General features: G+C 39.7%; 1 protein-coding gene and 3 non-coding genes across 4 annotated transcripts; all 4 read right to left on the minus strand.

Moving 5' to 3' along the window:
• Positions 1-12,526: 12,526 nt before the first annotated feature.
• WDR43 (WD repeat domain 43) lies at positions 12,527-59,802 on the minus strand. The gene is made up of 18 exons (XM_004777471.3): positions 59,530-59,802; positions 50,512-50,649; positions 47,682-47,803; positions 42,805-42,925; positions 41,916-42,055; positions 36,914-37,016; positions 36,311-36,375; positions 34,245-34,416; positions 32,247-32,333; positions 31,229-31,360; positions 29,550-29,681; positions 22,094-22,180; positions 21,269-21,300; positions 19,949-20,012; positions 17,594-17,707; positions 16,970-17,039; positions 14,264-14,313; positions 12,527-14,160 (listed from the first exon to the last, which is right to left on the minus strand). The coding sequence occupies exons 1-18, from the start codon at positions 59,752-59,754 to the stop codon at positions 13,966-13,968; spliced, it is 2,049 nt and encodes a 682-aa protein (XP_004777528.1). The 5' UTR covers positions 59,755-59,802; the 3' UTR covers positions 12,527-13,965.
• LOC123390236 lies at positions 30,852-30,927 on the minus strand. The gene has a single exon (XR_006604888.1). It is a non-coding gene; the product is annotated as a small nucleolar RNA SNORD53/SNORD92 (small nucleolar RNA).
• Positions 31,684-31,763, minus strand: LOC123390235. Its single transcript, XR_006604887.1, has one exon. It is a non-coding gene; the product is annotated as a small nucleolar RNA SNORD53/SNORD92 (small nucleolar RNA).
• Positions 42,363-42,447, minus strand: LOC123390237. The gene has a single exon (XR_006604889.1). It is a non-coding gene; the product is annotated as a small nucleolar RNA SNORD53/SNORD92 (small nucleolar RNA).
• Positions 59,803-68,463: the final 8,661 nt, after the last annotated feature.

A 68,463-nucleotide genomic window follows, 5' to 3' on the forward strand; every position in this document is an offset into this window, starting at 1 on the left:
GAAGGAATCCTAGCTTTCTGCTTGGAGGCACCTTGAGACCACAGAGTGGGGAAAGGGAACCCCAATCTGGCCGTGTTGTGGTTATGGAGATGGGGGTTCAGAGAAGCTGAGGCAGCCAGAAGTTGCAAGACAGTTCTGGTGGAGAGAGATGTAGGTAGAAAAGCTGCTTCAAATTCTGCCCAGGCATGCCCTTGAGTCTATTGAATACCAAGAGGCTCAGGTGTAGAGTGCAATCCCAGGAGGTCAGACGGAGAGCTACCAAGAAACAGTGAGCAGAGCAGGTCCCAGAACTTACACAGCATTTAAGTTCCACCTCGTCAACAAGCAGAGTCTTTGTTGGTAACTCAGGAGCATTCAGTTGGGACTCCTAAAGGTCACGCATATTGTGATGCATATGGAAACCTAGAGCCATCAGTAAAACAAACAAACAAACAAAGAAGTAGAGTAGGAAGAGTGTTATTTTTAAAACTATTCAACCAAAAGTCACAAAAGTGGGAGAAAGAGAGAACAAAGAGCAAAGGAAATAAATAGAAAACTACTAGCAAAATGGTACACTTAACCCCGGTCATACAGATTACCATGGTAAATGGGCATCATCTAAACACTGAGATCAAAAGGAAGAGAGAGACTGGGCAAAAACAAGACCCAACTACACGCTGCCTCGAAGACATACATTTTCAAATTTAAAGCACAGATAGTTGTGGGGCACCAGGGTGGCTCAGTTGGTTAAGTGGCTGGCTCTTTGTTTCAGCTCAGGTCATGATCTCAGGGTCCTGAGTTAGAGCCAAGTTGGGCTGTGCACCCTGCAGGGAGTCTGCTTCGGGAGTATTTCGCTCCCTCTCCCTTTGCCCCTCCCCCTGCTTGCTCTGTCTGTCTAAAATAAATAAATCTTTTAGGAAAAGTACTTCAAGACATAGGTAGGTGAAAAGTAAAAGGATGGGAAAAGATTTCTATCATGCACAGAATAAGCATAAGGAAATTAAAGGGGCTATGTTAAAATCAGACAAAATAGACATTAGGACAAGAAATGTCACCAGCTGTGAGAGACGGAGAGACATTTCACAATGACAAAACAGTCCATTCATCCAGAAGATATAGCAATCTTAAATGTGAATAACAAAGCTGAAAATACATGAAGCAAAAACTGGGAGAACATAATCACATGTATAGTTGAATAGACTCCTTTCAATAATTGATAGAATAAGTAGATGCAAAAAGTAGAAAACCTGAAAAATACCATCAAAAAACTTGACCTAATTGATATATTTTTAAAAGATTTATTTATTTATTTGGAAGAGAGTGTGCACCAGTGGGAGGGGCAGAGGGAGAGGGAGAATCTCAAGCAGCCTCCATGCTGAATGGGGAGACTGATGCAGGGTTCAATCTCACAACTTTAACTTCATGAACTTGAGATCATGACCTGAGCTGAGTTTGGCACTAAACCAACCGACTGTGCCACTGAGGTGTCCCAGCCTAACTGATATTTACAGAACACTCTACCCAACAATAGCAAATACCCATTCTTTTCAAATGCATAAGAAACTTCCACTGAGATAGATAAATTTTGTACTGGGCCATAAAATAAGCCTCAGTAAGTGTTCTCTTACCACAACAAAATTAAGTTAGAAAGTAATAGTAGAGGCATGCCTGGATGGCTCAGTGGATTAAAGCCACTGCCTTTGGCTCAGGTCATGATCCCAGGATCCTGGGATCAAGCCCTGCATCGGGCTCTCTGCTCAGCAGGGAGCCCTGCTTCCCTTCATCTCTCTGCCTGCCCCTCTGCCTAATTGTGATCTCTGTCAAATAAATAAAATCTTAAAAAGAAAGAAAGAAAGCAATAGTTGAAAGATCCTCAGGAGGGGCACCTGGGTGGCTCAGTGGGTTAAAGCCTCTGCCTTCGGCTCAGGTCGTGATCCCAGGGTCCTAAGATCGAGCCCCGAGTCAGGCTCTCTGCTCAGCAGGGAGCCTGCTTCCTCATCTCTCTCTGCCTGCCTCTCTGTCAACTTGTGCTCTCTGTCTGTCAAATAAATAAATAAAATCTTAAAAAAAAAAAATCCCCAGGAAAGCCCCAAATATATGGAAATTAAAAATCACACATCTAAATTATCCATGAGTCAAAGGAGAACTCACAAGAGAAAAGAAAAATTAGAGAATGTTTTATACTGAATAAAAATGAAAATACAGCCTACCAAAATTTGTGGGTTGCAGTAAAGGGAAAGTTTGGCTTTTAATGCTAAACCAGAAACAACCCAAATCTCTATTAACAGAAAAGAAAAACAAATTGTCATGTACCCATGCAATGGAACAGCACTCAGAAATAAAGAAAACAAACTATAGATTCGTGCAACATCAATGAATCTCAAAAACATTGTGTTGAGTAGCCTTCATTGGAGACTCAGAACTGAAACAGAACGTTTACATGATTTTACTTACATGAAGCTCTTGGAAAGGTATCTATTCCACAGTGACAGAGAGCCTATCACTGGTGGCCTCAGACTTACAGGGAGGGAGACATTTGGGATTAACTAAGAAGATGCACCAGGGAAATTTTGGGGTTGATGGAAATTTCCTCTATCTGGATCATGCCGCAGTTATACAGGTGTAAATACCTGTTGAAACCCATTGACCTATATGCTTAAAATGTATGCTTTTATAGATTGTAAATTATACCTCAATAAAGGTTTGGTTTTCCTTTTTTTTTTTTTTTTTTTTAGCTAGCCTCACTACTTGTAAGACCGTGTGTCATTATCTCACCTCCGGATGTGTTACAGTATGAAGTATACAGTGTCATCTTTGATGTCTAATCAAAACTAGGAAACCCAGGGGCACCTGGGTGGCTCAGGATTAAAGCCTCTGCCTTCAGCTCAGGTCATGATCCCAGGGTCCTGGGATTGAGCCCCACGTCAGACTGTCTGTTCGGCAGGGAGCCTACTTCCCCCTCTCTCTCTCTGCCTGCTTCTCTGCCTACTTGTGATCTCTGTCAAATAAATAAATAAAAATCTTAAAAATATATATATATAGGAAACCCAAATCTGACTAAGTCTTAAGATCTGTGCTGTTCCATGCCATAGCCATTAGCCACATGTAGTTATTTCAAATAAATGAATGAATATTAAATAAAATCTAAAATTCAATTATTCAGCCATGCTGAATAAATTTTAATTGTTTGATGACCCCATTCTCTCTAGTGACAACCATACTGGGTATCGCAGAGAACATTTCCATCATCACTGAAAATTCTATTGGATGGTACCAAGATGTAACATCCAGATTATAGAAAACACAGAGTTTAGAAGAATGAGTTATACCTACAACAGAGAAACAATCAAATCCAGCGTGTGGCTCAGTCTACAAGACAACTGGCCTGGTTGCTTCAATGTGTTGATATCAGAGAAAAACTAAAGAGGGAAAGGGAAAGAGACTGTTCTAGAGCAAGAGTAACCAAAGAAGACTTAACCAGATCCAATGAGCTAACCTTGACTAGATCCTGGCTTGAAAAAAAAGACAGCTATTAAAAAAAAAGTAAAAGGAAATAAGTAAAAGGCATTGAGGGAACAGTCGGAAAAAATTGAATATGAACCAGACATCAGACAACATTAGGGAATTACTGTTTGATTTTTGGGGGTGTAATATTGGTATTGTGATTATGTTGGCCGTCACAATTTTTAGGAACTTCACAATGAAGTATTTAGAAGTGTTGTGACATCTCCAGTTTACTTTCTGAAAGATGAGCAAAACTAAACATGCCCACAAATATAGAGGATGCAAAATATAATATTAACAATGGTTTAATGTAACCGGTGTACGTACAAATAATTATACTATTCTTTCAGCTTTTCTGTATATTTGAAATTTTTATAAGTTGGGAAAAGAAGTGGGAAAAAATTCTACACCCCTTCCATCACTACCATAGTGTAAAATCATGCTTCCATGGACAAGGTTCTGTAGGGCAGACGAATACTGTTGGTGTATGTCTGTGTGATTTTTCTGATTGTGGCTTTATCATTATTACTTTGTGAGGAAATGGAGAAAGGGAAGCATCCATTCAAACTTCCTAAACTGAGCGACTCCCACAGACTGCTGCTTTTCCTGGCAGCTGGCCATTTTGTCAGGCTGGCGCTTGTGGTCCCATGGGGGGCCTGGCAGGGGTGGGGTGGGGTGGCATGCTGCAGGCAGGTCTGAGAAGCTAGTTGACAGACCAGCTGCCTACTCCATGGCCACTGTCCGGAGGGGCCAACCAGCTGGAGACTCAACCTCCTCTAAATTCGGGTTCACGTCTGGGTCCCTCTCGCAATGCACGTTGCTGGGTTTGAGACCCTCGGGCTCTGTTTCTGGACCTGGACCCCAGAAAAGAGAGCTGGGCAATTTGCACAAAGCAAGGATGGCACCTAGTGGTTGTTTTTATACTGATGTTGTCCTTCTAAGCTGAGAACGTACCAGGGCAACCGGACAAGGCCTGGTGAGGATGGGAGAAAATGCAATGCTCTGGTTCTAAATGCACTCGCTGGGCTCAGCAGAGTCAAGCCAGGGCAATAAGCAACACACATGTGCACCATGTGTTGGGAAAATTTTGCCATAGGCTCTCTGGTCATCAAAACTCATTTTGGTTTCTTAAAAGTGGATAGTCTCCCACACTTCACTGATCAAGGATCTCAGGCCTAAGGTGTTCACATTGGAAGTTTCTAGAACGCACCTAATAAGCATCTATTTGCTGCTCGCTTTCGTTGTTCTTGCTTCCTAAAAGACCTTCCCTCAGGCCACGGTCAGTGTAGTAAAGTCTGATTCTGATTCCTGATTGGGAAAAGTTTGTCGCCCCCTTTTCATGACTTCCACGGCACCTCTCTTATGAAAGGAAATGGCTCTTACTTTATTCTACTTGTTTTCTAGTTAGTTTTTCCATAGTCTCTCCCTACTCATCCCTGCCCCCAAATTTTAAGTGCGGGAAGCAGCAATCCCAGGGAACTTCAACGCCACTAAACATCCATCTGGGGAAGAAGAGAGACCAAAAAACCAAACAAAAACAAAAAAACCCTTCCCATTGAAGACACTCACCTGTGCAGAAGCCCAGTCCCTCCCTAGCCTATTGGAGTCCTAAACAAACACACAAATCTTGTTTACTTTGCCCAAACTGGGATGTTCAGCCACACCCACTCCTTAAGGAGCAATTAGGTCATTTCTTCCAATGCAATGACCCTAGCCTGAGGAGGTAGAAGCAAGAACCACCATTTCCCAATTTTAAAAATTCACAATCATCATGTGATATTCCTATCAAATGGGAAAAATAAATTTTAATGTTAGAATCTTTCAAAATGAAATCAGTTCTCCTAATGTACTGGTCTATTCCAAGCCCCACCAGCTGGTCCTGATGCAGTTTGAAGGAATGAGGCAGTTCTATCTTACTAACTTGGAAAGTCCTCCAAGATACGCTGGCTAGGAAGAGTGAGTTCAAGTTGCAGAATACAGTATGATTCCATTTACATGAGAAAAGAAGAAACTATTTATTTCCTAAGAGCACACCTGAATGTACCCAAAAGCATAGGAAAAGACTTGGGTGCCCTAGGTGGCTCAGTGTAACCCACTGAGGTAAGCAACTGACTCTTGGTTTCAGCTCAGGTCATGATCTCAGGGTCATGAGATCAAGGCCCGACTGGACTCTGCGCTCACTGGGGAGCCTGCTCCAGATTCTCTTCCTCTGCCCCTCCCCCTGCTTGTGTGCCCCTTCGCCCACTGGTGTGTGCTCACGCTCTCTCTCACTCTAAAATAAATACATTGTTTAAAAAAAAAAACTTGGAGGAACTCAAGCTTCTTTTAACCTAAAATAACCACACTCCCCTCTGCACGTAACCATTGCAAGTGGTGACAGAGGGAGCCAAGGTGGTGGGCCCGTTTAGTTTAGCCTTATACCTAATGTTTTCATCCTTTCTTATAAGAATGTATTTGTGTTACTTGTCGAATTAAGATTTATTTTTTAATGAGGTGCCTAGAGTCATCAAACTCAAAGGCTGGAGGGAGAACAGTGGTTGCCAGAGGCTACGGGGAAGGGGAGATGAGTCCGTGTTGAATGCGTGAAGAGTGGCAATTTGAGAAGATGAAATGGTTCTGGAGACGGATGGCCACGGTGATCGTCGCGCAGTTGTGAATATACTTCCTGACACCGTACTGTGTACTTAAATGGTTCAAGTGGTAAATTTCATACTCTGTATATCCAACCACAACTTAAAACTTGTTAAATATATTTTTTAAATGCTTAAACTCTCATGAGCAAGACAACAGCTCAGCTCACAATGAACCTGGCTTTGGGCAGAAGACTGCCCCCCGCACCTGCCTTAACTGAGGTGGGCTCCTCGAAGGCACCCATATGGCGCTGGGTGGTTGGATGTGACCCGGCAATCCTGACCGGCTCAGGCTCCCTACGGAAAACAGGGGCACACTCCGAGAGTATCTGAAGAGTTTCATCACGGGGCTGCTTACAATGGTGTGGCCCGAGTTAGGAGAAATTGGCCGGGGAGGGGGAGGCATTCTAAGACAAGGCAAAGAAAGCAAATCGAACTTTAAACTGCAGTCAGCAGAGGAGCAAAGAAAGGTGACTGTCACCGGCCTCTGGGTAGAGCTAAGCCCTTGCTACCCCAGAGCGAGGTGAGGAGCTCACCAGCCCCAGGCAAATCAACATCGCCCTCCTGGCCCAGACGCCCATCACCGATGCCAACCAGCTGCCCGCCCAGGAGCCAGGCTGATGTGATGTGTAAAACTCAGCCTCCCAGGGCACAGAGCAGATGGAGAAAGCCGGAGAGTGGAGCTGGGGAGGCAGAGAATATCCAGCTCTCCTGAGGGTCATCAGTGCCTGGATTGTAACATCACAACGTGGGCCCTGTCAGGCAGCCAAACGACGGAGAGACTCTGAGGCAGCAGAGGGCGGCACGTAAGGGACCTCACGAAGACGCTGGAGGTTCTTGCCCCTGCCACCTGCAGTCCCTCCCCGAGGTCCAGCTGGCTCGGCCTGTGTGCAGAGATGCCTTGGACTTTTAATACACCTGTTTCGCTTAAGCTGCCTCCGGTTAAATTTTTGTTTCTTACAACCAAAGAATCCTTCCTTAATAATATGGAAGAATGAAAAGGTAAACAAAGATTTAGGAAATATGTAGGAATAAAAATACCAAAAATAAAATAAAATTAACTGTAAAGCTACAATAGTTCAAACTATTGAGTCCCGACCCAAGAGAGGGGAGTGGACTGAGCGGATGGCACTGAGACAGACTGACGGCTGGAGCACGGGTCTACGGGAGAGAGTGTTAGTGCGTTCGGGCTGCTGTAGCAAACTACCACAGACTGGGGGGGGCTTAGATGACAAATGACACTCACGGTTCTGAAGGCTGGAAGTCCGTGATGAAGGTGCCGGCAGATCTGGTGCGTGATGAGGACCCGCTTCCCGGCCTGCGAGTGGCCGTCCTCCGTGTGTCCTCACATGGAGAAAGCAGAGAGAGGGAGCAAGCTCTCTCGGGTCTTCTCTATAAAGGCACTAATCCCACCACAAGGGCTTCACTTTCCTGACTTGATTAGCTCCCAAAGGCCCCACCTCCAAATACCATCACATCAGGAATTAGGGTTTCGACACAGGAATTTCAGGACAAAAATTCAGTCCGTAGGAGACAGTATTCAACAGTGTAGGGAAAACTGATGTGTGTAGGGGGAAAACTAAATTAGAGCCTCATCTCACAGAGACACTGAAAAGAATTCCAAATGGATTACCTGCAGAAACACATTTTACATAGCAACCTAACATATCTATGCCCCTGAACAATTACTCTCAACTACATGCAATGTATTGATAGATTTTATAGTAATTATTTTTTCTACTTTGAAAAGGGATAGTTGCAACCAACTTTATTTCCACAAGCATGATAAATCACAACCAGTGCCTAGAGAGGTAAATGTGAGGGCGGTGGGGGAGATATAAAAGGACTAAAACAGGGGCGCCTGGGTGGCTCAGTGGGTTAAGCCGCAGCTGCCTTTGGCTCAGGTCATGATCTCAGGGTCCTGGGATCGAGCCCCAGCATTGGGCTCTCTGCTCAGCTCTCTGCGTATATATGAAAGAAAGGAGAAAAGATTCATTTTACTTTTCACCTGTGGAAGTGGGGAGGGATGTGTTCACCCATAAGGCTATGTGAATTTCTTGAAAATGCCAGACACAAAAAGGAGGTTGCCTTAGAACTCGCACCCCATCTTCCCCTCTGTTAGAAAAATGTCTGACAATTGTTCTGAAAACTAGCTCCTCACCAAGTCCCGTGCCTTGGTGTTTGGTGTTCAGTGTCGCCCAGACACTGTTCCATTTGCTTCTCATGGCATTCTTGTCACAGACAGCATGGTTGTTACCCTCCTGCCACACACCAAAAAAAATAATAATAATAACGTAGATTTATCACTGCGTCCTGCAGTGGGGGCCCAGAACTGAAGCTTCTGGCCCTAAATTGGGCCCCTCCCCAGCATAGCAACTGTTTCCCTCTTTCATTTCCTGGACCTGACCCTATGACAAATTTCACCAACTGACTTTGCCAGTTGCACAACAATATAAATGTAACGAATGCCACAGAACCGTACACTTCAAATCTGTTAAAATGCTGCATTTTATTATATTTTACCACAATAAAAGAAAAGGGGGAGAGCCACATTTTTGCTAGCTTAAATATAATGAACAAGGTCAAAGTTGGGCTGCAAATGGCAAGTTTCTTTCTTAGGTGTAACTGTGTGGTGATGGTACCCATGGTCAGGAGAAAGCTGTCCCCTAAATAATTAGAATACCCTAACCAGCTGCCCTAAGTGGGTGTCTGAGGAGACCCCAAACACCAGTACTGCAACCATAGTGACTGTCTGTTAAAAGAAGGATTAATATTAAGCGAGATGACCCAGAGCGACATAAAAGGAAGCCAAGTGGGGCGCCTGGGTGGCTCAGTAGGTTAAAGCCTCTGCCTTCGGCTCAGGTCATGATCCCAGTGTCCTGGGAGCCCCGGCATTGGGCTCTCTGCTCAGAGGGGATCCTGCTTCCCTTCCTCTCTCTGCCTGCCTGTCTACTTGAGATCTCTGTCAAATAAATAAATAAAATCATTTAAAAAAAGAAAAAAAAGGAAGCCAAGATCTCAACGCTGCCCATAACACCAATCGATAAGACCATCCAATTCATTTCTCTTATTCCAATTCCACCCTCTGGTGCAAAGACAGCCTTCCAGTTATAAAGGCAGCTTCCTCTGCGGCGCTGTGGCTTCCCTGTGCAGGAAGAAGACATGTCACCACCCAGCAAGAACACTCCGCTCCGCTGGAGATGCTGTCTTCTCATGGTAAATACACCAGATACCAATTTTTCTTAGAAGGCTGGTTAATGATTTCACTCTATGAAACTGCATCGACTCCAAGGACAAAGATAAAACATTCTGAACCCGCGAAGCTTTGGCCCAGTTTCAGAGCATCGTGACCACACCGGGACAGCTAAGGCAGCAGCCAGGTGGCCTCAGACTTCAGGGACCACACTGGCAGACCACCATGCCCCTTCCCTTCCTTCTAACTAAGAAACACCCATGGTGGGGCCACAGTAGAACGGAATGCTTTCACACCTACTTATCCCATCAGGAAATCCTTTACCTTCAGCAGGTAGAATATTTCCTCCCTGTTTGAGCCTCTTACTACCTGCAAACAATATGCCAGGCAATTTTTGAAGTGGTGATTTTCAACTTCCAGGTTTAAGGTTTTTTTGTTTTGTTTTGTTTTTGTCAGAGAGAGAAAGGAGAGCACACAAAGAGAGTAGACTCCCCACCCAACAGGGACCCCGATGCAGGACTTGATCCCAGGACCATGGGATCATGACCTGAGCCAAAGACAATTAACCGACTGAGCCGGCCAGGCAACTCAACTTTTGGGTTTTCATTTGAACTTCCTCACCATAAGTGCATTTATAATCGCCCTGTTCATCTCTGAATGACCTTACTAAAAATTATCCACATATTTATGACAATCTGATCAGAGTACTGCCAAGTACAGCCCACCTGGTTTTCTCACAGCAAGGCAGCCAGCACTGTACAGAAGAGTGAACCGCCCCCTGCCCTGGGGCTCTGCCAGACTGTGTTCTGATCTGAATGACGCCTCACTGCTGTGGCCTCTCGTTCTGCATCCTCTGATGCAGTATACAATTTGGACACATAATGGGTTGACACAAGGGACGGTGCTGAGGGGCCATAAAGGTGAAGACCACAACATCAGATTAAAGAAACAGATCGTATGCCCAAGTTACCTTCAAAGAAGGGATCAACGAATGGTCATTTATGAAGGGCGGACATCACATCCCCTGCAGCCCGGGAGGGCTGACCAGGAACATCACTTACAGTTTAAAGAAATCAGGGCTGAGGGTTGTCATGAATTCAGATTTGAAGAGAATGAAGAGTAAATGAACGCCAAGCCTTCCTACCTCACGGACACGCTCTCTTGGACGTGTCTCTCGCGGCTTCTCTTCTCCAGTGCTGGGGCACCAGGCCCGGGTGCTCTGCCTCTGTGCCTTCACTCCACGGGAAGCTCAGTTTTGTGGCTTTACTGTCACATACATGTCAATACCAAATATCTGCCTCCCTCTCAACCTTTCCCCAAGTCAAATCAGGTATGTATACACATTCCCAACTTGGTATCTATAATTCAGCATGTCTGAAACTCAATTCCTCAATTTTCTAAAATCTGTTCCGCCCACAGCATCATCCAGGTGCTCTATAAACAAAACAAAAAACATCTGATAGTCTTATTGGAATGGGAATCCTCTGCCTCTCTCATACCTCATAGGAAATCCCATTAGCTCTAACTTTAAAACAATCCCAGAAACCAACCGAACTCCATGACCATCACCCTGACCTAAGTCACCATCATCTCTCGTTTGGATTACGGCAAAAGCATCCTACTGGCTCCTGCCTGTTAGGATGCAGTTCTTCTATTTCTCAACAGAACACCAGGGTGATCAAAGAAGCCAGAGCATAGAGCACTCCTCTGCTCAAACGCTACAACTGTGTTTCACAAGAGCATGAGCATGAGAGCATGGCTAGTCCCTACAGTGGCCTGAAAGGCCTTATGCAACCTGATTGCTCATTATCTCTGCTAACCTCTTGATGCACTCTTTCTCCCTCTGTTCGTTTCACTGACCTCTCTCTACAACACAATCACTGGCATGTGCTAGCCACAGGGCCTTTGCTGTTTTCCTCACTCCGAACACTCTTCCCCAGATATGCACTTGCTAATTCACTCATCCCTCCCTATGATCAAATCTCACCATCTCAATAAACTCTAATCTGACGTGTACTTAATTCTGCAACCTACATCCCCCCACACAGACTACCCATTTCCGTACTCCACTCCCCAACCCCAAGTTACCACCCTCTAACATACTACACAGAATCTACTTACTCTTTAGATATTGTTTTTGCATATATCTCTCTGGTAGAATGTCAGCTCCTCGGGACAAAATTGTGACATATACACCAAGCAACTACAAAATCCCTGGTCGAGTTGGCAATCAGTCAATATTTGTTAAATGAATGAAATGTAAAATGGCTAACTTCTGCAGGAAACAGCCTTATATAGCATCAATATACCTACCCAGTGTACTCACTACCAAGATCCTGTTTCTGACCCTCAAGCACCCCTGTGCACTAAAACTTCAGAAGTCCCAAACCTAAAAGCTTGACATTTACTTATGTCAAAACATATTTATACTCCATATATATTCACCTATACCCATACCATTACCTATTTAGTATTCTTGCTAAAAAAAAAAAAAAAAAAAAAAAAATTTAAGCCAAAATCTAATCATAACAGACAAATCCAGACTGTAAAACATTCTCCAACACAGCTTAATTTACATGGAATCATTTAAACATCAAAATCATCACACACACACACACACACACACACACACTTAAGAGAATCCTGGATTAACAGATCAAGAACACAACCAAATACAATATATAACCCTTGATGTTGATAGAAGGTTAACTTCTCAAAACAAAAGGTTGGGAAGAAAAATTAATCTCAGAAAAGATGACCCCACCCACAAAGAATGTTGCCTGGATTAGGAGTGGGAAATATAGTGAAAAATACCCTGAAACCAGGAATGTCTTTGGAACAAGCCTAATTAAGCCCTGGGTTAGTCTAACCCAAAAAATAATGAGTAAGCCATGACTACACACTGCAGTCCGTGGCTCCCTCATGAGAGTCGGGAAGTGAGACGCAGGCGAGGCAGAACCCAGGGGATGAGCGCTCTCGGCCTGGCCCCGGTGACACCACTGCAGCCTGGGCCAGCGGAAGCACCATCCAGCCACACGGGGCTGCATCTAAACTCAAAGTTCCTGGTTCTTTCACTGCTTTGCAAATTCTAGGCTTTCCAACAAACCCTGAGAGCAATTTTTAACCTTTTAATGCTAGTGGAGTAAGATCACTTTGACGCATGCACACGAGCCCAAACATGGCTATGCTCCTCTACATATACCACAAGACGAGCACTGGGTAAAGATGTATATTTATTCACTTTACAAAGAGAATGGTATTAAATTGCCATAAACAGTTCCATTTATAGACAAATATAACTGTACATTACACCAGTAGCGGCTCAAACTTGTCTTCCCAAGATGCTTGTGTGGCTCCAGCTCTGTGAGCTGAGCACAGATCTCTGTTCTGCCATTAAGCTTAAAAAGTCCCTCAGAGATAATGGTTTTGTGTTTTACATATTCACAGGTGGTAAAAATAAACCCATCTCCCCAGCCCTCCCTTAGAGTTGAGCTTCCATCTGCATGTTCCCTAAAGAGCACTAAACCAATACTGGCTCATTCTTTTAATTTAAAAAAAAAAAAAAAAATTACTGATAATTTGAAAAGGCTTTTGTAGCACACCAAAATACTTATTTATACATACATAAAAAGTCTTGAGTCAGATTTATTATTTTAAAGGTAAACAGATACCCTAACACTGCCAAGAGTGGGTAATGAAAAGGAAGGAAAACATTAAATTACTGAATTATAAAAATATTTTCTTTGGAAAAAAATTCCAACAAGGTTATCATTAATATCTAAAACCAAAGAGAAAAAATAAACAGTTGTTCTTTGATCCATTAGTAATTTAAATAAAAATGAAAACCTCTTCAAAAGCAGCTATAACTGAATTTTTTAAAAAGTTGCAGATAATGAGTACTTCTAAATCTATACACTGATGATTCTTTACAGGCAACTTGCAGTCAAGAAAAATCCTTAATATGGCTAATTCTTTAGTTTTTTAATTACCATAATTTTTTGTGTGTTTTAAAAAAATATTCCACATGACAGCTTAAAAAATAAGTGGCTGTTTGGGGGAAGCACTCCAAATAGTCAACCTGACTCAAATCAGATCACCACCAGTAACAGACAAGCTAGGGATACTGGTATTTAAGTTTTTAAATCCCAACCGTTTTTACTCTCCATCTTTAGTTACCCCTTCATATCTTATGAAAATGTACCAAATTAAAAACGGTTTTTACTAGTGCCGCTTCGTGTCTGGATCTGATGAAAGATACCAACCTGAGATAAGAGCTGACTCCTTCACAAAGTCCAGGTCTTGAAACCCTACATGGTAAATGTCTGTGTCTTCACTTACGTCAATTCTTGCTATAACCAACCATACTGGGATATTATATTATAAAAATATACCATATATCAGACACTTATGTCAGTACATTGCAGAAAATGTGTCTATTTGCTGTGTAAAGTTTATTAACATTTGAAGGAAACACTCTTATTTACACAGTGAAGTCTGGGGTGCTCAGGACAGCGAGATGGCATGGGAACCACCACGAGGAATCTGGAAATGTGCAACGGTCCTTGGCGCCTGTCCCCGAGACAACCCTTCCCAGGAGAACTCGGCAGCACTGGGGAAGGCGCGCCAGAGGTGACAGCTCCATCAGCTTGTTCTCCGTCCTCATTCTTCTTCACTTTCATTTTCAGGATCTAAGTCAGAATCTCCATTTAATTCTTTCTCACTGGCCACATCCCTGTCCTCCTCCCCGTTCTCCTCATCTTTCTCTTCGACATCTTCCTCTTCCTCTTCGTTCTCTTCATCAACATCCTCGTCTTTTTCACTTTCTTTCTCTTCCTCATCTTCATCCCAGTTATCCTGGTACGAACAGAGGAAGCACGGAAAGCACTCATTAAGGACTCATTTGTAAGAGTGCAAGGGCATAAAGGCAGATTTATGCACCAGGAAACAAGGTACTCACATCAGAGTCCTTCTCTGCAATTTCATCATCTGACTCCTCTTCAGAAGATTCTGCAAGGGGAAAATCCCAGCCTTAAGTTTGTAATCAACAAGCAGAGGGCAGAGCTCTAACAACTAAACAGATTCCTGAATTTACTTTTAGAAATACTGCATTCAGCTATCATCCACCTAAGCAGTAACATTAATATTCTTATCCACATTATCCACATAAAAGTTCATTTATTATGTTCTTCCATCAAGATCTCACTGATAAGACAAAGTACCAAAAACCTAACAAAATCCATCTTAAAAAAACTAAGCCGATGTGGAGAAAAGGGAACCCTTGTGGTAATGTTCGTAGAAATATAAGTTGGCCAATCACTATTGCAAACAGTACGAATGCTCCCCAAGAAATTACAAAGAAAGCTACCAGATGTTCCACCAATTCCACTACTGGGTGTATGTCAAAGGAAACAAAATCAGGATCTCAAAGGGATACACGCACCCCATGTCCACTGCAGTATCACTTACAACAGCCAAGACATGGGAACAACTTAAAAGTCCACCAACAGACTGGACGGATGGTTAAAGAAAATGGGATAACTACATTCAGCCATTAAATTCCATTCAGCTATTAAAAAAAGCAAATCCTCCCATCTGTGACAACACGGACTGGCCTTGAGGGCAGGTGTGTAAGTCTGACAGAGAACAGTAAGTACTGCATGATCGTATGCAGATGTGCAACCTAAAAACAACAAACCAACAGACAGGTTGCAAGAGGTGTGCTGAGTAGGGGAAATGATGAAAAATCAAAAGATACAAACTCCCAATTGTAAGAGCAGTCAGTCTTGGGAATTTAACGTACTTAACAATATCATACTATATATCTGAAAGCTGTTAAGAGATGCGCGCGTGGGTGGCTCAGTGGGTTAAGCCTCTGCCTTTGGCTCAGGTCATGGTCTCAGGGTCCTGGGATTGAGCCCCAACATCGGGCTCTGTGCTCAACAGGGAGCCTGCTTCCCACCCCCACTCTCTGCTGCTCTGCCTACTTGTGATCTCTGTCAAAAAAAATAAATAAAATCTTAAAAAAAAAAAGAAAAGAATCCTCTGAAAGCTGTTAAGAGAGTAAAAGAATTTCTCTGAGCAACTTTGTGTGGTGATGGCCATTAATTAAACATATACTGGTGATCAGTTCACAATATATATATATAGATCATCAAATTGTTAAGTTGTACACCTAAAAAAATGTTGTATGTAATTATAACCCAAATTATATCTCAGTAAAACTGGAAAACAGAGGTCTAAGTAATAACCTAGGCATGCTTTTACGTCCTTCAATTATGTTTTATTATTTTCTCTATAAAAGTTTTATTTCATTTTTTAGATATTAGGTATATATCTAGGTACTTCATAGCTTTGACTGCTGGCGTGAATGAAATCTTTTTTTCCTAATACATTTTCTGACCAGGACACACATCAATAGACACACAATACATTACTGAGACAATAATGCTATTGATTCCTTTCTGCTGATCTTGGTGTCCAGTAAACTTACTTACGTCCTATCTCATTAACTGTAGATTCTCCTACATTTTCTAAGTTGAAAAGGATAACAACTGCCACAGCCAAGGTTCTAGAATTCACTTCTTTCATATAATACTAGGCAGGCTATCCAGAAGCAATAAAAGGTACATTACTGTCTAGTTGCTGACTTTATGGGAATGCTTCTCAACTTTTGTCTGATGAGATTAAGGAAACTCCTTTAAATTTGTAGGTTACTCATATTATCAATAATGAGATACAGACTGAATTTTACTGAATTCTTTTTCTGCATCTATTAATATATATTGTTCTATGTTAATCTGTTTATGGTAATTAAACAGATTTCTTGATGCTAAATCACCTTACAATCTTTAAATAAATTCTACTTTAAATAAATTCTACTTATCCTACTTAAGTACTTCTGTAGTATTAACTTGCTACTCAGGATATTTAAAGACATTCTAAAATGACATTCTTAACTGTCCTTATCTGGTTTCGACTCATAAAATGCCTGAACTGTTATATATGACAAAACTGACTTGTTCCTTGAAAGACTGATGTAATTCACCTATAAAAACTCTCTGCCTGGTATCTCTGAGCAAAGGTTTTGATTAAATCAATTCAAAGCCACCAGCTTATTCAAAGTTTGTATTTCTGTTTTTTTTTTTTTTTAAAATTAAAGATTTTATTTATTTATTTGACAGAGAGCAAGCATGAGCAGGGAGAAGGGCAGAGGGAGAGGGAGAAGCCAGGCTCCCCACTGAGCAGAGAGACTGATGCCAGGGCTCAGTCCCAGGACCCCTGGGATCAGGACCTGAGCCAAAGGCAGATGCGTTTAACCAACTGAGCCACCCAGGTGCCCCTCTAAGTCTTTTGGTCAATCATGTTTCCTAAGAGATTATCTCTTATTATCTAGGGTTTTACTGTGCTGGCATAAAAGTTTGTTCATAGTGCTCTCCTACTTAAATCTCTTCCATACCTAGTGCCCTTTCTCATTTAACTGCACGGTATTTGCACCTTCTCTTTTCTTACTGGATCGTATTTTTGCCACAGGCTTGTCCACTTTAATAGAAAATCTGATGTGCCATAGTATGACCTCAGTCATGTTCTACAAAATAAGGTAACAGAACTCAATGTTAAAAAATGAATATTCCAATTCTAGATCTTCAGAAACCTCAAGCCTTACCTTCCTCGTACACCAATTTTGCCTTTTGTGCAGGACAAGTCATTCCCTTTGTTTTTTCAGATGCTGTAACCTGAAACATAACCAAGTATTTTCATGAAGCTGAGTACAAGGTCATCTCAAGTATGTAGCCACTGCTACGCTACACCTTCCCCAACAGTAAACTTGTCCTCAACCAGTATGATGGATGACCTCAATACGACACAGATCAAATACAGGGCAAAAAACAAACTTGTCAAATGCAAGAATATAGTTACTCTGTAAAAGCTGAAAACCTTTTAAGGTGATCAGAACTTATTTCCAAAACTGCAACAATAGCCTATATTAAGTTATAATATATATAAGTTATTATATATATATATGTTTTAATATGTAAGTTATAAATATCCTGTAACTTGCTATTCATAGTAGCACAGCCATCCTAACTGTAATAACTGAAACAGGACAGTGAGAACCTTTGAGGAAAAGCTGAATCACAAGGAAGTTTACTTCCAGTTAAAGACTGGACCCTGATTTATCAATTTCTTGCTGAAACATGGGGCTTTCGCTGTTCAGGTAAACAATCCTTATTCCTCTCTATTCCTATCACATCCAAAGCTTAGCACAAAACAATCTTGATTTACTCACTTGAGTGATTAGAAGAATAAGCTTTCCATGAAGGTGGGAGAGTTTCTGAAAAGTTTTTACTCTGCTTTCCATTAACTGATACAGTGTTCCCAGCTGGGGTACCAGATCAGGCAACTAGGGGGGAATAAGATTATCACACTATCATGACAAAGTACAGACAACAAACATATATACAAAGTACAGACAACAGACATACAAATCATGCTCAGATACAACCAAGTATCTAGCCACCACACCACAAACATCTGCTTACACCTCCTGTGGCAGTGGCTGCTTGGGACACACCCCAGTAACATCTTCAAAACTTTCACAAGCTGACCTTTAATGTCCTAATGGCAAAAAATTGTGTGCTTTTTAAAATAATGATACAGGCAGGAGGAAGAGGCTTGGGTGGCTCAGTCAGTTAAGCATCTGACTCTTGATCTCAGCTCAGGTCTTGATCTCAGGGTAGAGAGTTCAAGCCCTGAACCTACTTAAAAAAGTAAATAATAAAAAAAAAATTTAAATAAAATATTGAGAGGTCAATGTAAATTGAAACACTAAATAAAAAATACCATCACCACCTATCTCCGGGCTAAAGAGGGTTTCTTCTGAAACTTACTCTTTGATAGTATCACATGATCTACCTCTACCATAAGCAAGCTAAAGAGAGCTTTGCACAGCTTCCAGAGACCAGAAAACAGAGCGACAGAGTACAAAGCTGACCATACAGTATTTCAAACATATATCCTGTTAAAGAACTCTCTGAACAATACTTAAGGAAGTAAAGCCTGAAATCTGTCCCTCCAGGGGGACAAAAAAAGAACCCCACTCTTTGCCCTTTAAGTAGCCTTACTTGCCCTCTGACTGCTGACAACTTAGCATAAATAAGAGTTTCATTCAAATGTTAAACTTTAAACAGCAAACACACAAAAATGCATAAAACAAAGTTTAAGGTGATCACATATCAATTGCCATCATCTCATTTTTTATCTGTCCATATTCACACAGTAAGCTCCAGGAACAGGGGGACCACAGTATCTTGTCCATTCCTTAAGCCCTGTGCCTAGCAGTCCCTCAACTTGGAGAAGGTAAGGACACCTGATAAGGAGGAGGAACCAAAGGAAGATGACCAAAAGAAGATGAAGGAAAAAGCACTGCTCTCTGAGAAGAGAATTCCCACAGGCCATGGAGTCCTCTCCACACCATCCTTCTTTGGTCTACTGTGCCATGACTGTGAACTTTACACAACTGCTACCCCAGCAGTTCACCCTTGGCTCCAGAAGGGATTTCTCTACAAGGCCTTCTAGGGCTCTTTTCACTTCTAAGCAAATGAATGAGGTTATAAAATAAGTGCTGTCCTGTTCACCCCAAGTCCTGATGCTTGTGGGAATCTTCTAGTGCCCATCGCCCACCACTCAGCCATTCCACTTACCACTGCCCTCAATTGATCCCAAGATTCCAAACTTAGGAAACCCCACAGCCACTCTTAGTGTCTTATACCTCCTCTCATTCTAACATCCTAGCAGAGTTCCCCCAGACACAGAAAGAACAAACTGCTGGCCTCAAAACAGGTTATCCACTTGTTTCCCTTATTTCAAACTACTGAAGGCAAAATGAGCCTGAGACAGAACAAGGGACAGCAAGCAGGCAGAGCTGGGTGAAAATGTGTTAAGAAAGAAGAGCAATTATGAATTTTCTTCAACTATCCATTATAACCTTTTAAAAAAATCTATTAAAAGGTGCTAGGTATTAAAATTAAAGAAAAAGAAAAAAAGGGAACTGTGTAATTTTATTTCTAACTTAAAATGTAACTGATTTAATGAGCAAAGAACCCAATTCATATTATGAAATATATGTAAATATGTGTATTATAAAATTTATGTTTTCTGGTATTGATTAAAATTTGATGTTTCCTCTCTTCCATTTGTAATAGAGCTGACAGCAGCCCCATAAAATGACAACCATTTAATATTTAATTTCATTTTTACCACAAGCTATCTTCTACTGTCCTGGGACAAGGCAGAACAATGGAAAGGCACATATATTGTAAAAATAATTTTGCTAAACAGGTTATACACATAAAAAAACACCTAAAGGCTAACATGACGGTATGTTACTTTTCTCCTTTCTTTATTTCTCAAAGTTCTCTATAAAATGTGTATTACTTTTAAAATCCAGGGCAAAAAAAGGGCCAGTTTTCAATAGGCAACGATGATATTATTACACTGCACCTGGGGTAAAATAAAGTCTTTAAAAGCGAGCAACTGATGGTTGAAGGTTGAAGGGCAGGTGGAAGGAGAATGGTTCATTAACACATCAGTTCATAATCCTTATTAAAGCCAAACTATTCAGCAACTACAGTTGAAGACTTACTGTGGATAAGTAGGATGCATGGACCGTTAACACACATTTTAGCCACTGAACCATTAAAACAGCACTGAAAAAAATAAGAAAAATCTAAGTAAATGAATATTCATGATTTCAAAATTAAATACAATGGAGTGATAATATTAGATAAACTCAGACCAAGATCTGTAAATTGTGCCCTGTAAAAAACAACCCTACTATTTTAAATAACCACTGACTTTGATGATCTTCTCGTCCCACCGGGAGTCTGAGATCTATGAAACAGAATCATCTCTTGGGGAGGAGGGGAGAGTAACATCAACTGAACCGGACAAGACTCTTCCTCTAAAATAATTCAAGAATAAAGCACATGCTTTACTCCAACTGATACCAAGGCAGTAAACTGGGCTCAACTTACTTACTACATTTTTACACCCATCATCTATTCGCTATCAATAGCATAATAGCATAAATAGCAGAGCACAAAGAGCACACATAGCATAAGATTTCCATGCCACATTCAAAGACAAATATAGACCAAGAATGTGGAAGCTGGGCTTAATCAAGGAATTCGTTGGCCTTTCTTTGTGAGCTCCAAACAGGAATGCAGTCTATCCGGGGGAAAAACTTGGAAAAGGGGACACCTGGGTGGCTCAGTCGGTTAACATCTGCCTTCGCAGCTCAGGTCATGATCTCAAGATCCTGAGATCCAGTCCTGAGTTGGGCTCCCTGCTTAGCTGGGAGTCTGCTTCTCCCTCTGTACTCCAACACCCCCCCACCCCGCTCATACTCTCTCTCTCGCTCTCTCTCAAATAGGTAACATCTTAAAAAAAAAAACAAAAACAAAAACCAACTACATACTGTAGCACTGAGAATACTATACTGTCAGCTTAGGATCTCTGAGATACCAACTCCCTATTCAAATACTTAATCATCAAATTATTAACAAAAAAGACTCACAAAACTTCAGTCCTATAAAATATTTCCTTACAGTGTCTCACCAACTACCAGAGGTTTGGGGAGTTGGACAAATGGCAATTTTACATCTGATCAGGGCTAAATCATTACATAAGACTAAATTCATTACAAGACCTGACAATGATGTTAGAAAAACTACACAGGATTTTCCTAAAAGAAAGGGAAAAACTGTACTAAAATCTTAGGAATAAAAGTCATTCAACTTACAGAAGAGGGAAGAGCAGTATCTGACCTTACAGATACACACTCTTAATTAAGAATGTGGAGCTGCCCACTATGTAATTTCAAGCCAAAAACTGTTTTTTTTTAAACAATCGCCTCTAAAATATTGATAAAATCAAAGCAATTTAAGTCACCTAAATATCTTACCTATTAGGATGTCCCTGCAATCTCTTCGTAAGCTGAGGGAGGAAAAAGCTGTATTAGCGACCGCACTTCAGAGGCAGCCCATATGCACCAATTCCCACCATACACACATCCAGGAGAACAAAGAAAATACAGAAAAAATATTTAAAGGGGCGCCTGGTGGCTCAGTTGATTAAGCACTCAACTCTTGATTTCGGTGCAAGTCATAACGGCGCAGAGTCCTCAAGGTCATCAAATCAAGTCCCAAACTGGGGCTCCGCGCTGGGTGGGGAACCTGCTTAAGATTCTCTCTCCTCCTCCCTCTGCCCCTCTCCCCAAAAAAGACTTAGGAAATCACTATTCCTAAAGGATTCCTAAATTTCCTAATTCCTCAATGTTCAACCAATGTATCATAATCTAGGTACACATTCCCACATGAAGAAAAGTTACCTGATAAAAATCTAGGTTATAATTTATATGAATGAAAATTTAGAACAGGCAAATCCAGGGACAGAAAGTAATCTCTGGTTGCCAGAAACTAGGGGTAAAGGAGAATGGGGAGAAGCTAACTGGTACATGATTTTTTTTGGTGTGACAACAGCACAACCTGTAAATATATGAAAAAATACTGAATTATATACATTTAAACAGAGTATATTTTATGTTATGTGAATTTTATCTCAATAAAAAATACATTAAAAAATGTGGACTAGGTAAATTTTTAGTAGATCTATTATCTACTGTAAATACCTTGCTTGCTTATACACTACAAATCTGCTTCTCTAAACAAGAGATTTTCTCTTTAACTCACAGTGTTAGGACCTTAAAATGAAAAGAGTATTCAGTTACCTCTTGCAACAATGGAATAACAGCATGCAGGGGCATCCTTAATACAGTCCTCTTAATTAGGTTTAAATTCCTAGTTTGAAGTACTTTCTGTGAGAAAATAAAGGAAACATGAAGATAAGCATATGCAGAAGCTAAAGATACTAGAGGAAAAACAGTAAAAAATGATTTTTTATTAATTTAAAATCTATTTAGTCAACATACGATGTATTACTAGTTTCAGGGGAAGAATTCAACAATTCATTAGTTTCCTAAGACACCCAGTGCTCACTCCATCAAGTACCCTCCTTAATGTCCATCACCTGATTACCTCATCCCTCTTCCCACCTCCCCTCCAGAAACCCCAATTTATTTCCCATAGTTAGGAGTCTCTTATGGTTTGTTTCCCTGTTTTTGTCTTATTTATTTATCCCTCCCTCCCCACTATGTTCATCTGTTTTGTTTCTTAAATTCCACACAGGAGTGAAATCATGGTATCTGTCTTTCTCTGATTTATTTCGCTTAACATAATAGCTCTAGTTTCCTTCACGTCATTGAAAATGGCAAGATTTCATTCTTTTTGATAGCTGAGTAATATTCCCGTGTGCATGTTTGGGTGTACATACACACATCATCTTTATCCATTCATGTTATCAATGGACATTTAGAATTTTGTATTTTGGCTATTGTGGATATTACTGCTAAAAAACATTCGGGTGCCCCTTCAAATCACTATGTTTGCATCCTCTGGATAAATACTTAGTAGTGTAATTGCTGGGTCATAGGGTAATTCTATTTTTAACTTTTGAGGAACCTCTGTACTGTTTTCCAGAGTGGCTGCACCAGCTTGCATTCCCAACAACAGTGTAGGAGGGATCCCCTTTCTCCGCATCCTTGCTAACATCTGTTGTTTTCTGACTTAATTTTAGACATTTTGACAGGTGTGAGGTGATATCTCATTGTGGTTTTGATTTGTACTTCCCTGACGCTGAGTGATGCTGAGCATTTTTTCACATGTCTGTTTTAAAAAACCAAACAATAAACTACCAACTGGATTTTAGGTTGGAGGGACTAACTAGACAATGTTATGTTAATGTCTTTGACTATCAGGAAAGTATCATCTTCAGGAATCAGGACATTTACTTTGATAAATGGGTTACTTTCCTACAGATTCTAATCTTTATGAACAAACTTTTATATAAAATACCTCTAGACACTTAAATACAGTATATGCCACTGTAGAGAAGCTGTCAAACTGTTATTTTATGAAATCAGAGACATATCCATATGAGAACGAGCAAAACACACTAATACCACACTTAGCAACAAATCTTTCAAAACTGACAACTTTTTGATAAAACTTCAAGCCAATCAAAAGATCATATATAATGAGTGCTTGAGTCAAAATCCTGGGAGGGTACGTCAACTAGAGAAACTCAGTCTCCACCGCAGAGGACAGAAAAGGAGAGGTGAGTCCTAATCCTGGCAGGCCTTTCCATGTCTCAAACCCCAAATGCTTCATCTATAGGAAAGGATGGGAAATACAAGGCTTTTCAGGTCTCAAAACCTTGATCACCCATTCCTCTTGAATACTTCTATAGATTTATTCTTTCCAAAGGGCTTAATTCCCAGAGTAACTTCCCTGACGATGGGTGCATACGGTTTTGGAGGTGGTTGGTACTACGAAAGTCATGCCTAAGATACAAAGAGTAGAAGTACCAAAGAACAAACAAAATATAGAAACTGCTTTACAGCTTATTTTAACAGTATCCTTTCAGAATTCCCTATGAATTTTATTTGCTTATAAAAATATCTTTACACAAAGCCCTTCTAATAAATCCATCAGGAACTATATAAAAAACTACCACTGGCATAACTACATAGTTTCTCATGCAAAAGAAATAAAAATTTTTATACATAATCACTGAAGAAATGAGGGATGGAATGTCCTTATTTAACAGTCCCAATTAACCTAAATTTGTATTTTCAAATAATCAGAATACAGGACTCAAAGCAAAATATGTTGATCAGAACTTCTACAGCAATTTGGAAGGTGTGTGACGATACTAAACATTCCTCAAATCACCTCATTTATTGTAACTATTAGTTATCACAAAGTTCCAACAATGTACAGGTTATAGGGAACAATGTGTCTGAACTAGTCTACAAATTAGTGTTTGACGTAAGACATGCCCTTGTTACGATCCTGAATTTTCGCAGGATGTCCACCAACCCATCAGGTTTCACTGTCTTAACTGGTCAAGTAGGGCAACTGCCCTTCAGGTCAAGGAATACTAACTTGAACCGCTGCTGCGCATTATTTCTGCAAAGCTTAGTTATAAAACAACGTAGCAATGAGGGTTTAAAAAATACATAGTTTATGAAATCTCCTAGTACCCTAAATGCAAAGTGATCATAAAATCTGTTGTCTGAACTGGATATCTGTAACAATAAAAGAAGTCACTAGTAATTACTGTATCAAGAAAAAAGGTATAAACCAGAACTATCAAAGGCAAATAAGAGTACTTATAGCCTAGGGCGCTTTGGTAGAGCTGGTTAAGAGTCCAACTCTTGATTTCAGGTCAGGTCATGGTCTCACCGGGTTGTGAGATGGAGCCCTGACAGCATTGGCTCTACACTGGACAGGAAGCCTGCTTAAGATTCTTTCTCTCCTTTTCCCGCCCATCCTCATCTTCCATCTTCCCTCCCTCTCTCTTAAAAAAAAAAAAAGAGAGAGAGAGAGAGAGAGAGAACCTATGGCCTAGCTATTCAGAAGTTAAATCAAACTGAAGGGCAGAAGTTTTTAACAACCTCTCAAGAAATTCTTATGCCAACTAACAGGCTCTATGATAATTTTCAAATTTAAAATAAACAAGTAAAAATAAGTTATCCCAAAACAAAGTGAAGTATTAATGGATACAGAAGTTAACATTAACTTCCGTTGAAAATATATTTAAAAAACAATTCTATAAACCACAGTTGTAACTAGCAAGATACTAAAGGTTTTTTTTTTTTTACAAGTCTACACTATAAATGAAGCATAATAAACTGTACACACTTGAAGTACACTATTTAATCAGTCTGACATAAACATTTGTCCATGAAACTAACACTGTGATAAACATTCCATCACCCTCAAATCTCCTTGGGTCCCTTAACGTTCTATTCCTCCACCCGTACCCTCAGGCAAGCACTGAACTACATATTGGTCTGCATTTCCTAGCACTGTACATAAGTAGAATCACAGAGGGCACACACTCTTTGCCTGGCTTCTTTCTCACAGCGTTAAGTGTGAGATTCATCCACGTTGTTGATGTATCAATAATATCTTCCTTACACTGCCAGATAAAGAATTTGCTTATCTGTTCATATGAGGAGGGTCACATGGGTGCTCTCCAGGTTCTGGCTATTAAAAAAATAAAGTTGCTATAAACATTCATGTACCAGGCTTTATATGAATATGTTTCTGATTCTCCCAGGTAAATACGTAGCAGGAAAAAGGCTGGGTCTTAAAGCAGAGGAATCCTTAACTTTAAAGAAACTGCCAAATTGTTTCCCAAAGTAGCTGTACCATTTTATTTTCCCAACCAACAAGATAGGAAGTTCCAGTTGCACCACATTCTCACCAACAGATGGAACAGTCTTTTAAATTTTAATCAATCCATACTGGGAATACAGTGTTAGCTCACTGTCATTTTAATTTGCATTTGTGATGACCAGTGATGTATAATAACTTTACATGCACTTATTGGCCATTTGAATTCTTTTATGAAGTATCTGTTCACACCTTTACCAACTGCTCTTTATTTGAGTCTCCTTCTTAAAAGTTTTTTGTATCTTCTGGATATGAATCCTTTGTCTGATGTAGAAATTAAAAATATTCTCCCAGCCTGCAGCTTGCCTTTCCACTCTCTTAACAGTGTTGTTTCTTTTTTTTTTTTTACGATTTTATTTATTTATTTGACAGAGAGAAAGATCAGAAGTAGATAGAGAGGCAGGCAGAGAGAGAACGGGAAGCAGGATCCCTGCTGAGCAGAGAGCCTAATGTGGGGCTCGATCCCAGGTCCCTGGGATCATGACCTGAGCTGAAGGCAGAGGCTTTAACCCACTGAGCCACCCAGGTGCCCCAACAGTGTTGTTTCTTTTCTTTTTCTTTTTTTTTTTAAGTAACAGAAATTTATTGAGAATTCCTGGGATGGTGGTTTTCACCTCCCCACCTGGAAGGAGGAACCAACACTGCAGGAAATCACTCAGAAATCACAAACACTATCATTTCAAGAGCAAAAGATTTCAACTTTAAGTCCAAATGACCACTTTTTTCCTGAAGCGTGTAATACTTTTTGTGATGCCATCTAAGAAGACTTCATCCGCTAACGTTTGCATAGATTTTATCCTGTTTTCTTCTAGAAGTTTTTTTAGGTTTGGGTTTTACGTTTATCTATTTTGAGTCAACTTTTGTGAAGGGCTGAGATACCTTTTCTTCCATATGGATATGTGGTTGGTTCACAACTAATTGTTGGTAAGATTTTACTTTCTCCATTAACTCAACTAAGTACCTTTACTAAAAACCAATAGTGAGTGGTCTATTTCTGGACTCCCAATTTTGGTTCCTTAATCTGTATTTTTTTTCTCACTAATATCAAACTACTTTGATTACTAAAACTTTACCTTGAAATCAAGTAGGCTAAACCCTCCAATTCTACTACTACTACTGATGCTACAGAAATTTAATTGGGAATGTGCTGAATATACAGATAAATAAGGGGAGAATTCCCCTCATTTTAACAGTACTGAATCTTTCAACACATAAAGGTGGTTTACATCACTATATACTCAATCTTTGTTAATTTCTTATAATTTTTTGTAATTATCAATGTAGAGGGAGAGGCATCTTTTATAGATTTATTCTAACTTTTTGGTACTACTATAAATGGCACAGAAATTATTTAAATAAATTTTTAAAAATCTTAATATCTATCTTCTGTAGATGCCATAAATTACATAAATGACTAGGCCTCTCTTCTCTTCTTCTCCTAAGCTATAGACATTTTCTTTGAGTCAAATTTCCACCTTCCTAATGCCACAAAATTTCTTTTTTTTTTTCAGATTTTATTTATTTATTTGACAGAGATCACAAGTAGGCAGAGAGGCAGGCAGAGAGAGAGGAGGAAGCAGGCTTCCTGCTGAGCAGAGAGCCCGATGCGGGGATTGATCCCAGGACCCTAGGATCATGACCTGAGCTGAAGGCACAGGCCCAACCCACTGAGCCACCCAGGTGCCCCCTAACGCCACAAATTTAATGTCAAGTTTCCGTGCAGGGATTCTTATCCTCACTTCTAGTAGTATGGTGTATCTCTGCCACTGCTCACGTCCTTCATTCTTGTTGTCCTCCTACTAAATTTCATGTATCCCCATAAAGTAATTTTTGGGAATGGGGAAGACTGTTTTTAGGAGAAAAAAATATATGCATTTTTTAACCTGTCCCCCTCTCACTTTAAGAGAGATGTACAGAATATGAGTGCATCATCTCTTAGGCTAAAATACTATGGTAAAATCTCCATATTTATTTTTTATAGGATTATTTGAAACTCTTAACTATAACTTTTACAGGTTTTTTCCAGGATTCTAGTTTCCAATTACTTCTACTGAAATAAAACAATATATCACCTAAAGATCCTTAATAATGAAAAAGTCTTACATGTAGAATACTTTACAATTTAAGAAGTGCTTCCATAAAGATCATTTCATTTTTCTTCCAACAACTCTGTGACACCTGATAACACACGGTCACCTTTGAGCCAACTACCAGTGTATAAGAAATATGTCAGAGGAACATGTTAAATGATACCATTTATCAGATTAAACTAAATGACCCAACAAAATGGAGTTTTGTGGGAAGCAAAATCCAGAATGTGAGAATCTCTATAGGGCAAATAACTTAGCTTCTCCAAAAAATCAGCTACGAAAGATAGAAGAGACCTCTCTCCCCCATTCTGTGTGGACTTCACGGAGATATGTTTTGAAGAAAGCAAACATAAAAATTTAAGTTTATGAGACAATCAGGGAAATGTAAACACACTAACTGGATATTTGACGATTCTGAGAATTACTGTTTATTTGTAGGTGTGATAATGGATTGCGGTTGTTTTCAGAAGGGGTTGTTATTGTGAGAGTTAAACAGAGATGTATTTATGGTTAAAATCAATGTCCCTATGCTTCACTATAACCTGAGGAGGCATGTGGGCAGACAGATGACACAAGGACAGAAATATAAGGCTAGTGTTGATAATTTCTGAAACGGAGTGATGAGTTCATGGGGGTCCACTCTAGTAATTTTTAAATTTTTTGAAATGATTCTTTAAAACAAAAAAATTGGTAGCTAATTTAGTTGTACTACTGAGAAAGGTTTTGTACTACTGAGAAAGGACAGTTAAGGAGATAACGGCAGATAAGTCACATTACATTTTAAAAACAATGTCCATTGTTTTCCATAGCTTATTTTTCACCTAGGTTTCTATGCCATGTTAACCAAAAACCACTTTCCAAATTACATATACTCACAAACTACTTTATAAGTAATTTTAAAAGTAATTTTAGAATGTGCTGATTTCCCTTCTCATTTTGAAAAATCACCTTCCTTAGACACAAATGATATTCCCATTTAGATCAAAATATAAATCAGAAAGACACTATTCATAGGTTACCTGAGTAAAGTAACGTATGAATAAAGTCACATCAATACTAAGTGGCACCATAATATCACTGAATCACTGAGAATATGCACTTAAGAAAATGTAAACTGCTTTAATCTAATCAGGAAATGCTTAAATCCAATTTTTACACTTATTTTTTTCCTACAGACCACTATTAAATTCTAGAGTCTAAGAGGACTAATTAAGTAACTTCATACAAGCAGTCACCAACTTACAAACACAGAAATAATAAATGCCTCCTTTATACAAATTTCTAGTATTTTTAACCTCTAAATACTTCACAACATAGCCCCCAACCCTCCTGAATTTTTCCCCCAAACCTCCTACCCATTGCCAAGGTTCCACCTCACCGCCCCCTCTCACGGCCAGGGGGACATAAGTTTCTGGAATCCAGAGTAAAAACTCAGGAACGCATTTTCCTACAGAAAAAAATATAAATTGTGATCTAGAATGCTGAGTATTATAGTTCAGCTACACTATGTTTATAAAGGCTTTTGTCAACTAAAGCCTAAAACCTAATTAACAATTCATAACAGTATTTCTATGAGAAAATGCATTCCAGGTTCAAAATAATTTAATACAATGCCTTTGTAGGTTGGTGACTGTCTGTATAGTGCCACCAAGTGATAAATGTTTGACTAGACTTACAAAATATTAAATTCAAAACAGCTACATCACTTGACTATCACTCTAAGTATGCTATGTCAATCACTTTTTAAGAAAAATTAACTGTGTTAATTCATTTTTAAAACTGCCAGAATACTTACATTTAGCATTTCGAAATCATTACTTTCTAAACCCTGTGTGAGAAGAACTGGAAAGCTATTTGTCTGTGGAAGGTCATCCTTTTCTTTCTTTGTATCTATATCCAGTGCTCCCAAGCGCTCTTCAATGCTAATCTGCGGAACAGAAACGATCTATTAATGTTAAACCAGACAAGGCCTAAAGTTGTTTAGTCAAGGGGTAACTGGGTAGTTCCCATATCGGTGATTCCCAATCCAAGTTTCCAGATTCTAGTGAGAAAAACAACTGCCAAAGAAACCATGATTTAAAAACGTAATTCATAAACACAGCTATATAAGATTCAAAAAAGGCAAGCACCTGGCATCTATTACTAAAACACAAGAAAAGACCTATTATGGAAAAAGCTTTGTCATCAGCCTCAGATCTGCAAAAAGGAAACAAGGATTATCAAAAGGAAATTAAAAATAAAGACAACTATGTTGTTTTATTAGTCAGTTCCAAATGGTGACTTATTTTCTAGAAGATGCTCTACTACAACTAAGTTTCCTTCATAAATACCTAAAATTTAAGTGTAAGTAAACATGATTCAACTTGCTACACAAAAACTCAATTGTAGGGGTGCGAGGGTGGCGAAGTCAGTTAAGCATCTGACATTTGGTTTCAGCTCAGGTGCTGATCTCAGGGTCGTGAGACTGAGCCCAGCATCAGACTCTGCACTCAGTGCAGGCCACTTAAGACTCTCCCTCTCCCTCTACCCCTTCTCTGCCACCCCATGCGCACATGCATGTGTGGGCTCTTTAATAATTAAAATCTTAAAAAAAAAAAACCCTCAATTGTAGAGAACTGATCTCTTATTAAAACAAAATAACCATGTTCTGCCAGCCTCTTAGATTAAAATACAAATATTCTACAACTACCAAACCAGATAGGCTTTGGCAAAGGTTCCTATTTGGGTTATCTTATCAAAAAAAAGCAGGAGGAAATTAAAGAATTGGATCTAGGCCAAGCTAAAAAAGTTGGCACATTATTTTTAAATACAGGTATCATGCTATTTAGAAATAATTTTTAGGAATAGCTATTCAGCCCAAACCCCCCAGCCAATAAAGACATTTAAAACTGCATAAAGAAATAGAACACTCTTTCTCTAAAGATAGAACAGTTAAAGCTCTAGATCATCTAGGGTGACACACATGAAGGGCTGCAGAGCAAGTACAGTAACCACAGGAAGGAAGGTTTAGGGAGTTGAGAAAAAATAAAATTTATATGCACTTTAAGAGGTTATAATGACCACTTCTAAAGACCAACTATCACTAAACTAGCCAGGATTGCTCAGACAGCCAAGAGAAGAGGCATCACTGATAGTCAGCAACATGCGAAACCCAATGGAAATCATCACAGCAAGTCCTGGCTCCATGTATTCAATTATGAGGTCAAGCTGACCACTGACAATGGCCAAACAGCACCCTCTGTAGTTAGTGCAAGTCTGTCTTCTCCCTTAGCCTTAGAAGCGACCAAGTAAACGTCTCAGAGGCTACAATCTGGAATTTCTGAACCTATGCTGCTGGGGATGAGAAAGAGGGTAACAGCAGCAATCTCAGTGAGTTCCTGAAGTTCCAAGTCTGGCTCTATCCAATATATCTGCTAGAGTCTCACAAGTTATCTTAAATTTCAAACTCAAAAATTGTAAAAGTGATTGCATTACCTCATTTTCCCCCAATTTCCTCTTGCTCTCTACTTCCTCAATTTGTGGAGGAGCAGGCTTGATAGCTGCATGATGACCAGGTACCCCTGGCACCAGAACTTTTGCTTCAGAATTCACCACTGGTGTTCTCACCTGTTGAACACGAACAGCGGGGGTATGACCAACAAAATGTCTTAGTCCTGGCAAAATTGAGCCCCAATGAGAAAACAGCATCTAAAAGGTTTTTCTACTGGAAAAATCTAATATAACTCAGTATGTTATGAATTAAAGATAAATTTTAACTGAATGTTGGCAAGTAAGTTTTTAAACTATAATCTGAAAGTTCATAATTTTAAAGTTTTCAATACCAAGTAAGAGTAAAAACCAGGAACATTTACAGATTACAGATTACTTAAAAATGTTAGAGTGAAGTTGTACGTTTTATGACCCCCTCCAGGAATCCAGCTAGGCCAGAAATGCTCAGACAGCCAAGAGAAAAGTGTCATCTCTGGAATTCAGCCAGAAGCGAAACCATATATGGATGTCATCATAGCATGTCTTGGCTTTCCTTTTCTCATTAAACTGCCAAACATATGATATCTACATGTAGATACCATGTTATATTCAAAATAAAGTATCAAGATAATCATCTTATACAGTGTTCAATTCCAGATCCCTAATTCCAGGCCTTATTCCACCCGTAAATATAAGATTCCTCTCAAAACTATGCTCCTTTAAACAGTGACATCAGTAAAATAATTTATTGATAAAGGTGATATTTATTTAATGATCACACATGGGGGGAGGGGCTAACTCCAAGGCCTTAAACTTCTACTTGTTGTCTATTCATTCATGTATGTATTCAATGTATCAAGAGCACAGAAACAAAGTGATTTTATAATCTCATTACCCAAAAACGATTCCCACCAATTTGTCAAGATTATAAAGAGGATATTAAAGAGTCTAAACATAATGTTATATTATAATTCAATTTACCCAAATCTCTTTTTTCTCAACTTCTAATATGAAATGCACTCACCTTTGTTACGGCTGTTTCTACTTTGGGGGCCCAGCAGTTTGAAATATCTCTTACTAAACACATATGAGATTCTTTGGAATTTAAAGCCTGGGAATATAATTTTAAAGGGGGGAGGTGACAAGGAAGAAAAAAAAAAAAGGAATGTCAAACAAAGCAACTGGAAATAACATGAAAAGCAAATTCCTACTTGTCCATTTTTATAAAAATACAAAAATGTGCAGAAAGGTTCCCCAAAGCTTTTTCCCCAAAACTGAGCCACTCAGACTGATCACCATTCAAACTGATGATGGCAGCAGAGAAAAGTGGAAAAACTCTGAAGATATTAAGCATAATGTATACTTTCTTCAGTTATGAGCTGCTCAAATTTTTCACATGTATAGCTTTAAAAGCTCAACAGGCTTTTAAAATGTAGCACATTTTAGGGGTGCCTGGTGGCTCAGTTTGGCTCAAGTCATGATCCTGGGGTCCTGGGATCAAGCCCTGTACTGAGCTCCCTGCTCAGTGGGGAGCCTGCTTCTCCCTCTCACTCTGCTGCTCTGCCTCCTATGCTCTCTCTCACTCTGTCAAATAAATAAATAAATAAATAAATAAATAAATAAATAAAATCTTTAAAAAAAAAAAAGGTAACAGATTTTAAAGAAAACATTCCCATCTGTCACCCTTGTAAAGAACAATCTAGGCTACAGGATGCCTGGGTGGCTCAGGCGGTTAAAGCCTCTGCCTTCAGCTCGGGTCATGATCTCAGGGTCCTAGGATCGAGCCCTGGATAGGCCTCTCTGCTCCGTGTGGAGCCTACTTTCCCCTCGCTTTCTGCCTGCCTCTCTGCCTGCCTTTGATCTCTGTCAAATAAATAAGTAAAATCTTAAAAAAAAAAAAAAAAAAAAAGCAGTCTAGGCTAAAAAAGAATGGCCCTACCCTAAAACTTCCTACTGCTATATTTTTCACAAGCAGGTCAAACACACCACTGCTAAAGAGCCAAAATGCTCTAGGGTGGACCTCTACATCCTGATGTGGTACTAAACGGGGGACAATCAGACACAGCAAAGTACATGATACCCATACCCCTGAGGCTTTAAGGTTATACGTAATTCTCTATAACCATATAACAAATCCATATCCGGAAGGACACAGAACAAGCAGAAAACAATGGCTTTATGGGCAGAGGAGGCTTAGGGAATCCACATAAGACAAGAGGACTTGGGTGTACAGCTTAACAAGCCTGTCTCCTTTTTCTATTAAACCATAACTATGTGTTAAATTTTCAAAACACGAATAGTTTAACTCAACAAGAGCTTAAATTTCAGTTTTACTTAAATGCAAGTTTAAATTAAACTCAACAGGGGTTTGCCTGGGCATGTACTATTCCACTCATCATCTCCCAGAGAACCTTACTGAGTAAAAGCAGTACAAACACAAGCTGAAGAAATCACTTATTGGACATGCTCAAACTCACTGGAAGTCTTCAAAGAAAATTTCTGTAATCAAAAAGTTAAGTGACTAAAATAACCCATTACATTTCCACAGAGAAAATTCAATGAGTACTGTTAGTAAGGGCTCTTTCATTAAGATTTAGCTTTTGGGTAACCGGGCAAAATCCACTCATACCTATGCTGATCAGAGTACTTGCCACTAGGGATGTGGAGCTACTGAGCACTTGAAATGTGGCTATTCCAAACTGAAATGTGCTTGTAAGTGAAAATATACACCAAATATCAAAGACATAATATCAAATAAAGGAGAGAAATAAAATATCTCAAATAATTTTTCATACTGACTCAGGATTAAAATATTTTGGATACACTGGGCTAAGTAAAATTAAATACATAGCTCTCACAAACTAAAATAAACTACTCAATGAAAGGTCCTTCAGTTATGGGAAAATACATGACTTCTTTTTAAGGATTCCAATAAGCAGACCAATGAATCATTTTGAAATCATTTTTTTCCCATGGCCTTGCTGATGCTACATTGCTCTACGCCAGAGTAGCATTTACGTACCACTCGCTCAATGACGGGCTGAAACCAATTGCCATATACAAGCAACAGTGACATTTTGTCTGAGCAAAAACCAGCTGCTAGAATAGGGATGGGTTTTGGTGTTGATTTCTTGCCTTTCCCAGGTGTTGCTATCTGAATTGTGCAGTTTGATGTCAAAGGCTTTTTGCAGTATCTACAAGTGAAAAAAAATTAATTAGAAAATTTGAAGTAACACCTCACAAGAATGCTTTGAAGTTGGCATCAAGTCAGGAAATGTAACCTTCCTGTGGCCTCCACACTATAACCGTGACCAAGGTCGCAACAGCAGCAGTGTTGCTGTCAAGACCTCACTATCAATATCCGCCTGGAGACAACGTACCCTTCTATCCCACTGTCAAGCCCCAAAAGAGGCCCAAGCTCCAAGTGCTCTCTTGCTGTCTTGAGCTTGAACCCTAGATGACTCTCTACATGTGTTCCAATCAGCCCCATCCCCAATTGTTTCCAACCCCCAAAAGCCTCACTATGATCTCTGCAATACAGTTCGAGGAGCAAAATTATCAGCAAAGCATAATCAACAGAATCTCATCCTCAATTTCTTCTCTAAGGGTTTTCTTCACCTTCTCACTCTACGCTATCTCATCAGGGCAGATCTCCCAAGTTGCAGCTGTTTTCCCTCCATACTCTTTGTGTCAGAAACCTTAGACATGATTTAAGTGTGTTCCTTGTTCTTCACGAATATTTTAAGACAAGCAGTCTCCCTCTTTCACCTCTATAACCTTGGAAAGTGTTGTCACCAGATACCAGCTATCCCCCTCTCCTGCTGTCATCCAGTGATTTCTGGGTTACTCTCCCCCTTATTTCTGAGATTCTGGTGGCTCCACTGTCATTCTGTCCAACATTTTAAGTGGTCTCCATATCCATCACACAGGTTGATTATCTTTCTGACATACTATCCTCCCAGTTCCGAACCCTTCCCACCTCCAACAACCATGGCCACTCACACCATACACATCTTATCACCAGTAAGTACACCGCACTATCCCGATCTTTCCAACTCACTCCCCTTAGTTTTCCGGACTCCACAATCATCTCTATCCAGGACTTCTGGCCTCCGTTTTGGCCTTTGATCCCTCTGTTGTCTATTCTCAACACATCAGACAGAATGACTTAAGCCTTAATGCCTTAACACTTAGGTTAAACCTCTTCAATCTTCTGCATAAAAGCAACGGCTTACTACTATTGCCCAAGTCCTCACCGCAGACTACTTCTGGGCCCAAGTATATATTCCACATACACATAACTATGTAATTAAAGGCCTCAAGTGTTACACACAAACTGTTCACAGTAACCTCTACAGAGCAGAAATCAATGGAGGGAGAATTAGGCTTTATAATCAACTGCCTATACAACCAAATGTTTTAAAATAATGTTTTATGCTTTTGTAACTATTTTATATTTAAATAAATTGCTACACTAGGATTGTAAAAGGATACCAACTTCACAAAAAGTTGAAACCATTTTAAAATTTACATGACTAAGTCTTAGATCATGTTTATAAAGTATAGCAAAGATTGGAAAACTTTCTATAGAGAGCAGATATTTTAATTTTGGAGGGCCACATATGGTCAGACTGATTTCACCCACAGATCAAAATTTACTGAGCCTTGGTCTATGACTACGACACATCCCAACCGCAACATTCCCTTCTATTCACCAAAACACTAGCATTACCGTGCTTCACTGATCCACATATGTATTATCAAAGTTAGAAACTAAGGTCTTACCAAGATCACAAGCTAAGTTTTCCAAATGAACCACTTTCTTTTTAAAATGTATTATTAGAACGGCCAACATTTACGAAAGTATGTATTGTAAAACTACTTTACTAACCACAAATATGAAGAAATGGTCTATGACTCCAAAAACTCGAGCTCTTACTGGGAATGTATGTACTCATACGAATAAAGAATAATGCTTTCAAAATAATCTAACTGAAAAGGAATATAATGCAAAAAATATTGAGGTGGGAATAAAAAGGAGTAACAAATTAGGAAAAGAAAATAAACTTGACTTGAGAAATTTCTTACCCATTTAGTATGTGTTCAAAAAGATGAACTTGACCATCTCTGCAAACAACAGCTAACTTGACAGGCTAAAAGAAAAATTTAACTGATTACTCTAATGGATTAATATACTTCAACCTACTCTAATGGATAACTGCTTTAGAAACTTAACCAAACTTCAACTATTCTTCCCCCCCTCCTTTAAATAACCAAAGAGAAAGTTAGAACACCAAGGTTGCATAACCCCTGCATTTAAAAATCATACTGTCATCAAAATGACAACTGGAGTTGTTATTGTAAAGCTTAGAAATAAAAGTTTAGGGAAAGAAGAGAACAGCCTGCAAGTCAGAGGAGCAAAGTCACTCTACCAAGTGCGGAGACTGACAAAAGGGACCTGGCAGGTCCTGCACAGCAGAGCAGTCAGGATTGCTGAAAATGCTTCTGCACGCTGACCCCTCCGAGGGGTCTAAACACTCATTCTGGACAGTCTAAGATTTTTGTTCTATTTTCTTCTCCCTCCCTCGCGTCCCCTTCTTTCCCAAATCATTAAATCATCAAAACACTAATTTTATAATAATACAATTTATGAAATCCAAAAAACAAATTCTCAAAAATCAAGTCATTTACCTCTTCCTTATTTTCTGACAAAGTCAGATCAATATAGACAGGTTCGTCTGTAACTGTAAAAGACATCACTGCATTCTTTTCTTTGTTTTCTGACCGGACCTGCCTAGATAACAAAACCAATGATTAGATAAAAAGAAATTAAAAAAAAAAAAAAAAAAAAAGATGAGCACCTATTGGATTCGCCACAGCTTTTGCATCTTCAAAGCCAAGTAAGGGGACTACAGATCAAACTTAGTGACCCATCTGTGTCACCGCCATTTAACATGGCTGTAGGGAAAAGAAAAAGCACTAATGCATTTATGCAGATTTAAGCAATGAGTAATGTTCTCTATTCTTTTTCATGAATCTATTTGCCTATCTTGATGCCAATACCATACTATATCCTTTATTGTAGCTTGTTAAGTCAGGAAATCAGGCAATGTGAGCCCTCTAACTTTTTTCTGCTTTTTCAATGTTGTTTTGATTCCTCTAGGTTCTTTGCATTCACATCTGAGTTTTAAAATTAGACTGTCAATGTCTACAAGAGTCTTCTAGGATTTTGACTGTTCACATTGAATCTATAGATTAATCTGAGAATTTATATCATAGCACACAAAGAGTCCAAAAAGAGACCCACAAATATATTTACCCAAATGATCCTCACTATTTATTGATTCCTTGTTTGAGAATTTGTCTACTTGCTAAAATTTATTTGTAAACCCCCAAAGCAGTATTTGTGGATCTTCCAAGGTCTTTAACAGGTATGTTCAGAGCAGTGAAATTAAGAGTTGCCAACAATGTTAAACAAGGCTATATGCTCTTATTTCAGCTCTCATAATATATAGTAGTAAGTATTAAGTATTATAAGTATTACTTAGAATACTTACAAGATTCTTTCTAATGCCACTTTTTTTGCTTTTATGTTTTTTGTTGATTTCACTGTTTAAAACATCCCCCAAGTATAGTGCTGAAGTGCTGTCTAGTGTACTTAAGAGAAAAAAGCTGATATTCCTTATTGAAAACAGCTAGGTAAACTCTGCTCTGACATGAATTAATGAACTATGATATATAGATATATATATATAGATGTATAACTATATACCCATACTATAATATACATATACACAACACAATAACTGTTATATATATAAATATATATATAATTTATAATAATTTTATATATAAAATTATTGTGTTGTGTATATGTATATTATAGTATGGGTATATAGTTATACACAGCAAATTGTGTGTGTGTGGGTGGGTGGGTGTATAAAATGAAGTATTTTTAAACAGAAACACATAAAACAAGGTTACATATTGATTAGATGACAAAGATGTGACCAACGCTTACAGAAACCTAACCCTGTTATTTCCCAGATGAATAAATAGTTCAGTATCACCAACTCAGTACTCATGAGGATTTTATACAACATAACTACTGCAAATAATGAAGACTGTATGTGAATACCCATGTATATATGCAAAACCAGTTCACTGTAAATAGTCTTTTCAAAAAATGGTACTGGGACCACTGGATAGTTTCAATACCAAAACACATTTCCTTTCATTCCTTGGGAATGCAAACTTGTGCAGCCATACTGGAAAACAGCATGCAGGTCCCTCAAAAAGTGATCCCAGCAATTGCACTATAAGGTATTTACCCAAAGAATACAAAAATATGAATTCAAAGGGATACATGCACCCTGATGTTTTTATAATAACAAATATCTACAGTGGCCAAATTATGCAAACAGCCCAAATGTCCATCGACTGATCAATGGACAAAGATGTGATAAACACACACACACACACACACTACTCAGCCATGAAAAAGAATGAAATCTTGCCATTTGCAATGACATGGGTGGAGTCTGCTTAAGATTCTCTCTCTGCCCTGCTCCCAGCCCCTGCCACACACTGCTCTCTCAGGGAAAAAAAAAAAAAAAAAAAAAAAAAGGAGTACACTTGTGATGAGCACCAGGTGCCATATGGAAGTGCTGAGTCAGAATATTGTATACCAGAAATTAGTATTACACTGCATGTTAACTACATACACAATGGAATTCAGATAAAACTTATAACAAAACAAAACAAAACAAAAAAGCTATGCATCCTTGCACCATATACAGAAAATAAAACAGACCACAAAACCAAATGTAAGACTTAAAACTGAAACTTTCAGGAGAAAACCTTTGTGACCCTAGATTAGACAAAGATCTCTAAACAAGATCTGGATTTCATCAAAATTAAAAAACTTCTTCTCTTCAAAAAGACAAGGCTATATACTAGGAGAAATATTTGCAAAGTGCATACCTGATTAATGGGTTTATATTCAGAATATACACACAATTCTCAAAACTCAGTAAGAAAACAAACCCAGGAACAGACCAAAATATTTGAATAGACACTTCATCAAACATATCCAGACAGCAAATAGGCACATAGAGATTCTCAACATCAGTGGCCATTAGGGAAATACAAATTAAAACCACACTAGGGTACACACCCATTAAAATGGCTAAAATTAAATGAGTATATCAAGTATTGGTGAGAGTATGAATTCACACTCTTAAACACAGCTGGTTAGAATATAAAATGGTATAATCACTTTGAAAAAACTTGACAATTTCTTTTTTCATAGGCCGTATGCTCAAAGTGGGGCTTGAAGTCACAACCCTAAAATCAAGAGTCATGTGCTCTGACCGAGACAGCAGGGGGCCCAAATTTGGCAATTTCTTTTTTTTTTTTTTTTAAAGATTTTTTAAATTTATTTATCAGAGAGGGGGGGGAGAGAGTGAGCACAGGCAGACAGAATGGCAGGCAGAGGCAGAGGGAGAAGTAGGCTCTCTGCTGAGCAAGGAGCCCGATGTGGGACTCGATCCCAGGACGCTGGGATCATGACCTGAGCTGAAGGCAGCTGCTTAACCAACTGAGCCACCCAGGCATCCCAAATTTGGCAATTTCTTAAAAAGTTAAATATACACCTACCAGATGATTCCCCTCCCCTTCCACTGCACTCCTATGTATTTATTTACCCAAGAAAAATGAATCCTATGTCTATACAAAGATTTCTACACAAATGTCCCTTTATTTGTAATGTCCCAAACATGTCAGTAAGCCTGGCGACCGGAGTGGGGATGAGGATTGTAAAGGGATATGAAGAAACTCTTAGGAGCAATGCACCTGGTCACTGTCAACTGTGGTAACAATTTATGGATATATACATATGTTAAACTTTATCAGATTGTATACTTTGAATATGTGCTATTTATTCATAACCCCTAGAAACAGGAGAATGGTGGACCCCAGGTCCTACAGAGCAAGGGAAATAGAGAGAGGCTGCTGGTGAAATGGTACTAACTTTCAATTATAAAATGAATAAGATCTGGAGATCTAATGTACAATATGGTGATTATCATTAACAATACTGTATTATATACTTCAAAGTTACTAAGAAAATAAATATTAAAACGTTCTTGCCAGGGTCCAGGGAGTGAGCCCCACAACAGGCTCCCTTGCTCAGCAGGGAGTTTGCTCCTCCCTCTCCCTCTGTCCACCCCTGACTTGTGCGCATGCACATATACACTCTAATAAATGAAAAATAAAATTTAAAAGAATAAAAGACTGAAACACCTGAGTAATATCAGGAGGCATTGGTGGTGTATTTTAACTTTCTGGCTTCACTAATACATAGAACTAAAAAGAATCACCCCAAAAGGCACATCTCAAAATCCAAACACAGGACAGAAAACCAACACAATGTGATTATCATAGGCATATTTAGGAACTATGGCTTAGATGATAATTTGAAGGTAAACAGAGGTCCACACTGGGCCTCATGAACCTGTCCCCACCCAACTATGTCAGGATTATATATCTGATGAGGCCCACTTCTATATGAATATTATTTTGTGTAAATTCATAGTAACTTTATATGGTCAAGAACATCCTCAAATGATTACTAAGATGAGAAACTACATGTTTTTTAAATCTCCATTTATTTAAAAAAAAAAAAAACAACAAAATCTTCACCATCAGATCTTATAAAATCTAAGAAAACTCTTATTTTTCTTAAAATTAAAAACTTTCTGATAGCTGTTTAATACCAAGTTAATTTTTACTTTTAAAAGTAGTGTCAGGTTTCACTCATATGTGGAATATAAGGAACAGAGCAGAGGACAACAGGGGAAGGGAGGGAAAACTAAATGGGAAGAAATCAGAGAGGGAGACAAACCAAGAGAGACACTTAATTCCAGGAAACAAAAGGTTGTGGAAAGGGAGGTGTCAGGGGTATGGGGCAACTGGGTGAGGGGCACTAAGGAGGGCATGTGATGTAATGAGCATTGGGTGTTATTACACAACTAATAAATCTTATCAAAAACGAAGTACTGTTAAGTTGGCTAATTGAATTTAAATAAGTAAGTAAATAAATAAGTAGTGCCAAGGGTGCCTGGCTGACTCAGTCAATAGAGCACATGACTCTTGATTTTGGGATTGTAAATTCAAGCCCCACATTGGTTGTCAACTACTTAAAATCTCAAAAAAAAAAAAAGAAAGAAAAAGGGAGTTCCAAGGAAAATTAGGAATAGCAACCACTGCAAAAAGCAAAAACAAAAAGGGGGGGGCTAACTGAGGATTTTCATACAAAGCCAAGGAATTAAGTGTCCTCAGTAAAACATCAGTAAGTAGACATTACTGCACTAATCCAGAAGTCCTATCTTCTTCAACAAAATCAGAGATTATCCCAAATTTTTTAAAGGTTATTTATAATTTGCCCAGTCACAAAAATATTCAGACTGTTCTACCTCTAAACAAGCAAAGAGGAGGTTCTATCATATAATGTTCTTAAATTTTTCTTATATAGATCGGTTTTTTAGGCAGGCTCAATTCTTCATTACCAGTCAAGGTAAATCTAATACTAAATACAATAAAATAAGACTCACATCCATCACTTGTATTAACCATACAAGCTGACACATTCTTTCAAGGCAACGCTACCTCCCAGGCCCAAAAGACTACATACCAGACATTGAGTAACCGGTCGTGTACTGCTCCAGACAAGAAATAAAGACCAGTGATTCCATCAAAAGGCTGGATCTCATTAGGAGGTCTGATAGTAGTGAAGATGAGTGTCGAAACTGGCGTTGCGTGGCCTGTGAAGTGCTGGAGAAAGTTAAATCTCATTTAGGAGAGGGCACATTGCAGTACAAAAATCAGAGAGTCCATGTGGACCATAAGCAATATATATGATCCGTATCTGAAATTAAAACTCCTGATAAAGGTAACAGCTAAATTTAATTCTAAGCAACTGAGGCTATTTGTGCTACATTCCTCTCCCTTTTAAAAACTCCATCTGAAAATACTGAAAAATCACAATGTCTTTCTCTTAGGGTCCTACCCACAATCTTCTTTCTTCCATTTTTGCATTAAAAATCCACTTAATTTTATCCATATTTAAAGGGGTGCCTGGGTGCTCAGACACAGCCAAGGAATTGTAGGTCCTCATTTTACTCTCAGTGAGTCGAAACCACAATTTTAGGGCATCATCACAGCACCAAAAGTACACCCCTGAGCACACTCAAAACATAACACTACATTTCCACAGTCAAATACTATAAATGCACTACATGCTGGAGGTAAGCTAGAAACCAAAACTATTATCATTACACACAGAATAAAATATTTTTAATTCAAATTCTACTTATTTGTTCTACTCAAATGCATGTGAAATGAACACATCTAACTTATTTAGTATCAACAAACCAAGTTTGGAGACTAACTTTTATCTACTGATTCTATTATTTGATATGCCTGAAAACAAATCTGTATCCTTAAAACAGTTCAGACTTCCTGCCCTGCTCCATACTTACTCTAGATGACTGTTAGGTTTACAACTAATTTGGTTCACTCACTCTGTAGATTTCTTTGGTCTCCAAAACCCACAGTTTGATTGTTCGACCAGCTGAAAGCAACATCTTTCCATCTGGGCTGATACACAGGGAGCTGACGCTGCTATTGTCACCTTTCCATTTGCTGTTTTGTGAAGAGAAACAAAAACGTCTCAATGAATAGGGAGAAAACTTTACTGAGAGCAAAAGGATAGCAAAAAGCAAATCAGGCATTAAAAATATCACTTAAGGTTCTATGCCACATTGCATTCCTTAAAAGCCTGTGTCAAGTGACTAACCGTGGGCACTAAGGTAAAGCCTGCCCAATAAAAGAGATTCTCAAGAGGTTTCAGAAAATGGAAGAGTAAGAGTTTTAAGAATGTAAAATGGGCAGTTGTGTGTCCTGTGAGGTATATGTACATCTACCACATATCTACATATGAGGTAGATTTTAATACCCCGGGAACTATTAGGCTGTGTACCAGGACCACAAGTCCATTGCATCCCTTTGGAAAAGACTTCTAAAGCAGTTACAAACCACAAATCATAATGGCAAAAATAACCTGATTTATCATAAATTTATTTATTTTTTTTTAAAGATTTTATTTATTTATTTGACAGAGAGAGATCACAAGTAGGCAGAGAGGCAGGCAGAGAGAGAGAGAGGGAAGCAGGCTCCCTGCCGAGCAGAGAGCCCGATGCGGGACTCGATCCCAGGACCCTAAGATCACGACCCGAGCCGAAGGCAGCGGCTTAACCCACTGAGCCACCCAGGCGCTCCAAAATAAGTCATAAATTTAAAAGCAAAAGGCTAAGGCTAAGGGCACCTGCGTGGCTCAGTTGGTTTAGTGTCTGCCTTTGGCTCAGTTCATGACCTCAAGCTCCTGGTATCAAGCCCCGCATCAGGCTCCCTGATCAGCAGGAAATATGCTTCTCTCTCTTCCTCTCCCCCTCCTGCTCCACCCCCTTGAGCTCTCTATCTCAAATAAATAAAATCTTTAAAAATAAGTAAAAACAAAAAACTTTCTAGCAAAAGGCTAGAAAATACCAAAAATATATACTTTAAGAAAAGGATTAATATTCAGAACACATAAACTCTATATTCAAGAACTAGCTCAAGTTAAAAAAAAAAACTCAAAATAAAAAAACACAAAAGATATAAACAGGCAATTCATACAAGAAATTCAAATTGTCAATAAACATGAAAACACTCAACCTCACTAGTAATCAAGGAGATGCAGCAATAGCATAGACCTTTTCCCTTACCCTTTCCAGCTCCTAACACTTCTGACAATTTCTCATCTATTCCCAGAGATTCCATATTTTATATTCCCTATTCCATACCTATTCACTTAACATATATATTAAAAAAAAAAAAAAAAAAAAAAAAGACAGGATCACCACCTGACAAGCTTCCCTGAATCCACCTCCCAATCAGCACTAAAATGCCGGGACAGAACTAACACCACTGCCACAGCTCCCTGTGCAACTTACAGTGTAACCTCCTACACTGGCATCACTTGGAGACTTACTAGACTTCCAATTCCCAAACCCCAACTGGACCCACTGAATCAGCTCTATCTGCACAAGTAATTCACATGCACACCAGAGCCTGAGAAGCTCTAGATTAGAAGATTCCTCTCGGAAATATGACTGGTGCCAAAGTAAAAACCCACACATACTGACATTGGAAAGTTTCCCCATCACTCTACAAATGAAGCTCGGCAATTGAGCCACCCACCCACACGGGCCTTCCATCAGCTTTGTAATGTTTCATTTTCAAATAGTGACAGGCAGCCATCCTCAGTCATTCGAAGAATGCCTTAAACAAAAGACAGAAGCTAAAATCAAATAAAAATCAAAACACAAAAACAAAAACAAAAAACAAGAGGGAGATGATATAAGGAATAAAAGAAAAATACTTTAAATCCTATAATTATTATCTTCAGAGAGTTAGAAAATATTAGATCCATGAAAGAAACATGGTGCAATAAAAAGAAAACGGAGAACAAAAACAAAGCTCCCAGAAGTTAAAAATATGGTTAGAGAAATGTAAAAATTCCCTAGATTTGGAAGATGAAACTGAGGCCATCTTCCCAGTAACAAAAGAAAAGGACAAAAATGGGCGCCTGGGTGGCTCAGTGGGTTAAGCCATTGCCTTCGGCTCAGGTCATGATCTCAGAGTCCTGGGATCGAGTCCCGCATCGGGCTCTCTGCTCAGCGGGGAGCCTGCTTCCCTCTCTCTCTCTCTGCCTGCCTCTCCATCTACTTGTGATTTCTCTCTGTCAAATAAATAAATAAAATCTTTAAGAAAAAAAAAAAAAGAAAAAGACAAAAAAGAAAATAAGAGGGAATAAACTTGAGGGATTAGCCCAGGATAAAACATCTAAGTAGCAACAGGTTGCACTTAGAGAAAGATCAAAGACAACAGAGGGATGAAATGGTCAAACACATACTAAAATAAAAAGAACATAAACTCCCGGGCTAAATGGTCCCTTGAGTGCCAATGTAACTCACTGACTAAATATAAGGACAACTAGTACTGACAGCTAAAAACCAATGAACCAAAAACAAATAAAAAAAATAAAAATAAACCAATAAACCAATGCTTCAAAATCCTGAGAGAGAATTATTTCCAACCTACAATTATCTTCAAACTATAAATCAACCATGAGGATACAATAACGGTGCTGGTAGACAAGCAAAATATCATGAAATTTACTATCTGCATACTTTTCTTCAGAAGCTACCGACTGGTGTGTTTTACAAAAAAGAGGAGAATAACCCAACAAAGAGAAAAATGGGATCCAAGTAATAGAGGCTCCATCTGACAAGAGAATTTTCAGGATGATAATGAAAGAATATCCCAGGATCATCACTGTTCAGCAGATCCTGGAGGAAAGCGAAGAAGTCCTCCAAGAAACAGATAAAACTGGGGGAAGCTGTCAAAAGATAAATGTAACTGATTAACGGATGTGCCCCAAAATAACATGTTACTGTGAGAGTGGAGCTAATGATAAGTATATAGGAAACTAAGCAATGAACAAAAGGTAATTATACACCCCCAAGAAAATAAGAGTTTTATGCCCAGAAATAATATAAACCTGGTAGAGTACAAGGCTCATCTATAATAATATTTAATGCAAACAATGACTAGCCCTTCATCGAAAACTGTAATGTACCAATACTCGGAGAACAGAGAGGGGAGAGGCTAGAGGCCGAGAGCTAAATCCTCATCTTCCACAGCAGGAAGTCAACACATAGTACCCAAGATGGAACACAGACTCTATTAACAGCAGCATAAGAATGCCAAGAATGAAGCAATACCGTATGGGACCATACCGTGGATGAGAGCTCAGGCTCGGATCCAACCTATTTCTCAACTGTAGAGCCCACCACACAGCATTACAATTAAATCCAACACTGTGTATGAAGTGAACAGAGCCTTGAACACTGGTAGCCCCTATGTGAAGGACCTGACATTATGAACTCTCACCCAGACAGCATTTTAAAAATACTATTCTATGGCCCACCCCAGACCCAGTGGGGGAGAATCGGCACAGGGGTCTCTGACAGTCATCACTGGGAAACTACTGCCACAAGTAAACGGAGACACACACTTACCAAAACTCTAGGCACATGACCTGCTCATCCGCACTTCCTGCCCCAAACCCCTTCAAATTCTAAGCCTCTATCACTACCGCATCTGCTGGGTCTTGCCTTTCATGTATTATTTCAAATTCAACTTCTCTGAAAACTCAAAACCATTTTGTTCTGAACTGTAACTCTATTCACCTAGAAAGTTCACAAAGCTGAAAATGAAGAGCTACATTTAACTTATTTCTGTTACATAATACCTCCCCTTCCATGCTACCCAAATGTTCTTAGTTGGTATCTTCATTCTCACTTCCTACTCTTACCATCCCACACCTGAACTACTACAACCACCTGGAATCTGGCCTCTCTGCCTTGCTTTGTTTTAATGACTTCTCTGCCTTTGAATTAGCTCCTTTCCATTTACTGTACACAATACTGGCAAAGCACCTTTTCCTAAAGCATAATCTTAGTGACTTTATTCCTTAGACATTACCTTCAGTGGTGCTCTCCTGCTTATGACATAGAATCTAAAACTCCAAGAAAACAGTTTTAATGCAGTAGAAAAACACTGTACCAGAATTCAAGATAGTATGAAAGAACTTCTTCCCTGCCACTTATTAGCTGTAAGACCATATCATTATCCTTCCTAGTATCATCCTATCCTTCCTATCCATCCTCATCTGCCTAAGTTCAACCAATTCAACATTCACTGAACAGCTACTATAAAGCTTACCACAGATTAAGTGCTTGAACCAGAAGAGTAGTCTGAGATTTTTATCTATGACAGTTAAGGCCAGACTCTTAAAATAATTTGGCCCATATCCTCTACCAGCCATTATTCCCTAGTATGTAAATCCTCTAAATATGTTACTTCCCTTTCTCCTAGCCTTTAGTCTTGCCATCTCCCTACCACCCTTCCCCCACTCAAAAGGATTCTCCCACCCTCTTTATCCAAATCTTACCTCTCCTAGAAGGCCCAACTGAAATCTCTTTTCTTCCACCAGGCCTTGCCAATGCTATCCAACTCATTCGACCAGTACTCGCATGCTATCTTACGGTATATCTCTTGTGCAAGTATTTACTCTTGTATCATTACTTAACATTCATGTATTAAAATCTTGCATGCCTGATTTGATTAAAAATTCCCTGAAAAGTCTATAAACTCTTTAGTATCTACATTCCTCTCCGCGTCCAGTATCAAACTTGACCTACCGCCAAGAACAGTTGATTTGTCCAACTCTAATGTGTTTCCAACAATAACCAAGTTACCCCTCCAGTACCATGGAACCCTCAACATTACTCACCACTTTACTTTGCATGTCTGTGTATTCCACTCCACAATATATTTATCATCTGAACAACTATACAAACAGCCATTGTCTTGATGCCACTGTATGCAATTAACCTTGTTGTCATGTCCACCACTCTACAGATTAAAAAAAAAAAAAAGATTAAAAGAAAAAAACCAGCCTGATATAACGTAATTACACATCCCAGAATCATTACTAACAGTTAACAAAAAAGTCAGGCTTTAACCCAACTAAAAACACCCTAACCCACATCTATCCATTTCTAATATCAAAACTGAAATAAATCATCTATAAATTCATCAAATGTTAACTTTCTCTTCTCCGCCAAAAAAATACACTTCCACATCACAAGTCAAAGGATGCTAGTTTTGTTTGTTTTTTAACGATTTTATTTACTTATTTGACAGAGAGAGAGAGACAGTGAGGGAGGGACATAGGCAGGGGGACTCGGAGAGAAACAGGCCTCCACTGAGCAGGGAGCCCAATGTGGAGCTCTATCCCAGATGACTTGAACCAAAGGCAGCCTCTTATCAACTGAACCACCCAGGTGCCCCAAAGGATGCTAATTCTAAATGCCACTTGCTTTTGACAGGTATGCCAGCACTAAGACAATACAGTGGCCAAAGTCTGTGATTCACAATATACTATTACATCTAAATCCCTAAAAAGCATGCAAGGTAGGTTATAGAATACCCATTCAAGAAATGAGAAGTTCAGCTACTTCCCCATGACCACATAGCTAGAAGGACTCAACCTCAGGATGGAACCTCAGCTCCAAAGCCTGAACCCCTCTACTTCCCCAATCATAATCCCAACATCCCTTATTCTGATCTTCTTGCTTATTTTTTTAATACACTCATTCCCTATTAAAGATTTATGTATAATCCCATGAAGTACCAAAATCTAAAAAGGAGTTTGAGAGGCGCCTGGGTGGCTCAGTAACTAAGTGTCTGCCTTTGGCTCAGGTCATGATCCAAGGATCCTAAGGTCGAGCCCCGTATTAGGCTCTCTGCTCCACAGGAAGCCTGCTTCTCCCTCTACTATGTCCCCTGCTTCTGTTCCCTCTCTTGCCATCTGTCAAATTAAAACAAACAAACAAAAACTTTAAAAAGGAGTTCCAGGTTTCGTTAGCATTATGTCCACATCCACAGTAGTTCAGTAAAGCAGCTATCACACTGCATGGATTGTAGGCACCTGTTCACCACAAAAGATTGATCAAATCAAAGGATGGGCTCCCAGCTACAGTGGGGTAAAAGCCTGCATGAGGACAACACTTGACTTGGAGAGGAGGGAGGAAATAAGAGAAATTCCCTTACTATCTGCACCTCTAAATGCTTTAATTCACTTTACAGTTGTATTTTTATAATATTTAACATGAAAATAAGTAACATACTCTGAAATGCAGATTTAAAATCAGATAAAATTTTTCATATATCAAATCAACTGGGCTTTTGTTAACGTTATTGCTGTTTTAATGGGTATATCCAATGGCGGAAATAATGCCATTGGAATACAGGTACTCTTTCCATTAGTGACACATAAAATTAGGAAAATTTTCAGAAACTATTTGAATACCATGCATAAAAAGCTTTAACATTAAAACCCTTTTACTCATTAATTACAGGTCAGTAATTTGGGGAATCCATGTAAACAGCAAACAAAATGTGTAACAAAAAACTGAAAGGCTCCTTAATGGTCAGTAATAGTTAAATCACCAAGGGACTATCCAATTTAGTGGACTTTAGGCAGTCATTGAAAATGTTTGTAACTAGTTCTTGACAAATACAAAAACTGCTCATGTTGTAATTTAATGGAAAACATCAGGATACAAAATAGATGAGAATTCAGTTAAACATATGTGCAATGAAATACACACTCTATTAAACATCTCCTGGTGATGTAAGAATAATTTTTCCCCTTTTCAATATTAATGTAGTTTCAAATTATCTATGAAAAATGTTACTTAAAACAGGAAACACTGATTCATATATACAGAAGTATTCCTATACAAAGACAGAAGTTCAGTGAACACCAAACACGTAATGTAACAGACAATGTCCGAAACAAATTATGCTAAAAGTTAAATCACTGCCCTGGAGTGCCAAGCTCTCACTCTGCTCTGTGATGCTGGGGCTAGACTCCACAGACCACACTCCTGCTTTGCAGCTAGATGGCCAGTAGGCACCGTCAATAAGAGGTGCTAGAGACAGACAAGGCTGGAAGAGGAACAAGGGGCTTGTTCCATCCTGCCTCCTAGTGTGCATCAGCCCAGCATTTCTTCATCCCAGCAGAGCAATCCTTTTGGTAGAAGCTGAACCCAATATGCAACTGTTCCAACACCTGAGGAACGAGTCTCCCCTTCCTTCCAGGACTCCAGCAGTCAATTAAGAACTCTGACCTCAGAGGTCTGGCCCCCAAGCCCATGGGGCCACTCTTCCACAAGGGACCGCAAGCAAAGAGAACAACATCTGGTCCTCAAAGGTTTGCGTTTCAGCAGTAATCCCACCTCCCTCATTTGTTCCCTAGAGGTGCTGAGCTCCTTCCTGCAGTCAGTTTGTGGTACTTAGAACTCTTTCTACCCTTTATTTTAAATCTAGCCAACAGTTCTTCATATTCTCACCTGTAACAAGGATTATGTTACCTATTATAGCTTTTAACAAATATTACTGTTCGTAATTTTAAATGTGGGGGCAGAAAAATAACCCTATAATAATGATCCTACAACACTATTCTGTTTTGTTTTTAAATCTCTAATGATCAGTTTCCCCTTTTCTTTTATATACAATACACACACACACACACACACACACTTATCTATACTTACTATCAATTTACTGTGTAATTCTCCTTTTACTGTACTGTATAATAAAATACTACCAACTGCTGTACCAATAGCCAACAAGTCAATCTGGTTACTCGTTTCTATAGCTTCTGATTTCCTTTTTTTCCTCTGGGGACTTTCCTGGGGGAGGAAAAAAAAAGGTTCATTTTGTATTTCAAACACAAGACATCATTAATGCATAAATACAAATGCCCACTAACCCACAAATGAAATGTGACTGCTACCAAAAGACGCTTAACTTAAACATGGGGGGGCGGGGACAGATAACTCACTCTCAAATGCTTTCTTTTTCACTATTTGGGGGGGGGGGAATCACCCCAATGGAAAAGAAGTGCTTATAATTCTCTGTCCCTGTCCCCTACCTCTCTGGAAGGAACAGGACAAATAGGACATGCTCCTGGTATTCTCTTAAAAGATCCAAGCAGCCTCACGCTGCTTCTAAGTCTCAGAAATGAGCCACCTGTTACAGGGCCAAGTGAAGTCTCCATTCCCAAGCAGAGAATACAGATCCATAGCCAAGTAACCAATATTTCCCCCTTTTCCTCCTCATCTCTCCTGTGTTCTAGCTTCATTCTCAGGAAAGGGGACTCAAACTTGTTTTTATAAATACATATTTATTTCAGTCTCCGTAAAAAAACAGTTGGAACTAATAGAGCACAGTAGAAGTTGCCCTAGTGTGTGAGAATTAGTCTGAAAGTTCCATGCAGTCTTAGTGATCCTAATCACTTAAGAGGCACAAGTTCCAACCTAGTGTCAAATGCCACAAGACCGCTTTGATTTGCTTCAAAAACGGTACTGAAGCTTACTTACAGTCCAAAGACAATCAATGATCACGACTTCGGGATATTACATCAAAGTTTACAATACTGAAAACATATAATTTAAGAATTTCTTTACATGAGTTTTTTTAAAATTAAAGCTTGCCAGCCTGTGCTTTAGCATAAAGCTCTGAGACATCCATTCTTTTAACATAAAATTGACCATTATCACAGGAAAAAGAACATTTTCTCATTTGTGCAGGATCTTTGCTCTACAGCACAAAGCAGAAGCCCAGGATATGTAAAACTTTGCCTAATCCAAAACACACAATGAAAGCTATGATGTTACAAGTGTATAAAGAGTATCAAGGAGTAGAGATGCCTGGGTGGCTCAGTCTGTTAGGCGTCTGCCTTTGGCTCAGCATCCTGAAGCGTCCCACACTGGGCTCCCTGCTCAGCGGAGCCTGCTTCTCCCCCTGCTTATGTGTGCTCTCTGACAGATAAATAAAATCTTTAAAAAAAAAAATTGTTTTTTAAAAGAATATTGGGGTGCCTGGGTGGCTTAAAGCCTCTGCCTTCGGCTCAGGTCACGATCCCAGGGTTCTGGGATCAAGCCCCGCATCAGGCTCTCTGCTCAGTGGGGAGCCTCCTCTCTCTCTGCCTGCCAAATAAATAAATAAATAAAATATTTTTTAAAATTAAAAAAAAGATAAATAAGATTTAGAAAGCATTTTCCATTTTGTTTTCATTTAGTTAATCTTATGGAGATGTTACATTTGAAAAATTTTATTCACTTGACACATTAAGGTCAACAAAAAGTGAAAATATTTAACAAAAAAAGTAACTTTTATATAAAGAAAATTACACATTTTTAAGTCTTAAGAAATATATCTACATTAATAAACCCCAAAGAGAAGTTATGATTAAAAGCCAAAGTATGAGAGGCACCTGGATGGCTCAGTCAGTTACGTGTCTGCTTTCAGCTCAAGTCATGATTTCAGAGTCCTGGGTTTGAGCCCCACATTGTGCTCTCTGCTCAGCAGGGAGCCTGCTTCCCTTCCTCTCTCTGCCTGCCTCTCTGCCTTCTTGTGATCAATCTCTCTCTGTGTCAAATAAATAAATAAAATCTTTAAAAAAAGAAAGTATTAAAAAATCCGATGGTCTTATCAGTAACCTGTAATATCCCTGAAACAGTGAAACCTTAGCACAAGCAATGTCCTAGGTCCCACCATCAGTTCAATGAACGTCTAATGACACCTCTGAATGATCCCACAGGCAGATAGGGTTTCAGCACAAGGTTATGAACACAAACACCCATCTCAGGCAAGGGCAGTAGGGGAATGTGTACCAACCTCTTACTACATTTCAGTAGAAAACTCTTCTCTGAAAGATTCTAGAAATTATTTCTCCAACTCCTGGTTTTACCAAATCAAGTTAAAATCATTTCACACTGACGTTTGTAACGTGTGAAACATAGGCTGCTCCAAATACGTGTAAGCTTTTCTGCAGATACAAATGCATCTGTCTTTGGCTCAGGTCATGATTCCAGGGTCCTGGGATCGAGTCTCTCATCGGGCTCCCTGCTCAGAAGGGAGCACGCTTCTCCCTTTGCCTGTTGCTCCCCCTGCTTATGTGCTCTCTCTCTCTGACAAATAAATGAAATCTTTAAAAAAAAAGGGGGGGGAGCACAAAAAGGGGCACTTGACTGGCTCAGTGGGAAAAGCACCAACTCTTGATCTTGGGTTATCAGTTCAAGCCCCACACTGGCTATGGAGATTTCTTAACAAAATTTTGAAAAATTATAAAATAAAAAGCACTTAAAAACTTCCTATATTAATCATTAACATATTCAAACCCTAATTTCCCTATCAACAAGATCTGTGTATTTTGGGAGAAGCAAGCAGAGGCAAGTGGAGGAGCATCCACAGAACTAATGCCCAATTTTGAGAATCAGTGGTCCAAGCCTAAATAATAACACAATTAATGCAACTCAAGTAACTACTGACTCAAGCATATTTTTGCACAGCTGGACCATCTTTTTAAAAATCACTCCCGGGGCGCCTGGGTGGCTCAGTGGGTTAAGCCGCTGCCTTCGGCTCAGGTCGTGATCTCAGGGTCCTGGGATCGAGCCCCGCATCGGGCTCTCTGCTCAGCAGGGAGCCTGCTTCCTCCTCTCTCTCTGTCTGCCTCTCTGCCTGCTTGTGATCTCTGTCTGTCAAATAAATAAATAAAATCTTTAAAAAAAAAAAAAAAAAAAAAAAAAAAAAATAAAAATCACTCCCTAGGGAGCAGGATGAGCCTGTCTGGACAGGTCACCCAGATAAGTTTATATAAGCAATGTGCATTTTAGTAAAATCTGTTTTAAATATTACCCCTTACCAAGTATTTCTGAAACCAAGAATTTAGTGCTGATAATTACAGATTATGACAGACCTTTGTCAGCATTTTCTTTCAGAATCTGTTGCTCCTGTGATCAAAAATTTCAATGATTCCCCAGGGAATAAATCATTGTACTGGCATCTGCAATTTGCCTCCAGACCACCTTTCCCAACCTTATTTCCAATTTCCATCTTTACATTACATTCCCTAATCACTAACATCTTCCCATTTTGCTTCTGCTTTTCCCCTCAACTTGGGAATTGCTTTTCCCTCAACTTCCTTTTGGTTAAAAATCTATCCATGCTTCAAGGTCCACCCCAACTCTCATCCCTCTACAAAAAGCTCTTCTACATTTTTATGTAAAGACTTTTTTTTTTTTTTTGATAAACATATATTTTTATCCCCAGGGGTACAGGTCTGTGAATCAACAGGTTTACACACTTCACAGCACTCACCAAATCACATACCCTCCCCAATGTCCATAATCCCACCCCCTTCTCCCAAACCCCCTCCCCCCGGCAACCCTCAGTTTGTTTTGTGAGATTAAGAGTCACTTATGGTTTAGAGAGTGCACGATGGGGAATGGGACTGGCAGAGAGGGAAGCAGACCCCACTTAGCAGGGAGACCAATGCAGAGCTCTATCCCAGGACCCTGGGATCATGACCTGAGCTGAAGGCAGATGCTCAACCAACTGAGCGACCCAGGTCCCCCCTCTTCTTTCTCTTAAGACACACATCACACCGTGCTCTGCATTACAGTCACGGTATATCTGAACTGTCCACTCTTCTTTGATGTGTCTCAATCACACTCAGTTTTACCTCCTCTGAAGTACCTAGCACAAGGTTATGTACACACTCATTATGCATGTAAATACACCAAATAATGAAAAGCGTAGGCTAAAACTTTAGTTCGTATCTGTGACTGGAGTTTCTAGAGGTACCACGAGTGAAGACCCCCAAAATGTGATTTCTTTCAAGAGTTTTTTTTCAGTGTGAAAGTTGGATTAGGCTAAGCAATAAAGAGTAGCACCATGGGGCACATGGGTGGATCAGTCGTTAACCAGCTGCCTTTGGTTCAGGTCATGATCCCAGGATCCTGGAATCAAGCCCCGCATCAGGCTCCAAACTCCCTGCTTGGTGGGAATACTGCTTCTCCCTCTCCCACTGCACTCCCTCTCTCGCTGTATCTCTCTCAAATAAATAAATAAAATCTTAAAAGAAAAAAAAAGTAGCACTAGTCTGAAAAATTTTATCAGCATCTGATGCAGAAGGCAATCAGAAGGCTGAGTGAGTCTCAAGGGGTTAAGTGCATAATTTACAGAAGCAAGACATAGAGCAGATGTGGTAAAGACAAAAAGAAAAAAGGGAAAGTGCTGAGCAGTCTGAATCTGATCAAGTAATGACTTTTTAGACTGAGATCCCAAGGAAGAAAAGTTTACATTGAGAGCTAGTACATACACTCATAAAAATATATGTACATATAACTGAAACCAGCTCCACAAAAAAACTTGTCATTTCCATGCAAAATATACTCACTTTTTTAATACTCATTTTTTTTAACTCTATCACAACCCACTAAATCTGTTTCATAATGATCAAAACCTAACTTTGAAAAATCCTGACCTCTAGACACTGAAAATTATGCCCAAGTTTCAAGTTTCATTCTGCAAGTTAGTCTCCTATGCCTTTTCTTGGCCCACCTTACTGTCAGTTCTCTAGCAAATGTTTAAGTCATGGGTAACAAAGAACAAAATGTGTGCATTTCACATGTAATTACATAATATTTATATCAAAAACAAATTCTAATACCAGGACCTTCTATTCCTGCCAACAGGATCTACTCTGCACACTCTTCCTTGTTTCAAGTCTACATACTGGAGAGACCATAAGATACAGCACCAGACATTCAGGAATACAAAGAGATTGCACCATATCTCCAAAGGATAGGAATGGGGATACTCAACTTAGATTCTTCCAAGAAACATTCTTAATGCTACTGGGCTTGCCTTGTCTCATGTCTGAAATGCCATGTGCTTCGTTTAACAAGAACTAAGCTGTGTGAGATCATTTTAATTGCAGTGACAGCAAAGCAGCATGGAAGCTGAGAGGAGACAAAGTCTGTTTCTTCAGGGCTATACACCAGCTAGGGAAGGAAAGTAGAAAAGTTTTGAGAGATTTTAGGGGGCAACAAAATAGGGCCAGTTACTAGGTGGGACAAGGGCACTTATTTTGTGGCTCTGGCATATCACTTAACAGCTCAGCCTCAGTTTACACACACATACCTGAGAAGCTTTAAAAACAGCATCCATCTATAGTCCACCCATGTGTCTCTTTGCACTTTTCTTATCATCTGAGGTCCTCTTCCCCCCCCACCGGGCTCCATCCACCAAATGAAATACTCAGCTATTTAATATGTACAAAAACCCTCCAAAAACTACTGTGGCATAAATGTGAGGTATTATGATCATTCTTGGCCAAGAAAACAGTATGATTTTTCTAAACATCCAGGAACCTCTACTTTAACTCTTATTACCCAAGTAACCCAGCACTAATTCATTTTATTCCACTCACAGGAGTAATGTTCACCAAACTTTGTCCTTGGGTGGCAAATTGCCAATTACTGAACCAGATACAGGATACTCTTACAAAATGATTTACACTGAGAAATGTAGCAGTAAATTATAAAAAGAGCCCAAAGAGAATGCTCACTGTATCATTCAATAATAACACCTAACATTTACTACTCACTTACTACACCAGTCATATACACTGCCTCATTTAATTCTCAAAGGACCATGAAAGGTGGGTAGCATAATCTCTACTTCATGTGTGAGTAACAAAAATCTTAAGTTGTTGGGCACCTGGGTGGCTCAGTGGGTTAAGCCGCTGCCTTCGGCTCAGGTCATGATCTCAGGGTCCTGGGATAGAGTCCCACATCGGGCTCTCTGCTCAGCAGGGAGCCTGCTTCCTCCTCTCTCTCTCTGCCTGCCTCTCTGCCTACTTGTGATCTCTGTCTGTCAAATAAATAAAATCTTAAAAAAAAAAAAAATCTTAAGTTGTTGGGAACACAGGCTTCAGAATAACATCCTTACCAAGACTCATACTCTAATCCTCAAAGATTTAAAATAAATAGGTTTAATAAAATGAGGGCATCTTAAAACTTCCGTGGCAAGGATCCTAACCCAGGGACCTGGGACCAGAGACTGAAGCAGCTGCTACACCTCATTCTTCATTATCTAGCTTTTTTATTTTTATTTTTATATTTTTTTAAGATTTTATTTATTTATTTGACAGAGAGAGATCACAAGTAGGCAGAGAGGCAGGCAGAGAGAGAGAGGAGGAAGCAGGCTCCCTGCTGAGCAGAGAGCCCGACGCAGGACTCGATCCCAGGACCCTGAGATCATGACCTGAGCCGAAGGCAGCGGCTCAACCCACTGAGCCACCCAGGTGCCCTATCTAGCTTTTTTAAAAAAAATCACATGACTTTATAATTTTATTCTGTAATAAATGTGCATATTTAAGAGAACCACTTCTCCCTCTAATCTTCAACTAAAACTGATGCTCTAGATGGATACATCCCCAATATGAGGAGGATCAAAATGTCCTCTCTCCATTCCTCCCAGTTCTCAATTCTGTGACTCAAGATCTAGGATTACAGTGTAAGAACAGTAGACCAGGAGTCAAAGGACCTTGATTCTAATGGTCACAGTCTCTTTACTGGTTACTAAAGATTTGGTGAAGTCACCTGGAACTTCCTTAGCTCTGACTCTCAGTTTTTAAAAATTTTATTTCAGGACATTTTATAGAGCTGCGTGGCTAAAATGAAAACGTGCAGCTAAAAGAATACTGAAACCTATACAAACTTTTTTTAAGTAGCCAAATTCTCGTTTTTCAATGAGGCCCTCCAAATTAGTAACTTGCTCATTGTGACAAAAGCAAGTTTGAGTTGAGTCCTGGACATGAAACCAAATCCAGATATTTTTCTACTATTTCAGAGTGGCATACATAATCCAAAACTCTGACTTTAAACAGGAAATTTAAGATTAGGTCAAAGTTTTATTCCTGAGGCATATCATGTGACTTAAGTCAACAGAAAAGCAAAGGGGTAGGGGGCAACAAATTTTTACTATCCTAATATTAATTATTATTTGCTGTAGATAATGGAGCACAAAGCTCTAAATACTTGAGTTCTGGTCCTGGTTCTATTTCTGGTTTTTATGCAAGCTGACTAATTTTCCAGAGTCTCAGTTTCTTCTTCACAAACAAGGCAAGAAGTTAGCCTTTATCTACCTGCAAGGACTAACCATACAAATATTGAGATACTAGTAACAACACTTGCAGCACTTACATACACTAATAAATGTTTCTACCTTACTAACCACTGTTCACCTTCACAACCACTCTGAGGTGGATACTATCACCCCTCCCTGTTCTACAAAGGAGAAACCAGAAGTACAATCACCACTATGAAGCCAAACCTAGATACAAATGGAAGCAGCAGAGCTTGGATCCATGAATCTAATCTCTGCTCCACGTATTCCCCCAGCATCAGTCTTATCATCTCTTTACAGGACTGTTAAATAGAAACACAGAAAACAATTTTAAAAAAGAAAAAATAGCAGACTGCTGTAACTTTAACAATGGCTATGGTTTTTCTTTTTCCAAAGTCCAAGTTCGCCTTGACTTAAGAGCACTTGTAAAGGTTTCTTTTATTTATTAACTAAAGTCACTTCATCTAGAAACTAAGAAACTATCTTAAGATCCGAAAAATACCTAAACATACTCACCCAAAGCACAGTTAGATGTACCCCTACTTTCAACCCCCAAATTTAGCACACATTTATCGCACTGTAGTCGGATGGGAGTTAAAAATCTGTCTTGAATAGACTTTGAAGTTTTACACATAGTGTCAGCTAAACACTCACGTTCTTCCAAATCACATTAGACTGATTCGATTGCCTACCCTTTAGCTGTAGTACCCACGTGCAACTGCGTTAGAGCAGACGTGGTCGAGTGACTCCACAGTGAATGACATCTTACCTGAGATAGGGCCCTAACAGAAAAGCCTTCCCTAACACGGCAATGTCCTGTCTCAGAGAAACCTCACCTGAACTCACCTTCATTACATTAAACCGGCTACTTCACTTTACCTCCACATCCTAACGCAGACTTCGGACTTGGCTAAGAGGGGGTGTATAAAAGGGAACTGAGCAGAGGTTTAAGAAAAAAAAAAAAAAAGCATAAAGTTTCAAATGACTGAGAATGGAAATAAGCCTGAGAAAGTCCAGAGTTTCAAGAGTGAGAATACCACTCACTGGACGTGGAAGAGAACACGTGGTGAGCCTGCACCCAAGGGTTCGGGGGTGGGGGGGGGGTGTCCGGAAGCAAGGAAACAGACTTATTCATTCCAATCTCCTAAGGCAAAAACGATGAGCTAGAGAAATCGGAATAGGGTACTCCAGCCCCAAGAAGGGGCTCTGTCAAAATCCAGGACGCTGAAGAGCACATGTTGCTGCGCCAGGCTTCGCAGAAAGAAGCCGCCCTGGGAAGCTGGGGGCCTACGCGAACATGGCGGCCCCGGCGACAGCGGGGCGCGGGGCGCAGACCGCATGGAGTCAGTCAGGAGGGCTCCAGCCTACCGCCCGTCCAATAGGGCCGCGCCCTCTTTCGCTACTCTGCGGGCAGGCCGCACGCGGGACTGGCGAAGTGGACCGAGTCCGCGCCGCCGCCGCCGCACTCCGTGCCTCCTCACCCGGGGCCTCGGAGGGCCGCGCGAGATGCCGGGCCACGCGCCGTCTGACCGGGGGTGCGCTGAGTCCGAGTCTGGGCGCATGCCCGCCCCCCGCCGTCCCGCCTGCTTTACCTTGGCCTGCAGTCGCGCTGGCGCCCAGGCCAGGCAGGTGCAGGTACCGCTGAGGTGCGCGGAAGGCACGTACTCTTGGTGCAGCCTATTGTTGGCGGTCTCCCACACTCGCAACTGACCGTCGGCAGACGCCAAAGCGAAGTAGGCCTGGTTCAGCGGGGAGAAAGCGCACGGAAGCCCTGCCGGGGACAGGGGGTCGGCAACACCACGGCCACCCGCCGCCATTGCTGCCCTGGCTCCGCGGCAGCCACGTGTTCGTCTGTGCGCATGCGCACCGGCGTGGGGCGGGGCCTAGAGGGAGGAAGTGGGGCGGAGGGAGAGCAGAGACCCGAAGGAGTGGCTCGTCGCGTCTCTAGCCGGCGTTGGGCAGGCCCAACCTGTGGACGGTGGCTTGGAGGGCTCAGTGCTAATTTGTACGGGTTGGAGGAGGAGACGTGTAGAGGGAAGTGACTGCAGACTAGAGAGCAGGCCCGTTACTTTGAAAAGAAAAAGAAAAAAAGAAGAGAAATAAAGAAAAAGGTTGGGTTTTGTTTTGTTTTTTTAATAACACGATTGAACTAAATGTTTAAGAGACAATCACTTATAGCGCCGTGATTGTGGCAACTGTTTACATTTTTCTTAACCACTTCCATGCTGTAATCATGTATACATATAACAATTTATTCAGTCATAGTAGTGTGAAAGTAACGGTGGGATCTACTGTCCTCCCACTCCCCATTTCGTCAGGATTAATCCTGTTACTACATCAAATAGATAATTTGGACGCCATATTTCACGAAAACTATGCATTGTGATTCAAGAAGTGTCAGATTAATATTATTCTGCCCACAGTTTATTGCCTAGCAAGAAAGACAAAAAACGCCACCCTCAGGGATATAGGGAGACTAAAACTTTTAAAGCCAGGGAGTGCCACGGTAACATTTGTGTTTTAGATTATTTGTAATGACAAACATGTACATGTTTAAAAGGCCTCCTGGACTCCACGGAGATGGTAAAGAGGCAAGAAGGAAAACTGACACAATATAGGAAAGTGCTGGGTCAGACTCAGATGCAAGCAGTAAAGGTGGGGAGAAGCACCCAGACTTCAAATAGAATCTGAAGTTAAAAGTCAACAGGGTTTGCTGAATGATTGCAAAGGGTGAGAAAAAGACAAGTGAAGGATGACTCCAAGGCCTGAGCAAACTCATGAATGGTGATACCATTAGCTAGATTGGGGAAATGGGTTTGGTTGGAGTGGAAATCAAGAATACTGTTTTGGACAGTTAAGTATGAGTATGCTGAAATCCATGTCAAGTGAGGGAGCTGGGGGCAGCCTGTGCGACCACCCCTCCCTCAGGACCCTCACTGGCCCCTACTGGCTATGGGCTCCCTTGCTCCCCAGAGTGGTGGGGGCTGGGACCATGAAGGGAGGGGGCAGGTGACAGTGAGGTCCTGGGGGACTGGAGTTGGCTACAGAAGAAGATCATAAAGATGTAAATTTGGATGCACTAGCATACAGATGCTATTTGAAATTACGGGACTAGCCAGATCATGTTGGATGCAAGTATAGATAGAAAAGAAAGCTTAGCCCCAAACTGTGCAACCTTTAGAGGTCAGGAGGAGGGGGAAGATCCAGCAAAGAAGATTAAAAATGGGTAGGATGAAAGCCCAGGAGAGTGAGATGTCCTGGAAACCAAATCTTTATAAGGATTCAGGAAGGAAAACTTGATCAAAGCCATGCCAAATGCTGTAAGATGAAGACCAAGCATAAACCAGAATTTGGCAACATCAAGGTCATTGGTGACTCTTCAAAAGCACTTTAGGGGCACCTGACTGGCTCAGAAGGCAGGGCCAACTCTTAAACTCGGGTTATAAATTTAAGCCCCACACTGGGTATGGAGATTATTTAAAAATAAAATCTTAACACACACAAAAAGCAAAACAAAAGCATTTGGGGTGGGGGACTTACTATGGAAAGTGGAAGAGAAAAAGGGATGTGAGAAAGCAAAAAAAAGGATTTTCAGAAAAGTTTTCAAGGATTTCTGTTACAATGGAGCATATATGAAGAAAAAGTCTGAAGACTCTTCTGTATGAAGAAAAGTCTGAGCTAGAGTTATAAAGTAGTCATAAATAAAATAAACGCTTATTGCACTCACGGTGTGTCCAGTACTGTTCTCTGTGTTTTATGTCCGTTAATCCATTTAGTCCTCACAATAGCCCTGGGATGTAGAAACTATGACTATCTCCGTTCTTCAGATAATAAAACTGAGGTATAGAGCTGAGCAGTGGAGGAGGAGCTGGATTTCTAACTGAAGTCATCTCTGGGTATGAACAATTTAACCCAATGAAACTATATAGAGTTCACATAGATGACCCTTCAATACCCAAAATGTCATTCCTTGACCTCCTTCCTTTCAATGATCTCGGCCTCTACCCTACACCAGCCACTTATTCCCAAGGTCATATCTCAGACATTATCATTACAATAGCTGCACTCCCTCATAGTCTCAGTTTTCCCACACGCTATACCCACTGATTCCTGGTCTTTACAGCTTGCTCCCGCCAACTTCAAGGCTCCAGGCAATCCTTCTATCCCACCCAACTGTCAAACCACTGATCCTAGCCTTTTCACCTACCCTCACCCCTCCTCCTTGATGGCTGCTCTTGCCTCTAAATTTATCTTAATCTCGATCATTACAACCCTCAAATCCCTTGCCTCTTTCCCACATCAATGTCCTTCTGTGGTAAAAGTGCAAGCCTGGTCAAATCTAACTCTCTGCCCAGAAGCAGCTGAAAGCAATGAGAAATAAGTCACAGCTTCCTATTATGACTCTTATCTACTTTAAATTCATGGTCACAAACTTCATGTGGAAGTCAATGCTGCCGAGTTATCAGTTGTTCCCTGGCCCATTCATACTTCCATTTTTCTCCTAGATACTGATTCATATCTTTCTTCTCCTACCACTTCAAACCTATCCCTCTCTCCCTGCTCTCAGTGAATGACTGTGCTTCGTATTTCTTGAGAAAATAGAAGGCATCACAAGAGAACTTCCACAAGCTTCCAGTACCATGAACTCTAACCAAACTGTACTCCGTCACTCCTGCCACTCCAGATGGATTTTCCATGCTCCTAGAAAAGGCGACCCTTCCACATAAGTTCTAGATCCCATGATTCCAAAAAGTCTTTCCTCTATCTACAAGCATCAGTTTTACTTCTCAGCTTAATCCTTCTCATTAACATATAAACATACTGGTTTTTTCGTTCTTCCTAAAAAATAATATTTCCTTTATCTTACTTCCCCTTATAGTCACTCTCTCAATCTTTTCCTTCCTTAAAAAAAAGTAGTCTAATTTTCTTTTTTTAAAAGATTTTATTTATTTATTTGACAGAGAAAGAGAGAGCACATGCATAAGTAGGCAGAGAAGTAGGCAGAAGGAGAAGGAGAATCAGGCTCCCCAATGAGCAGAGAGTCCAAACCTAGGTTTGATCCCAGGACTCTGGGATCATGACCTGAGCTGAAGACAGATGCATGACCCACTGAGCCACCCTGGCACCCCAGGAGTCTAATTTTCTTAAACTCTCACCTCCAATGGGACTTTCATCCCAACCCAACACTAGCCCAAAATTCCCAGTAGGGCCACCTCTAACCTCCATGTTGCTAAATATGTGCCCATTCTAAGTCTGCCTCTCATGTGACTTGTCATTAGCGTGCCTGCCTTCCATGACTTCACACCTTTCTGGCTTGCCTCTTATTTCTCTGGTTCTTCTTCTCAGTCTTCTATCTTGGTTCTTCCTTATCTCTTACTCTCTAACATCAGGGTAGCTTAGGGAACGTCTCGACTTGGGCAAGGGACTTTCCAGAATGAAGACTATACATTTTCCAGCTTTCTCTACAAATTGTGAGGCCATATGACTAGCAGCCAATACAAAAATGTCCTTTTTAAAGGTATGCTATTCTTCATTGCTTTTTTCTTCTTAATTCCTGGAACTCAAATGTTATAGCCAAAAGCTAGAGCATCCATGATGGACTTTGAGGAGAAAACAGCATAGTGAGAATAGTAGAACAGCAAGACAGAAGAAACTAGAGACTCTGAAACATGATATAAGTCCTGCACCAATGCCTCGGACCTCTTTTATACAAGAAAAAATAAACATCCCTGTTGTTTAAACTACAGTATTTTGGGTGATATTACACACAGCTGAACCAAATTGTGCTCATTATTTTCTATCCTTTGCCTCAGTTGCTGATCCCACCAGCCATCCAGTTAGCCCCTTGAGAAAGCCAGAAATAAGCCCTATTAACCAATCCCATATCTCACTTCTGCCCAAACACATAACTCACATCTGATCAATCACCAGATTCTGTTTTTATCTCTTAAATAATTCTCTATTCAATTTCCTCACCTCCATCCAGTTCTAACCATGTCTGTTCTTATTGTGCCTTGTCACTCTCACTGGAACTGCCACCAATGCTTGTATTGGACTCCCTTTCTCCATGCCAGTCTGGTAGTATGATCTTTGTAAAATATTAATCTAACCACTCCACTTCTCTACTTAAAATTCTTCACAGGGGCACCTCGTTGGTGCAGTTGGTTAAGTGTACAACTCTTGGTTTCAGCTCAGGTCCTGATCTCAGGGTCCTGAAATCATGCCCACATTGGACTCCATGCTCAGCGAGGAGTCTGCTTAATACTGTCTCTCCCTCTGCCCCTCCCTGCCATGCTCTCACTCTCTCTCTAAAATAAATAAACCTTTAAAAAAAAACTTCACAATCTTGCTGGCACCTATAAAAGAAACTCTATGCTGTTTAATATATTTGGATTACAAAACAATCTGTAAGCTGGTGCCTGTCAGCCTCCCCAACAACATCACTCATTAGACCCTCATCTGCTTCTGGTTTCCTGCCCTTATCATCCCTGTCATGGGTCCTGCTCTTTTGCATAATTTAGGCTCACGCAGGTCCCTCTCTGCCCCAATTCCAGCTCTCATCAAATTACCAACAATTCAACTTTTTATTGCTGTAGATAAAATTGTAGATAAAAACCAATGTTTTTTTATCCTAAAAGGTGTTAGATACTACAATCTCTAATCCTTAACAAAATATTTGCAAATCAAGTCAGCAATATACAAAAAAATAAAAAAAGATTAAATACCATGATCAATTGGGATTTATCCCAGGAATGCAAGGTTGGTTTTACATTCAAACTTCAAAAACTATAATGTACCATGTTAAGGGAATAAAGGACTAAAAATGCATGATAATTTTGAAAGATAAAGAAAAAGATTTTAACAAAATCCAACACCCATTCATAATTAAAAACAAACAAACAAACAAATTTTGGGGGTATCTCAGTGGCTCAGGTCCTGATCTCAGAGTCCTGAGCTCAAGCCACATCAACTTCCAGGCTCAGCACAGAGTATGCCTGAGAATGCTCCCCCCTCCTTCCCCTCCAGCATCCCCCACTCCTCCTCTGACTCGTACTGTCCCTCTCTCTCAGATAGACAAACAAACAAACTTTTAACAAAGCAGGGACAAAAGGGAATATCCTCAACCAGATAAAGGGAATCTACAAAAAACCCACAGCTCACTTCATACTTAATGGTGAAAGATTGATGCTTTCCTCCTAAGATTGAAAATTAATGTCTCATCAATTCTATTCAATATTTTACTGAAGGTTCCAGTTAGTGCAATAAAGTAAATAATTATGACGATGATGATGGTGATAGCATCCAAATTGTGGAGAAAGGAGTAAAAGTATTTTTATTCACAGATGACTTATAGAAAATTTGAAGAAATCCACAAAGATTCTAAACCTAATAAATTAATGTACCAAGGTCTCAAGATACAAGATTAATATATAAAACCAATGATACTTCTTCATTCTATTGGTGGACAATCAAAATTAAATTGAGAATGACTCCATCTACAGCAGTACCAGAAAGAATAAAATACTTGGGAAAAAAATTAACAAAAGTTCAAGACTTGTGTTCTAAAAAGTATAAAACATTGTAGAGAAAACTTAAAGGAGACCTAAATAAATGAAAAGACATTGCATGTTCATGTATTGATAAACTCAATATTGTCAAGACCGTGATTCTACTCAGTTTGTTCTACAAATTCAAAACAATCCCTCTCAGAATCTTAGCAGGACTTTTTGTAGAAACTGGTGAATTAATTCTTTTTTTTTTTAAAGGAAATTTCAGAAGTTAGCTTTTTTTAAAAGATTTTATTTATTTATTTGACAGAGAGAGAGATCACAAGCAGGCAGAGAGGAAGGGAAGCAGGCTCCCTGCTGAACAGAGAGCCTGATGTGGGCCTCGATCCCAGGACCCTGAGATCATGACCTGAGCCGAAGGCAGTGGCTTAACCCACTGAGCCACCCAGGTGCCCCTGGTAAATTAATTCTTATGCGAAGTGAAATGATTATCTAAAAGAAGAACAAAGTTGGTGTCCTCATACTACCTAATTTCACAACTAACAATTAAGCTACAGTATCAAGGCAGTGTAAGAAATTTTAAGATGTACTCTCAGCAACTTTCAAACATGCAACACAATATTAATAATTGTTGGGGCACCTGGATGGTTCAGTTGGTTGAGCACCTACCTTCAGCTCAGGTCATGATCCGGGAGTCCTGGGAATGAGCCCTTTTCAGGCTCCCTGCTCAGCAGGGAGTCTGCTTCTCCCTTTGCCCCCGCCCACCCCAACTCACATTCTCTCTCTCTCTCTCTCTCATAAATAAATAAATAAGTAAATCTTTAAAAAACAATATTACTAACTATTGTTACCACATTATACATTACATCCTTGGGACTTACTTATTTTATAACTAGAAATTTGTACCTTTTGACCTCCTTCAATTGACTTCTTCGGTTTCTAATATACAACAGTAAATCCTGGAGGATTTCTACAGAAGCCAGATTCAAGCTCAGCAGTGACTGGGGAAACAAGTGAAAAAGCAAGAGAAAAGCAGTTATATTCTCAGATTTAAATACTTTATCTTTCACTAAAAGTTAAAAAAAAATTACGGGGGCACCTGGGTGGCTCAGTCATTAAGTGTCTACCTTCAGCTCAGGTCATGATCTCAGGGTCCTGGGATGGAGTTCTGCATGGGGCTTCCTGCTCAGCAGGAAGTCGACTTCTTCCTCTTTCCTCTGTCCCTCCACCCTGCTTGTGTGTGCTCTCTCTCTTTCAAATAAACAAAATCTTTTAAAAAATAAAATAAAATTTAGATACATGTAAAGATATACAATAAAATACACAAGTATTAAATATATTTGGGTCATATTTGCATGCTGAATTATTCAGTATAGTCACTTAGGTATCAGGACTACTGGTTTTCTCATTCCCTACTTTCTTCATTCATTTATTAATATTACAAATATTTATTTGTTATTTAATATTACAAATATTTATTGAGGGCACATTTTGTTCCAGGCACTATGACGGGAAATGGAATTACAATAATGAATTAGACACAGCCCTCTCCACAATCTTATCCTCCAACTTGGGAAAATGGTAAATAAAGTGATTTCATTTAATCTGACATGTACTGTGGAGGATTGGCCTGAAGACAGAACATACAGGAGAGGCACTTCTACCAGTGATTTGGACTTACTGTAGGTTCCCATTCTAGTGAGGCTGTTAGGTGAAGGATGAGGGAAAAATTACACAAAACACAGGAAAGAAGCACACACAAAGAGGTAGAGGAGCACATCTGTGGAATTAGAAGTAGTGATCTAATTTGAATGGAGATTTTAAAATGTCAGTCATTAGCCATAGTACTTCTTGACAGCTATTTGGGCTTTAAAGTAATTGCTCAACTAAATACCACTAGAAGACAGTGTCTTTCTGACCTTATAGCATAAACATGATGAGTAGATGCTGCCTCATACTGTCAGATAACAGTTTCAGAGTGCAGGCTGATTGTTTCATAGGGAAGACAGAAGGAAAAGGAAAAGTATAGCCAAAAATAGAAAGGCCCATATAGTGACCTTTTTTTTAAGAGCTTAAATGCTCTGAAAGACCATGAATAAATAAGGAATAATTATATTTTTCAACATATGTTAACATATTCTGTTAGATGTGTATAGGATAAAACATAACATCCCGTCTTATTCAAACAATATAATGGGATGTTATAATTTAAATTTATAACAAATTTAAATTGTTGTAAATTTAAATGATTTCTCATCCTAGAAATCAAAGAGATGTAAGTTTTTCCCCATTTTGTCAATATATCTTCTCCTTTCCAAGTCCTACTTCTTCTGAAATAATAGCCAAATATCATTTAATCATCTTTAAGAGATAATAAAGTAGGAATGATAAAATTTTTTAAAAGATCTTATTTATTTATTTGTCAGAGAGAGAGGGAGAGAGAGCGAGCACAGGCAGACAGAATGGCAGGCAGAGGAAGAGGGAGAAGCAGGCTCCCTGCTGAGCAAGGAGCCCGATGTGGGACTCGATCCCAGGACGCTGGGATCATGACCGGAGTAAAAGGCAGCCGCTCAACCAAATGAGCCACCCAGGCGTCCCAGGAATGATAAATTTTAAAACCATTAATAGGTCTTAGGATTCAGAAAGTTCAACTCAGGCCTTCATTTGACAGTAAAATAAAAAGATTGGTCATAAAAACTTTCTTTAAAAAAATCAAAACCAGAAATGAGACCTACAGGTGGAGTGGAGGCAAGAACAGTTTCTTTATTCATTTTTAGGACTGAAAAGAGAGAAACCCTGATAATGGATTTTTGTGGTGGCTGATGTTTTAGAGAACACAGTTTAGAAAGTACTGATTTGTGTCTTCAAAAGTGATAACAAAACTTATTTTATTAAATTTAAACTGAGCCCGTAGCCCTTTGAGCATATTTTGACTTTAACTCTAAATTCAGCTGTACTGTTGACCGGCCTTTGGGAGGGGGTGTTGTAGTACAAAGAGCATGGGCTGCTGAAACAGAC

Source organism: Mustela putorius, unplaced genomic scaffold (assembly GCF_011764305.1).
Source record: "Mustela putorius furo isolate JIRA1106 unplaced genomic scaffold, ASM1176430v1.1 tig00537293_pilon_pilon_pilon, whole genome shotgun sequence".
Lineage (NCBI taxonomy): Eukaryota > Metazoa > Chordata > Mammalia > Carnivora > Mustelidae > Mustela > Mustela putorius.

Coding starts and splice junctions, on each gene's coding strand:
- WDR43 (XM_004777471.3), bottom strand. CDS start 59,754: ATGGCGGCGGGTGGCCGTGGTGTTGCCGACCCCCTGTCCCCGGCAGGG. Junction 42,926..47,681: donor CAGACATGCAAAGTAAAGTG/GTGAGTAATGTT, acceptor TTCACAAAACAG/CAAATGGAAAGGTGACAATA. Junction 36,376..36,913: donor TGTCAGAAAATAAGGAAGAG/GTAAATGACTTG, acceptor TTTTTCTTTTAG/CCTGTCAAGTTAGCTGTTGT.